This window comes from Aotus nancymaae, unplaced genomic scaffold (genome assembly GCF_030222135.1).
Source record: "Aotus nancymaae isolate 86718 unplaced genomic scaffold, 86718_ANA_hifiasm-v0.15.2.pri h1tg000025l, whole genome shotgun sequence".
Classification (NCBI taxonomy): Eukaryota; Metazoa; Chordata; class Mammalia; order Primates; family Aotidae; genus Aotus; species Aotus nancymaae.
This window is the reverse complement of record NW_026988438.1, coordinates 33,072,954-33,133,901: the sequence shown is the minus strand read 5'-3', so window position 1 is coordinate 33,133,901 and position 60,948 is coordinate 33,072,954. Positions and strand designations below refer to the sequence as shown.

The 60,948-nt window shown below is 51.9% G+C and overlaps 4 protein-coding genes and 3 long non-coding RNA genes across 8 annotated transcripts; 3 read left to right on the top strand and 4 right to left on the bottom strand.

Annotated features, from left to right (window-relative positions):
• Positions 1 to 945: 945 nt before the first annotated feature.
• Positions 946 to 5,770, bottom strand: HOXA9 (homeobox A9). The gene is made up of 2 exons (XM_012447842.2): positions 3,407 to 5,770; positions 946 to 2,355 (listed from the first exon to the last, which is right to left on the bottom strand). Exons 1-2 carry the CDS (start codon positions 3,990 to 3,992, stop codon positions 2,117 to 2,119), a joined length of 825 nt encoding a protein of 274 aa, XP_012303265.2. The 5' UTR covers positions 3,993 to 5,770; the 3' UTR covers positions 946 to 2,116.
• A 1,600-nt stretch (positions 5,771 to 7,370) lies between these two features.
• LOC105713999 (uncharacterized) lies at positions 7,371 to 10,500 on the top strand. The gene is made up of 2 exons (XR_001106710.2): positions 7,371 to 8,355; positions 9,877 to 10,500. It is a non-coding gene; the product is annotated as an uncharacterized LOC105713999 (long non-coding RNA).
• Positions 9,181 to 12,872, bottom strand: HOXA10 (homeobox A10). Its single transcript, XM_012447840.2, has 2 exons — positions 11,901 to 12,872; positions 9,181 to 10,740 (listed from the first exon to the last, which is right to left on the bottom strand). Exons 1-2 carry the CDS (start codon positions 12,856 to 12,858, stop codon positions 10,466 to 10,468), a joined length of 1,233 nt encoding a protein of 410 aa, XP_012303263.1. The 5' UTR covers positions 12,859 to 12,872; the 3' UTR covers positions 9,181 to 10,465.
• Positions 12,873 to 19,896: 7,024 nt separating this feature from the next.
• HOXA11 (homeobox A11) lies at positions 19,897 to 23,636 on the bottom strand. Its single transcript, XM_012447845.3, has 2 exons — positions 22,819 to 23,636; positions 19,897 to 21,406 (listed from the first exon to the last, which is right to left on the bottom strand). Exons 1-2 carry the CDS (start codon positions 23,525 to 23,527, stop codon positions 21,174 to 21,176), a joined length of 942 nt encoding a protein of 313 aa, XP_012303268.1. The 5' UTR covers positions 23,528 to 23,636; the 3' UTR covers positions 19,897 to 21,173.
• Positions 23,187 to 27,643, top strand: LOC105714003 (uncharacterized). Its single transcript, XR_010344092.1, has 3 exons — positions 23,187 to 24,644; positions 25,055 to 25,251; positions 26,951 to 27,643. It is a non-coding gene; the product is annotated as an uncharacterized LOC105714003 (long non-coding RNA).
• A 5,048-nt stretch (positions 27,644 to 32,691) lies between these two features.
• Positions 32,692 to 38,395, bottom strand: HOXA13 (homeobox A13). 2 transcript variants are annotated; one of them, XR_010344091.1, is made up of 3 exons: positions 37,469 to 38,381; positions 36,197 to 36,747; positions 32,692 to 33,205 (listed from the first exon to the last, which is right to left on the bottom strand). XR_010344091.1 is itself a non-coding variant. In XM_012447843.3 (2 exons), the coding sequence occupies exons 1-2, from the start codon at positions 38,379 to 38,381 to the stop codon at positions 36,503 to 36,505; spliced, it is 1,158 nt and encodes a 385-aa protein (XP_012303266.3). In that variant the 5' UTR covers positions 38,382 to 38,395; the 3' UTR covers positions 32,692 to 36,502. The 2 variants fall into 2 exon arrangements, 1 of the variants encoding a protein (XP_012303266.3); XM_012447843.3 differs by having other exon boundaries at positions 32,692 to 36,747; positions 37,469 to 38,395.
• Positions 38,396 to 38,884: 489 nt separating this feature from the next.
• Positions 38,885 to 45,725, top strand: LOC105714001 (uncharacterized). Its single transcript, XR_001106712.3, has 2 exons — positions 38,885 to 40,977; positions 43,015 to 45,725. It is a non-coding gene; the product is annotated as an uncharacterized LOC105714001 (long non-coding RNA).
• Positions 45,726 to 60,948: the final 15,223 nt, after the last annotated feature.

Sequence of the window (60,948 nt, the reverse complement as noted above, 5' to 3'; positions counted from 1 at the left end):
TAATGTCTGCAACAACAGAGGGCGTCCCAACCTGGCGGAGGGGTGGGGGTAGGGGTTAGGGGCTGCCGCATCCACCCGCGCCCTGGTTCCCCTTTTAAGCTTAGAACACAGCCAACTTTGCAGAAGTCGTGGAGTGGGGGAGGGGGAAGGAAGAGCGAAGCAAAGCGTGGTAGGGGAAGCGAGGCCGAACCCTCCGGCCACATCTGGAAAGCGCCCAGGCCTCCGAAGTTGTGGCCGGTCCCCCCGCAGCCCTTTACACCCCATAAACAGTAACAGCCCTCATTTTCTTTTATGGCGCTTCGGGGCTCGTCAGTTGCCTCAGCCAGCCCTGCCTCTGTTAGGACTTGTGCTCGGGAGGGGCTTGCAGTGCAGGACCCAGATTCTCCTGGGCCAGGCTGGCAGGACGCTGCGGGTGGTGCGCGGTGCGAGGATGCTGGGCTGCGTTCCCTTGCAAGCCCCCAAAATGTTTGCCTACATGGCCGCGTTTGTCGGGTGGGGCTGCTATTTCCCTCTGCGGAGCCGGCTTAGAAGGCGGCCCCCAGCTCTTTATCCTGCCACCCTCTCACCCTTTTCCCCACCAAGCTAAGGAAGGCCCAAGTTTGGGAATTCTCCTGGGAGCACCAAGGTGGAATAGTGGTCTTTCCACCGCTGCTGGCCAGCCCAGCGCAACCCAGCTTCTCGGGGACTACTCCGCCGTCCGGCACATAGACACAAGGCCGGGAGCCTGGCTCCGCCGCCGGGTTTCCCAGCCTTTCTCGCCGCCAGGCAGCTGGCCTGGTTGGGAGAGCTTAGCTCCGCGGACTGGTTGTGGCAGGTCCCGCTCCGGAAAGCAAAACAGAGGCAACATTGGGGCTTTCTCCCCACCCCAGCCCGCCCCTACCCCAAGATTATACACAGCCTCCCCTGACCCAGAGAAGAAGGTTCAAAGAGCAGACTGGCAGAAAATAGAAAAGAATCAATAAATTTTATTTGGCAAAAAGTTAAATATCATCTCAACACAACAATTTGGTCAGTAGGCCTTGAGGTAACTATTGCAAAATATACAGTGTAGGTTCAGTCCGATGGAAACCCCAGATTCATCAAGGATACAAATCTACAGTAGCCCAATGGCGGTTTCATAGTGTATAATTTATTATCAATAAAATTAACTTCGTTACAATCAGCATTCATTTTCTCTGATTAAAATTAAGCAAAAACCCTAGGTAGTAACCTTCTGCACATATGTATAGCTCCGAATTTTGTCACTGTTCATCTGGTGCAAAAACAATATTCAAGCTTGTCTGATTATGCATATTTCCTTTAATCGTATAGATTATATATACAATGGACAAGACAGGACTATAGATCATAGAGAGACTAAAATGCCCACATTTCTAATGTGGAGAAAACGATGAATCTATGTATCCCCGAGAACACTTAAAAAAATTTTTTTTATTTCACTGGGAAATCCTTACAGCTAGTTTACAATCATAGGTTAACAGCCTAGTTATACAGAAGACATATTCTACTACAGAGCTATACTCTATGCAACTGTTTTTCCCTCTCATAAACAACCTGAGTTCAAATTGAATTCTAGCTTCTACAATCACAATGGGTGCATCACCCAGTACACAGAAGTTTGAGTCACAAAACATAATTACCACAATAAAACACAGTGTTCAAGTATCTTGGCAGAGCAATCTGCCGCACAAACAGCAAATTAAATTAACTACACAGACTAAAAACTATACAGCCCACCATCAACAGTTGTGCATTATAAAAAGGTAGTTTCTTTCCTTTTGTTTTAAGTCAGGAACAGGTAGATTTTTAAAAAATATGTACAACCTAGCACACATAGCTATCAGCACGAATGCCCACCCCCCCACACCTTTTTTTTTTTTTGTCTTACAGAAAATGGAAAGTTTACAATACCTCCTCCATCAAAGCGGCAGGCCTAGGAGCCGGCCTGAGCAGGGTTTGCCTGGGGGGGAGATGTGGCCTGAGGTTTAGAGCCGCTTTGTGTGGGGACGGTGGAGGCTAGGGTGGGGGTGAGAGAAGGGAGAAGGCGGAAGGGGGACGGGCAGTTCTTTCTCTTTCTCGCTAGCTCATTCTTTTTTCTAAATAAACCCAAACGACATCACTCGTCTTTTGCTCGGTCCTTGTTGATTTTCTTCATTTTCATCCTGCGGTTCTGGAACCAGATCTTGACCTGCCTCTCGGTGAGGTTGAGCAGCCGGGCCACCTCGTACCTGCGGTCCCTGGTGAGGTACATGTTGAACAGAAACTCTTTCTCCAGTTCCAGGGTCTGGTGTTTTGTATAGGGGCAGCGCTTTTTCCGAGTGGAGCGCGCATGAAGCCAGTTGGCCGCTGGGTTATCTGCGGGGAAGAGAGACACTGGGTTTAGGAGGAGGAGAGGCACACCCTGCTGGGGGCAAAGGAGCCTCCTGGGTAGGGTCTCTGGCCAAAGTGCAGAATTCCGCTGAATTGGTTAGGAAAGGCACTCAGGCCTCGGACACAATGGAACCCTGACAGACAGACGCACAGACGGTCACTTACAATTGCACGCAGTAAAACTTCGGCTCCCCCTCCCTTCCAAGACCCTCCTTTTTCTTACTTCGTCCTCCAGTTCCCTCTCTCCTTCCTCCCACTCTCCCAACTCTGTATAGAATAAAATTTGGAAACAGATTTCCTTCTTGCCACGCAGAGGGAAAGCATGCTGCCTTGCGCCTTGCGAGAATGGAATTCCTGTCTCCTGCTCACTGGCTTGTCTTCCCTTCCCCACCTTTCCCTCTACGCGCCTCTCTCCTTATTTGACCTTCCTGGAAGGCCTTCGGAGCTGGGCAAGCCGGCAGGGCTCCCCAAGGCCGTTGATCACGTCTCTGGCTTATTTGAATAATCTGGCATGGGGACCCTTGTGGCCCCGGTCGCCCGCAGCCTCATCTTGGCAGGATTTACGCCGCCACTGGCCGAAGGCAAGAAGTGGAGGGAATCCGCCGTCTTCCCCAGCGTCCCGGCTCCGGCTGCCCTGCTGCCGCCGCTCGCAAATAATCTAGTCGCACAAAAGGCTCTCTCGGCTGCACTGCTTTCGAAGAATGGCCCAAAGTATCTCGGTCCTGGGCCCCACGCAGCCAAGGAGAGGGGCGGCCAGTCTTGGCTCGGCCCGAAGTGCCGTGCCCACCCCGCCCTCTGTAGCTGCAGCAGCCGCCTCCTCTCCCTCAGCCCTGTGAGCGGCTTCCTCACTGCTCTCCGGACTTGGGGCCTTATCCGAGGCGTCTCAAACACCAACTTCTGGCTCCCAGCCCCAACCCAGGAGGTTCTCAGCGATGACGAAGGCAGGCTCGAGAGAAAGCTGGCGGGCCAGCAGATCCGGGAGGCCGGCATGGAGGCGGCGGCGGCGGCGGCGGATTTGAGGGGACGAGACACTTACTGGGATCGATGGGGGGCTTGTCTCCGCTGCTCTCATTCTCAGCATTGTTTTCGGAGAAGGCGCCTTCGCTGGGCTGTTTTTCTCTATCAACTGGAGGAGAACCACAAGCATAGTCAGTCAGGGACAAAGTGTGAGTGTCAAGCGTGGGACAGTCACCCCTTCTGGCCGACAGCGGTTCAGGTTTAATGCCATAAGGCCGGCTGGAGGGCAAGCCCGCGAAGGAGAGCGCACCGGGCGTGGGCTCCAGCCAGGAGCGCATGTACCTGCCGTCCGGCGCCGCCGCCGCCACGGGCGCCTGGGGGTGCACGTAGGGGTGGTGGTGGTGGTGGTGGTGGTGGTATACCGCAGCGGGTACAGTGTTGGTGCCCGCCGCGTGCACCGGGTTCCACGAGGCGCCGAACACCGCCGCCTTGGACTGGAAGCTGCACGGGCTGAAGTCAGGGTGCTCGGCCAGCGTCGCCGCCTGCCGGGGGGGCTGGCCCAGAGTCCCCGGCGCATAGCGGCCAGCGCTCAGCTCGTCAGCAGCGTCGGCGCCCAGCAGGAACGAGTCCACGTAGTAGTTGCCCAGGGCCCCAGTGGTGGTCATTGCCGTGCCCAGCGCCTGGCCGGCCCGGCCCGACCCACGGAAATTATGAAACTGCAGATTTCATGTAACAACTTGGTGGCACCAGGGGGGGAAGTACAGTCACCTAATAAGTTGGCGGCGCCCGCGCCCCCATTGGCCACGGGCGTCACGTGCCCGCCCGGCAGAACAATAACGCGTAAATCACTCCGCACGCTATTAATGGCCCGGTGTTTTGCAGTCATAATTTTTATAGCAAAAGCCATATGTTTTTATGCAAAGGGATCGTGCCGCTCTACGATCGGGTTTGTTTTAATTGTGGCCAACGAAGATTAAAAGATCAAATGTGGCCTTGCCTCTGTATTCTCCCCTGCCAACCCCCCACCCCATGCACACACTTCTTAAGCGGACTATTTTATATCACAATTAATCACGCCATCAGGAAGGCGCTGGTCCCGCGTGCGAGTGCGGCCAGCGGAGCCCCTCACATAAAATTAGACAATAATTGAAGCCATAAAAAAGCAGCCAAATCGCATTCTCGCTCTACTGTATTTAAATCTATATTTATGATATTTCATAAGGAGTTATTGTTTCAAAGCCACACAGGCTGGCGGGAAGTCGGGAATGACCAACAGATTCGTTTGCCTCGCCGTGGCTCCCAGCTGTAAAAATTTACGAGGACTTGGAAAGGTTAAATTAGACTGTTGTGTTTGGTTGGCGAGGTCCCTGTAAATAATCCCTGCGGTCCCCGGGAGAGAGGAGTTTACCCCCGACCGCAAAAAGTCAAATTCAACTCAGTATCTGTCCCAAATGGAGCCACCGCCTGCCCTGCCAGGGCACTCCAGGCAGGGACCGGCATCCAGGGAGCACCGAGGGTGTAGGTCCCCACGGCTACCCGCCTGGAGCGACGCGCGCCCCGGCAGCCGTTAAATTCGCCTTTGCTCCTCCTGTGAGGACCCCACCGAGGAGCTGGCAGGAGGATAGCGGCCAGAGGCCCCAAGGGCGAAGGGTTTGAGAGCCTAGTTTGTTGTGGGGCGCGCTTGGCCCCCAGGTTCTCGACTCCACGCACACGCGCTCCCAGCTCGCCCTTCTTATTAGCTGGGAATCAGAATTTCCAGGCGCAGGCGGCTGGCCACCCAGCCCTGTTCTCCACTTCAGAGGCCCTAACCCTGTGGGCTGCAAGCCTGGTCCCGCTCCCTGAACCCCAGCTGGGGGACAAAAAAAAAAAAAGACGAAAAACAACAACAAAAAAACCTCAGCAAGTGACATCAATGGACGGCGAGTTCGGTTTCGGAAAAGGCAGCCCCGCCTAAGAGAGGTGGCTGGGAAGCCACACAGTTGTGACCTGTCGGGGGCCGTGTGAGCCTTTCAGGGCTCCTTCCTTCCTCCCTTTCCGGCCACTACTCCTGGCCTCGCCTTGTTTAGCTACCGGACCCGGAGACTCGGGGGAGAGGAACAAGTCCCAAAGAGGGGTAGCCACAGCTCAAGGCCAGGGCTGGAAATTACAGCGAGGAAGGGCACAAGGGCATCGACTCTAGTCCCATTCCTCGGCCTGGCCACGTTGGGGAAGTTTATTTCTCACCCATTAGGGATAAATTAAAAGGTAGTAGCCACACCGTTAATTGGAAGGACCCCCCCGCAACTCCTAACAGAAAGCAGTGACTCCTAGAAAAGGGGTAATCAAATTCACGTGTGGATCCTGTGCCTGCAACAGTGTGTTTCTCATTAGCCCACTTCCCTGGCGGTGAGGCTGGCAGCCTCGGGCTCTTCCATCTCTCTGTCTCCTCTCTCTCTCTCTCTCTCTCTTTCTCTCTCTCTCTCTTTTTTTTTTTGGCCTTCATCCTCACTGGCAGTTCCAGTAATCCCCCCCTCAAACACCCTGACACATTTTCCGCTGGGACTCCCAAATACCGAGCTTTCCACCGGGAGCGAAGCTGCGCAGATACCGACTGGGTCCGCCTTCCTGCACCCGCACCGGGAAGACGGAAGTGGACTACACAGTGAACTCCGACGAGGCCCGTCCCGTCCGTCTCATCTCCCTCCCCGTAATATTTTCCTTGCCCCGTAAATTCCTCTGCGTCATGCCCACCCCAACCACAGTTCACCTTGTTCTAAATATCCCCGCAGTCCGCCAGGCCTCTGAGAGTTTCATTTAAAAGATTAACCCTGGAGAAAACCCTTGCTTCTAATTTTAAGTGTCTGCAAATGGGCTGGCATGTCTGGGTGCCTTTTCCACTTTTCGTAGCAGAAAAGACATTATTATTAGTATTTTTAAAGTAAAAAAGCTATTCCTTTAAATAGCCTTAGCCCCAAAATAAGAGGATTACTAAATAATTAGCAGGCGTTGAGTGTTAACCAGATGTTACTGGTTCGTAGAAAGGGGAGAAAAAACACAAAACCAAATATTGCCTTTTTTCAGCCCAAAGGTTTGGAGCCAGACATTCAGACTTTTGTGTCTGCTTTTATTTTAGAAGTGAAAGAGATTGCATATACATAAATAATAAATGAGTATAATTTAAAACACCCCTTCTCTACTGAGATTTCTAAAACTGTGATCTCTGAAGTAAATCCAATACCCTGGTCCAGAAAATGGCAGTGAGGAGTTGAAGGGAACAGGGCACGCAGGCCTCTCAGACAGCAGGTCAGTGGCTGTGCAACGAAACAGTTCCTGGGCCTCCAGTCCAGGCAGGGAAGGGAAACAGCTCTGTGGGCAGGAATCTGTAAGTGTGTGTGTTAGAGATAGGGAGGGATGGTTTGTTTTCTGTTTTCCATAGTGAAAATGGTCAGACTGGCTCCCATCCATAGACTACAAGTTGGAACCAGGACTCAGTTTATATCAGTGGTTCTGGAATTTGGGATTTCTTCTGCCCATTTGAAACATACTGGCTCTTGGAAGGGTCCCCTTCTCCAGCACCCAGCTGCACAAATGTGCTGTATGGAACATATTGTGTACCTGATAGAAGCCACTAGCAAGCAAGCAGTCAAGCTTTGTCCTAACCAGTCTCTCAATGCGGTCAAAGCCCAGGCTGTGACCGCCGGGCCAGGAAAAGCTGGCTAAGAGCTTCCCAGCGAAGCTCCCCGAGTGGCCAGGCTCCAGTGAGGCTAGTTGGACCTCAGCTCCAGTCCCCAGTGAGGCTAGTGAAGGCTTCCCTGCCCTCCATGTGGGTGCACAAAGATGCAGCGAATGCCCCCTAATCAGATCTCCTAGTCAGCCGTTAGCTACAGGCTGAGAAGAAACGCAAGGCCGCCGCCATCCGGTCGTGATCATAACCGAGGCCTTGTCTGCGCAGCAGCACACCAGGCCCAAACCCACGGCCCTCAGCAGCCACCTCACGCGGGCCATTCCTCGGCAGACTTCCCAACCTCTACTTGAGCTGTAGAGAAAAGTGAGAGTCTCTAGGCTCTCCTGAAACCAGCCCTGGGCTCCTCCCCAAGGATGCTTTGGGAAGGAGATAAGGAGGTGAAATAGAATCTGACAGAGATAGAAGATGAAAAAAAAAAAAAAAACATATGGAAGAAAAGAAAGCAGGAAGGAGCAAAGGAAAGAAAAAAGGGGGTAAAAGAGGAAGGCTGGAGGGTGAAAAGAAAGAAGAAAAGACGGGCGATTCCTAGCAGAGGCCAGGCTTACAGAGAGAAGGGTAAGTGACAAGGCCAGAATCCCAGCCTCTGCCTGCCCTATCCTTCCTAGTCTCCACTGGCAGAAGGTTCTTTCCTAAGCTCACACCCGGGACTGGGGTGTGTGTATGTGTGTTCCAGCCTTGCAAGAGAATGGCAGGAGGTCCCTGGGCAGGCGCACGCCTTGAGTGGGGGAGGCTCAGGAGGGAAGCGCGCCCCTGACCTTGAATGGCCCAAGGCCCAGAATTCCTACCACGCCCCTGGCGTCCGCGAAGCAGCAGCTAACCTGACCTTACCTGCAGTGAGCCAGGTGGAGGTGTGTAGTGGAAGGGGAAAGCCGGCCTTCTGGCACAGCACGGAGAAAGACACGAGGCTCCTGCTCAGGGAAAGCCGAGGTTGCCACCGCAGGCCTGGCACGACCAGGGCCGTGATGCCCCGCCCGGCCCGACCCCCCGCGCGCACAGGTACCTGGAGACGATTTCAACTGAAGTAATGAAGGCAGTGTCGTGCTGTCGAGAGAAAGGTGGATCCCAACAACAGGAAACTACCTAAATCACCGACCAGTTCTGGTGCTGCCCGCGAGCAGAGCTGCCTCGCCCGCCGCCGCCGCCGCCGCCGCTGCCGCTGCCGCTGCCACCACCGCCGCCAAGGAGAGAACCCTGCGATCGCTCCCGGCCCAGCCCAGCCCCTAGACAACCCGTGCCCGCCGCCGTGACGGAGTGCCCCAGGCGGCCGCAAATGCGTCATGGGGGAAGCCTCAGGCCCCAGTAAGGTATGCCTGGGAAGGAGGAGGAGGGAAAGAAAGGGAGGAAAGGCAGGAGGAGAGGAATAAAGGCGGGGAGCAGGCGAGACCAGAGCTGCTCTGAAGAGCAGTGTGCGCGCTGCTTTCCCAAATCTTGCCGCCCCAAGAGGCGGCAGCCATGGAAGACCCGAAAGCGCCAGGAACGGTACGGAGCCCGGCTCCCTGTCTGGCCGCGGCCTCCCACCGCTCGCTCTCCCCCTCCTCCCTCCTAGTTGCCCGCCCGCCGGGGCGCGCGCTCCCGCGCCCCCTCCCCCTAACGTCCCCCCCCAACTCTGGCTAGCAGGAAACGCGTGGCCCTACCAAGGGCCGCCAGGTGGGGGAGGCCGTGCTGGGGGAGGGGGCGGCCCCCATGCAGCCCAGCCGGGTCCACCTCACGGCTGCCCCCAGCGCTAGGGATGCACTGTGGGCCAGGCCTTCTCCACGATTCAGATTGAGGGTCATCTGAGACCCAGACACCCGCAAAATAACCGGCCTCTGCCAGCCTCCCTGGGGCTCCCGAAAGAAATCCTGTTTGGCTTCCTCTGTCTATGCAGCTCCCCTCTCAACTGAAATCACTGGTCCAAGACAGCCACAATCCAGATATACTAGCAAGTCATAAAACTGAACAAAAGCCGACAAACCTTACGGCACCAGGGCTATAGGGCCCAGACAAATTACGACCGTCTAGGTAATATTTAAATAGATGCCTCAAGTAATTGCAGGGGGCTCGGGTTAGTCCTCCTGTTGTAAAAGTGGTGAACGGGATAAAGTGGAAGGTGAAGATAAGAAGTCAAAAAAGAGGTAAAATTAAAAAGCTTCATTCCACAGCTTTTATTCTATAAGAACATAAACATCGTCTTTTTTCCACGCACAGCAGCAATACAATATTAATTTATTCTGATTTAAGATTAGAAGTAAATAGAGCTAGAACTAACATTTATAATAACGATAGAATGCATTTGCTTAAAACAAGATTGGCAATTCTTCATAATAATAGACATTTATACAGATTTGTATTTATAGTTTTTTCTTTTTCTGCATCTACAGGTTTGACCCTTTTATGCATGTAACTTCACAGTATAAAGGAAATCTAAACAATGTCTCCCTTCTCTAGTTTATTCCGCTTACCCCAGTCCTCCTAGGCTTCTGTGAGTTTCAGAAAGCAAAAATTAAAAAAAAACTTTTTGTTCAAGGTGATTTAAAAAAGCAACTTCACAAGATAGGGAGAATTGTGGTGTGCTTGTCGCATGTTACCAGTGGTAACGATTTTAATGACAAAAAAATCCACTAATTCCACATGTATAAACAAAACTATATTATTTATCTACAGCCAGAAGGATATGGAAATTTAGAGGTGAATGAAACATTTTAGTCAGGCAATGTAAGACCTTACAGAAACTGGAAGAGAAGTCCCCTTCTCTTGGTAATTTTTTTTCTTTTTAAAGCTGGGATATCTTACAGAGGAAGGAAAAAAATAATCTTTCTGACTTTCTTTCTCACTTTTTAAATCAGCCAACGTCAAGCCCATTTGCCAACCTGCATGTCCATGCCTGTAAGCCCTTCTCTTGGCCAAGGAAGAAAGGAAGAAAGAAAAAAGAAACGCAGGGGCCTGTATCCCCTGATTAAGCACAGCGTAGCACTCCAGGCAGACGTGCCCGGTGGCGGCTCCTTGCACCATTGACCTCAGGCCAGACACCTCAGCGCCAACAATGGGACCTCGGCCTTCCGGCTAGGTTTGCCCCAGGCTGGGCAGGAAACCAGCTCGGCCGAGGACAGGGGCCATTTCCAGCAGTGGGACCCCAAGACAGCAAACCAGCCCAGTCACGACTTGACACTTAGGACAATATCTATCTCTATAGAATTTTAGCACGATATGGCTTTTTCCCCCAGAAAACAACAAATAAACCAGCACCAAGCAAACACAAAGAAACAAAAAGTCAGAACAAACCAGCCCTGCACAGATGTAACGGCCCAGGAGATGGCGAGAGTGGGAGGGAGGAACAGGGCTCCAACACAGGTGCGGGTTCCTGGGCAGAGGCTGAAGACAGAGGGAGAGGACCAGCGCTCGGGAAGTGGAAAAACCGCGTCGTCTGGAGCGTCATCAGGAAAAATTAAAGTTAGCTGTGAGCTCCCGGATCCGGTTTTCTCGATTCATTTTCTTCAGTTTCATCCTGCGGTTCTGAAACCAGATTTTCACTTGTCTGTCCGTGAGATGGACGCTGCGGCTAATCTCTAGGCGCCGCTCTCGAGTAAGGTACATGTTGAACAGAAACTCCTTCTCCAGCTCCAGTGTCTGGTGCTTCGTGTAGGGGCAGCGCTTCTTCCGACCACTCTTTGCTGTGAGCCAGTTGGCTGCGTTTTCACCTTTGGAATTGCCTGGCGTGTAAGAGAGTAAAGAGGGGAAGATTAGGTCGAGGCCACACGGCCTGCCTGCAGGGGTGAATTGCCTCCATTTCTCCCATAAGAGAGATGTCCCAAGTCTCAGAGAAGAGAGTCGTGCCCCCCCGTTTTGGCTTGCTGAGAGCAAGCAGTTCCTCCAAAAATCGAGTGGGCCTTCAGTCTACACCACGCTTCCAATTTACATTTTCCCCACTTTCCCAAACACCTGTTTTAGCACTAAGCCGTAGGTGCTTGCAGAAGGAAAGGCCTGGGAGGGCAGGCTGTACATCTTGAACTTAACGCTTTTCTTTGCTTCTTGCCATATGGCAGACAAACATTTCCTGTAGCCCCCAGGCTAGGAGCACGAGGTGCTTACTTGGAAGGTGGACCGGGCAGCTTGGCTGTCTCACCCGAGGGCTCTGATTGCCCAAGACTTGATAAGGGGAGAGAGAAGAGCATCCTCGGTCCAATGCGGAAGGCACGAAAAAGGATTGGGGGTCAAGGGCCCTCCCTCAAGTCTCTCCAGGAGCCAGGGGTAGGTAGCTGGGCGATTCCGAGTTCCAGGGGAAGCGAAATGGCCCTTCTCTGGCTCTCAGCTCAGGGTCCCCAGCTTCCAGGCCGGATTTGCCTTTTCTTCTCCCCGCAACGAAGATTCCCGCCCCTCAGCAACTTTGAAAAAAGCATGGGGGATCGTAAACTCGAACTTCGCCGGTTAATGGGCTTATTTATTGGCGCTGGCGGCTGCTTATTTTGGATGCCTTACAAACATCCGTGCTATCTGCGGGCGAGCTACTTTCCCTCCCTCCCCTCACCCCCCCGCGTGGGCCGCGCCGCGCAGGCTGGGCAGGGACCAGGGCTTGGGGTGCTCCCGGCCACAGGGAAGAACGCACAGGAGGGGGCCTGCTCTCTGGTGTCCTCGCCCCAAGTCAAGGGGAGCTGCGGCCAGCGCCGAGGACCTCTTGCTGTGGGGCGCTAAGCCGGACATGAATTTTACTGCGTCCCCACGCCCAAATATTAAAAAGCAAGTTCACAAGGTCAGCCTGCTGCAGCTTGGGCCAAGGCCGGCAGGCTGCCGCGCGGGCTCCTAGTTCTCTGATACTTTTCCCTGCGTCTGCCTGTGTGCCCGCCTGACTGCAGCCCTCTGCAGCCCTGCTTACCCAGGGAGTCCTTCTCCGGCGAGGCTTTACTGCTCTCGGAAGGGGCCGGGGAGAGCTCCTCCGCGGCCGAGGACGACGCGTGCGCCTCCTCGTCGCCCTGCGAGCCCCCGCCGCCGCAAGCCAGAGAAGTAGGCGGCGGCGAATCGAGGGCTCGCTCCTTCCGGGCCGCATCGGCCGAGCCAGAGGCTAGCGCGGGCGGCGGATCGAAGCCGCGCCCGGGGGGCTGCGCGGGGAACGGGCCCGCCCCGAGCTGCTGCGCGCCGCCGCCGCCGCTGCCATAACCCTTGGCCGTGCCGTAGGCCTGTGAGAGGCGGAAGTAGCCAGGCACTGGCACCCCGCTGGAGGCACCCAAGGCGCAACCGTCGGGCGGCAGGCCCCGCGGGAAGGGACCTAGTTCGGCAGCGGCGGCCGAGCCTTTGGGGCATTTGTCCGCGGAGTCGTAGAGGCAGTAGGAGCTCTCTTCTTTGATGTTCTGCGTGAAAGAGCATGAGGTGGCCTGCGGCGGGGGCTGGGGTGGTTGCGGCGGGGGCGGCGGCTGCTGCTGGGGCGGCGGCGGCGGCCCTTCGGGTGGCTCCATCCGGCAAGACCGGGGCGCGTCTAGCCACAGGTCTATGGGTGCGGGCCCATAGCCGTGCGCCCCGGAACCCAGACCCCCGCCACCACCACCACCGCCGCCCGGCGACGCCGCCTCATTGCGCTTGCCGCCCAGCGCGGGGAAGAGCCCGCAGCTCTGCAGCCCGTAGGGCAGGTCGGCGGCAGGCGGCAGGTAGACCCCTCCGTGGGCGTAGTAACCGCCACCGCCGCCGCCCCCCGCGCCACCGCCACCGCTGCCTGCTTCGCCTCTGCCCGAGCTGATGAGCGAGTCGACCAAAAAAGAGTTCGCGGCGGGGCTCTCCGAGCATGACATTGTTGTGGGATAATTTGGCGAAGGGAGCAGATAGCCCTTTCTGGCTGACATTTCTTGTGCAAAACATGCTGAATACGATTAGCAATCCCCCCGCACCGCGGCGGGCGCCCGCAGCCAATCCCAAGCCAGAGTTTCCGCGCGACCACTCCCAGTTTGGTTTCGTAGGCGCGGGGCCGCTCTCCGAGGGCGCCCTCGGAGCCCGCGATTGATATAAATATGTAATCTGTATTGATGGGCCAGGAGACGCACGCCCGACACCTCAGCCCGAAGGCCGGGAGCTGTGGGGGCTGCCCCAACGTGGCTGGTGGGGGACCTGGCCACTGGGCTCGCTCCGCCCCTACCCGGACGTAAGCCCCGTACCCGCGTCCGTTTGAAGCGCCCTTGGGCCCCGCGCAGTTAACAAGTGGGGTGTTTATGGTGCACGTCCAGTCCACCTTGGGTGCTCACCATCCCTGTCACAGAAGCTGCCACTAGTCCCCGGTGTGCTCTGACCACTGAAGGGGCCATGTCCCGGACTCACACGCTTCCCATTCAGTTCTGGACCTGGAGCTGGCCCCTTGTCTGAATTCTGGCTCCCCAAAAGTGGTAAACCTGGCGCTACGGCTGTCAGGCTCCTCAGAGTGTCGGGAGCCCAGAGTGACTTGCCTCTAATTCCAGCATCCTACAGATTTTCCCCAAAATGCAATGGCTGTTCCCTAGCCCCTAACCCCCAACACTTCTCTCCCCCAGTCCGTTGATCCAGTTAGGATCTTCTCCGGTGCTATGCTCACCTGGCACCCCTTCTCTACAACTCCTGTCAGAGGACTTTGGGTGGGCTGGCTGGAGTAGGGGTGGGAAGCAGAAGACTCCCCTACTCCCACTCTCAAGGCCAGAGCTAGGTCCAAGCATCCCCTCATCACCCAGAGAAGACTCTAAGCCAACAGTCATTTCGGGGAAGTAAAATGGTGGCCCTGGGGTCCTTGGCTGGCCCAAGGGGGAGACTTGGAAGGGTGTGCACGGTGTCACCTCTGCTGCCTTATGCTCCTGCTCTCCTGTTAGCTTTGGCACTCACATGCTCCTGGAGGCTACAACAAGAAGCAATGTCACTACACTCCTGCCTCTCTGTCCCTCCCCTCTTCCCCTCCCTCCCATACCCTCAGCTGGGGCAGTCTTAACTCCTGCAGTGTGTGCATTTTAACGAGGCCCCGGTGAGGAAATCCGTTCCCTGCTAGGCCGGGCTGGGCTTCTGGCCCTGTTATAAGAGCATGTGGAGGCCAGGCCCTTTGCTCAGCAGACTCAGGGGCGATGTTTTAGCCAACTGGAAATGGCCGGCCTGGGGTGCTAGCCCCCAAGTGTGACTCTCATACTAGTCTCAGGAAATGCAACGTTTTCCGGCCAGATCCAATGGAGCCCGGGAGGTCTCTGCCTTGTCCCTGGCCTGTGGGCTACAGGTCTCCAGGATACCCCAGGCCTGTCTGCCCCTCCAGCTCATGTTGGAGCTGGCATTGCCGAACGCTGGCATCCCGGGAAATAGACCGCTCAGGCCGCTGCCTGAGGCTGGGAAAGACTCCTGCATCCCGGTCATATGTGCGGCACTTTGCCTCCTTCCTCCCAGTGTGAACCCAGCCCTGGATTCTGGAGGAAGAGGAGCCTGAAAGGACCCTGAAAGCGCACGAGAGAGCTGGCTAGGTAGAGCTCCAGCTCTGGCTTCTGAGATTCCAGAAGCTGCGGTCGCTGCGGGCCGTGGCTGCTCAGAGCTCCCGGCCCGGAAGGCCGCTCCACCGCTAGCGTGGCGCTCCAGCCACTTCTACCTCGGCGCCCCACGGTGACCCGGCCCTGAGGACTGAACATCAGGGTGCCCAGGAGGAGGATGGAGAGAAAAATAGAGAGATAGAAGGAGAGACGGACAGAGGGAGAGAAAAGAGAAACAGGAGGGGAGAGAGCACAAGAGACCCAGTTCTTTCAGCCTGAAAGGGTTTTTTAAGCTGCAGCAGCGGCTTAGAGGAATCAAGACGGGGTCTGTGCTGTGAGATCATTAACTCTCCTTTGCTCTTCGCATGCTCCTGCGCCCAAAGCCAAGGCAAATTCTCTTCCTGCTATGCCCATGAGGCGGATGAACCTGAGTGCAGAAAAGCTTCAGAGCACCGCAGCCAATGACCCTATATTTAGCTTCCCGGATCTGCCTGGTCCTTACCCTGCTCACCAGAGGGGTGGAACTGGCTGGGACTGTTGCTCTTAGCAATGCCACCTGGAAATGCCACAGGCTGGGGACTCCCTAGGAAGGAAGCTTTGCTCTTCAGCACTACCCATGCCTCTAAGAAAAGCTGTGTCATTTGGGAAGTAGGTCCCAAGAGCATCGAGGTTTCCTCTCAAAAAATGAGCCGTATCAGGTCAGTGGGCCAGGACTTGGGCCTAGAACCATTCCTCTCCAGGCTAAATGCAGAAAGCAACTTCCCAGGAAGTTCTGGGAAAGTCCAGTATGTGTTTGAGATGGTGGAGACCACATAAAGTAAAAGGCAATGATCTAAATCTATCTTTCTTAACCTTTTAGGGAGTCAGGACCATTTTGGAAAATCTAAGGAACTTTTGACTCATTCATTGAAAATGCATATCTGTATACTTCCACAATTTGATCCATCATTTCGAAGGAATTCACACACCCCTCAAAGTCTTTTCCTTGGGTCTTCCAAAGTCCCCTAGTCTCCTGGGACTGGGGGGGGGGCCTGACAATTTGGCTGGTAAGACAAGCTGGGTGCTCTGCGGCAGGCAGCTCAGGTCAGGGCCCTGAAGGGCAGCCAAATGGGCTTCTAAACTGGATAGGATCCAGGGACGTGCACGTGCCAACAAGGTTACAAGAGTCAGCTTGTACTGCATCTACTACAAAAGGCTGCCGTGGTGGAGGAGTAGAGAGGCTGGAAGGCCTGCTACCGGCCTCGCAGGCCGTGGCATTGGCACTTGGGTCTTCAGTGACCTTTTTGTGGAGAGCCAGATGTGTTTCTTTAGCGTGACTTTTTCCCCCTTGTAATAAAGCAAACGGGATGTGGGCTTGAGCTCTTTTTTGCTTAAAAAAAAAAAAAAAAGTGTGTATAAGCTCGTGTATGGGAGCCCCTCTCTGGCTCGGGACTGCCTTCCAACTCCCACCAGGGCTTGTTGAGCGGGAAACGCAGGGAGATACTGCCGGTGTGCCGGTCGGCTTCTGCTGGTTTAAACGAAAGGATATTAACGCAGCAGAAGCTCAAGTTAAATGTCTCCTTGGCCCTCTCAGTTGGTCTCCTAGCCCCTAGCAGCCCCGACTGGCCCCCAAGGCTCCCGTGCTCCCTAGACTTTAACACTGAGGTGTTAGTTTCTCAATAAAATATTCCATTTATCGATCGCCTTGGCTTCCCCCGAGATTCCTCGCCCCAAGAGATTAAGAAAGCAATTCAATTGTAGTGTGGTTCGGCTTCCAAGCACTTTTCTTCCCTCGTGCTCATTTGCCTTCTTTATTTTTTGCCATTCTTCCCAGCTACTCAATTTCTCCCTCTCCCTCAGGGTATCTTTGACCTATACCTTCGGTGCCTGCTTGCCTCAACCAGGCCTTATGCAGCGGTTACGAAGCCGCCTCCAGAGCCCATGTTTTATTTAGGAGTAAATATTGCCCATTTCTACCTGGATAATAACCCACCAGCCCTTTGGAGCCAAAGTAAACATCAGGCCCATGGATTAAGGCCTTTGGCAAGGATTAGGCTACAGTTCACTAGGTACTCCTGAGCAGGCCCTTATAAGAAATAAACTACTATGAAAAACAAATTCCTAAAGAAAAAATACTAGGTCCTGAGATTAAAACTGCCAGTAAACAATTTGTATCTGGAGGACACTCTCAGTGCTTTCAAGGCTCTGAATTATCCAGCGGTGGAGATGGGCTGCGGTCCCACAGAGGAAAAAGTAAACGCTACTTTTACATATCCGGCTTTAGCAAAGAAAAAAAAAAAAAATCAGAGCTTTTCAGATGCACACATTTATGCATAGTTAGAAATTTTTTCCACAAGCAATGACGTTCTTTTAAAGTTTTTCTAAATCCAACCATTGAGATGGCCCTTCCCCTGTTAAGGAAGTGTTGGGGCCTTTTCACACACCCCTTGAATTTCAATATTCTTAGTTTTGTTCATAATAAACCGCCTCTGGCCTTAGAACTTGAGGCGGCTCTGTGATTGCAGGGAGGGCTCCCGCTGCAGAGAGCAGCTCACTGGGTGAGCGCTCATTCCTTGCCTGGTTGCTTTGCTCTGGTATAGTTTGGGACCTAGCCCTCAGCAAAGACTAGTAACTATGATAGGCAAAATTTACTCAACAAACAGGCAATACTTGCTTCTCTGGGATTCCCACCACTCACCATGCACTGTATATTTGGGAAAAGAAACGATGTTCAGAAAGTAATGGAAAAATAGTGGAAAAAATTAAACATAAGAGAAAGAGGGAATTTGAATGAGGCCCCCAAAATGTAAGTTAATTTTTATTATTTAAAATGTGCTTGACGACAACCCCGATAGAGTGATTGCTCCATCAAAATTTATCCTCGGTTGCAGCTTTTAAAAAACGTATTAGTATTTACCAATACATTTTTGCGTATTTGCAAAATATCTTTTACAAAAGATCTAATTTTCACATTTAAGAAATTGCCGCAAAATCCCAGCCGAGTTTATAACACGTACTCCAAGTATGCAATACAGAGACTTGTCTGGCACTCTCAAAAATCACATGCGACTTCTCCAAATTGGCATTTTTTCGAACAAAGGTCTTCTCTAGGCTGTGGGCACCTAGTAGGAAACCAGTGACCTCCAGGACGTCTGCCCCTGGGAATAATCCCGCCTTAGCAGCCGCAGGCTTCTACCACACCATTGTTTAGAATGGAAACTTTCTGTTTTCCTCAGACCCGTCATCTCTCTCTTTTTTTTTTTTTTTTTTTTTTTTGCCCTCCCACAACCCCCTATCCCAGCACAGCTGGAACCCTTTAGCCTAGACGCCTCTCATCCCTAGCTCATTCTATTCTGAATATTTCTACAAAATCGAAAGATTCGCCTTGAATGAAATGCTGGCGCAAGGAGCTAAAACCCCCAACTTTCTGCTTAGGCCTCCCCCTGCTTTCCGACCTTCGGGAGCAATGGGGTGGGGGCTGCCTACCGTGTCACTCCACAAACCCAGCCACGTTCCCGAGAGCACTGCTTAGACATCGGCCACCTCCCCACTCCCTCCTCACCAGACCGAAATCGCTAAACTTGTGGCCTCTTACCTTGACACATTTCCGATATCACTGCCAAGGGGCAGTTGGCTTCTCCGCGCGGCGACGCTCACAAGGCCTAGCGAATGTGCGTTGCTTTAAATTACAATACCAACGGCTTCTTGAGGGTGAGCCCCCTTTTTCTGATACGAAGGGGAGCGGGACAAGTGAAATAATGTACCGTGCTGCTCTTAGTATCAGAAGCGAACAAAGGCCAAGAATCACGCTGGGGTTCCCGGCTCCCCGGCGGCTTTGACATTGATCGGAAGTGCGCCATCTGGTGGCGGCTGCGCGCCTAGGCCGGGCCGGAGCTCCAGCCCCGAGCCGAGAGAGGGAAACCGGCTCCGGGCAGAGAGAGAGGAAGAGAGGAGAGGATGTGCCCAGCCCGCTGCTATTGAGATCTCATTTTTACATCTAAGAAATCGCTGCAAAACTCCAGCCGGGTTTATAGCGGCGCATTCCAAATATGCAAATTGGCCGGCCCCGGACGGGTTTACGACCACATTGTCACAGCCATCCGAGGATGGGCTTTTATAGGGCTCAGAAATCAAACCCGCGCCCGCCTGCCGCCCGCCCGCGAGCAGTCCTCCTGGCTAGACTCTCTCTAGCAACTTGAGAGACTTTGGTTAATCTTTAACCATCCCAAAGGAAGTCTTTCCCTAAACCCAGGCTTCCCAGCCCGCCCCCTCCCTGCCCCCCAGGAGGCCCTTGTTCGTCTCTGCGTTTTTGCCTATCAACCTAGACATTCATCTCCGGGTCTGTCCCACTCTCCTTTCAGCTGGATTTCCCCAGTCGCGCCAGTTAGACAAACACACAAACAAATAAACAGACTGGGGTCTGGGGCCTCTCTCCAAATGCGACCCTATCTGCTGCTCTGGCCCTGCCTGGGTGGCTGAAGAGAGGGTGGGGTGGGCAACAAAAGGCTCTGTCCTTTCAACCCTTCTCCTCAAGGTTATGGGTGATGTCCAATTTTAAGGCAGAAGTTCAAAGGCAGCAAACAAAGAGGAAACCGGAATCCTTTTTTTCCCAAAGGGAAAAAGCAGCCTCCACTGGGAGCTAGGGAGAAAGTGCCCTTAGAGGCTCCTGGGAGTCTGCTCTGCTTTGGAACTCAGACCGGGCTCCCTCTTGCTGAAGCCTCCACGGGGCCCTGGATGGTCCCACTGCAGGCCTACCGGTCCTGAGGTGAGTGAGGACAGCCTGGAGTCTGACCCATTGGCCACCTCAGGCCCCAAGGCCCTCTCCAGGGCTGAGGTCAGTCTGAGGGGATAAAGTCCTATATTCCAGGCCCTGAGATACCCCATCCCCAGGTGTTTGCTTCCTACAAGGACCTAGCCAACCACTTTGGCTTTCTCAGCCTCGCTCCTATTGTAGCCAATTCCTGACTCAGTCACCTTCTCACCCCCTCAGGGGCCTGATAACTTGCCCCTGGGCTAGGTAGGGTGTGTTGGGGCGGGGGCAGACATTTGGCAGTAAAAGGCGATCAGGGAGAGGAATGTCACACCAGGATACTCAAATTTCCACCGTCTTTATTTTCTTTGTGCCCTGTTGCCTGTATACATGCTTCGACACACATGGTGGGTAAGAACCAGAACTGAGGACAGGCCAACATTCCCAGTACAAATGGAGCTATCAGACATTTCTTAATATAGGGAGGCAAAGGAGATTCAATGGGAGGGTGCCTGGCTTTCCCAGATGAGGTCCCCAGGCCGGGCAGGCCGGCTTCCTCTGAGCATTTCCCTAACGCTTTCCAAATGTTGCAAGAGATTAAAAAGACCATTCTCAACACCTTTTCCACCCCCTCCAACACCCCAAAGGAAATCAATTAATGGCAAAAAACAAAACAAAACAAAACAAAATTGGTTATGGTTCCTTTATTTACAAGTTTTTGAACACCATCCCTGTATGAAGCATACATTCAAATATTCTTAGCAGTGAGCGAGTTTAACCATGGAACACTGTAAACAGATAGAGCCTTTAAATATTTTCATTATCTTTTTTCCCCTCTACATTGCATCTTTTAAAATTCGCTTTGGTTCTTTCAGGGAAATATATATATAATATAACATTTATCTTTTAAAATAATTCCACCTCACTCTCAGGCTCTCGGAGGGTCACCGGAAGCTTCCAAGCTCAGTTCCGGAGCCAATGAGGGCAGAGTGTGGTGCTGGAACCCGGTGTTTTGGGGGACTCAAGGCCCTCATAGCCAAAGCTGGGGACCGTCTGGCCAGGCCCACTGCTCCGCAGCCAGACACTGAGCAAATCCAAGCTTCATTAAGTGTGGTGGAGACTTTGCCAAACTGCCGCACTCCACAGCCATTTCCTGCGGAGATCTCAGGGGCCAGTGGTCTGGCCGCAACCTCTTGGCTTTTCCGTGTCTCCCACCTCAGGGAACAGTCCACTCTACGAAGAGGCTTTGGGCCTGAGTGGCAGGCTGGAACGAAGACCCTCATTTGGTAGAAAGGAAAACCAGGTGGGCTGTTGGAGGCGGTGGCTAGGAACTCAAGCCTGGATCAGTGTGGTGGGTGGTTGGGAGGAGTGGAAAGACACTAACACCACCTGGAATCATAGACTTCTTCTCCCACAAGGTTTTGCAGCCCTCTTCTACCTCATAGCCACCTCTAAGTCCAGCCGCCGTTCACGTTGGCTTTGGAAAGCAGCCTCATTCTGGGCACCTAGTTATCCTACCCCTTCCTCCTGCTCCTGTCCCCAAGCTGAACTGGGCTTGGAGAGCACACAGCTTTTTGACTCAGGGGTCCTGGGGGTGGGTAGGCTCCCAGTAGAGGGAGGATGTGGAGGGGTTAGCCTCCAGGGGACCTGGCAGGGGGCCCAGTCCCGAGTGGAGACCACACCCAGCCCGCAGCTCTGCAGGTTCCGAGAGTGAACCACCAGGGGTCCCAAACCTGTCATTCTAGCTGATGCACAGCTCTCAGAATCCAATGATTATTAGGAATCTTAACCACCAAGATCTTAACCAAGAGAGTCCCAGGCCGCCTCCTGTGGGGCTATCTCCATGCATCCCTCTCTTGCACACCTTTTTTCAAAAGTCACTATGTGGCTTGACCTTGTCAAGGGCAAAATCTGCATATTATCTCCTGCGTTTGAAGCCCCCCACCCAATTCCAGCCACTGGAGCCTTAGAGGAGCGGATTCGCTGAGTAGTACTGTAAACGGTCTCTGTTAATTTTTTTTTCCTTCATTCTCCTGTTCTGAAACCAGATTTTGACTTGACGGTCAGTGAGGTTGAGCATGCGGGACAGTTGCAGGCGCTTCTCTTTGTTGATGTAGACGCTGAAGAAGAACTCCCGCTCCAGCTCTCTGATCTGGTACTTGGTATAGGGGCAGCGCTTTTTGCGGGTGCGTTGACCACCTGTGGAGGGAGAAAAGGCAGGGGCTGAGCCAGGCGTGGGGGCTGCAATCCACCCCAGAGCCCATAGCTGAGGAGAACGGCTACCACAGGGACTGGTGGTCCAGCCCAAGCCTCGTCAAAGTCTCCCCAAGCCCCTGCTTTTATCGCTCAGACTGTGGGCTTGGAACGGGCCGCAGTTGGAGGCTCAGCCACAGATAAAAGCCAGCTCCCTAGATAGCCCCCCGGGGAAGCTGCTCCCGCTGCCCCCAGAACAGAACGGAGGGCTTCGCATAGCAACAGGCGAGTTTGCGCTGCCTAAGCCTCTTTGAAAGCCGCAGAGTGGGGGCTGCCGGCTGCCTCTCGCCGGCCAGACTAAACAAACAGCCGCCTGCGGACATTTCACCTTCCAGCACCTGGGCTGCCCCTTCTCAAGGCAGTAAAGGCGGCTCCAGTCCCAGTCTTCCTCGGCTGCAGCCAAGACTGGGCAGTCGTTAACATCTGGGGTGGCTGCCGGATCTTTGTCAGCCCAAGTCCTGGCCACCAGCTTCTGCCTCCTCCGCCAGCCTCCTGGCTCCCCTGAGGTGGGGAGGTGGCGGCGGAAGCCCCCTACCCTGGGCTTTCGCTGAGCACTACGGCCACACAGCCACCCTGCACGCGGCAGAGCAGCGGCGCTATTTTAGGTAGGGTGAAGGGAAAGGGGGCTTCCCAAAGCTGCGGGCAGGCTCTACTTGCTCCCCCTTTAAAAAAAAAGACCCACAAGACCCCCCCCAAAAATAATAATCGCTTTTGACAGATTGAATAACAATTGTGAATAACATGCAGTTGGGCAGAAGGAGGCACGTAATTGCCACCACGCCAGACGAAAATGGCTTCCTTTGGACAAAAAGGCCAACTTTGGGTTAATTTGTTTCTTTTAATATATTGCTGGAGCTAAGCGGGCTACTTTATCTGTTAAATGCGCTCCTAGCGCCGTCGTTAAACAGCGACGCCTTTGAATCCCGGCCGGGACTGGAGTCCCGGCGCAACACATGGCTTTTATAAAAATCTCCGGATTACCTCGCTATCAAAGGCTCCCGGAGCCCTAGCAGGGGGAATTTACAGGCGCCCACCTCTGGCTCCCCAGCCCGGAGCTGGCCCCGAGCGGGGTCGAGCTGCCGGGCTTGGGAGCTGAGAAGGGAAAAAAGGGAAAAGGGGAGTTTTTTTTTTTTTTTTTTTTTTTTGCAGGCATGCCTTGGCCGGTGGGTATTTCACGGCCAATTTCAGCACTCGCCACGTGATCCCGCCTTTTATAACAAAGTTTTGTTGGGGGAAACCTAAAGGCCCTTCATAAACCTTATATGCTTATAAAACAGCATATAAAAATTTAACAGCGGTGCTGCGCTAGATTTCCAACTCCCCTTTCATAAAGCGCAGGGCGCTGCCTTTATACGTACTGGAGCCGCTGGCCTTGTCCTCAGTGTGGCCGGAAGACGACTCAGGGCTGCTGCTGCTCTCGGGGCGCCGCCGCCGCTCTTTCTCCTCCGCCGCCGCCGCCGCCTCCCGGCAGCCGCCGCCGCCGCTGTCCGAACTTGAAGTTGCCGGCGCGCCCGTGGCCGCCGCCGCTGCAGCCGCGGAGGTCGCCGTGGCCGCCGGGGGCCCCTTCTCGGCGCTCTTGTCCCCGGGGTAGTCGGAGGAGGCGAGGTTTTCCGGGGTGCCGTAGGCCGTCTCGAAAAACTGGTCGAAAGCCTGTGGCAGGACACCGTTCCTCCCCACGGTGCTATAGAAATTGGACGAGACGGCGGGGGTGGGGTGGTGGTAGACGTTGGCCGAGCTCTTGGCCAGCACGTCGCCAGGCACGCCGGCCGCGCTGGGCGCCTGTAGGCAGTCTCTGTGCACGAGCTCCTCCGCGGAGTAGCAGTGGGCCAGATTGCCGCGGGGGTGCCATTTAGTGGCGGGCTCAATGGCGTACTCTCTGAAGGTCACTTCGCGCACGGGTTGGACCTGGGGCAGGTTGGAGGAGTAGGAGTATGTCATTGGGCGCGAAGACGGGGTCTGGGGCAGAAAAGAAGGGAGGCTGGAGAAATCTGGACCCGAGACGTAGTAAGTACAACTTGGCAAATACATGTTAGAGGAGCAGGGACCACGCTCATCAAAATCCATCATTGGGCTACCTTGGGCTCTCCGCAGTAGCCGAGCTTAACATGATTCTCCACTGCAGCTGCCTCTTTGAAGCGGATCCGTGAAGTAGAAATTTGGAGACGTAAGCTGACGTGGAAATCTATCCCCATCCTTAGCAGGGAGGTGCTGGTCATGTGACCCGATGTTGAAATTGACAAGCTGCGAGCTAGTCCGGGCCTTTTTCCACCCCCCTTTCCTTTTTTTTTTCTCCCCTCCCCTCCCTCCCGGCTTCCTTTCTTTGTAGCCACCTCAGGGGAAGCAACAGATCGTCACTCGGTGTTCTCACCGAAAGCACGTAATCGCCGGCGTAACTCATGTTGGCTGGGGGGCCTCCCGGCGCGCGGAGAGGCTGGGGTGCGCCCCCAGGCAGCATGCTAGTGCTCAATTTTAGGGTCCTGGTTCTCGAGTGTGCGGAGGGCGGTGAGAACTCAACTCTTGTTCTGCCCCCGCCAACCCGCAGCTCCCTGGGTGGGTGAGGGATGCCCTGGGCTAGGGATAGCCAGGTGGGAGCCCGTCGCTGTGTGACCTGTGATTTAGGAATCTGTTCTCCTGGAGGCTTGCATTTGCACCCCCTTCTTCGCAACCCCCCTCCCATAGACTTGCTCTGGGAAGCACCTCTGCCTCCGAACCTAGCCGGAACTCCTTCGGGGCCCGGGTTTGAAGCCGTGGATGTGCCTGCCTCGTGGCTTGTCCGATTTGCACGGTGACTTGATTACACGCTCGCATTCATGGTCACTTCCGAAGCGCTTTAGTGCCGTCCGTCCCTAAACCGCCGACAGCCAGAACGGCTTCTCCCCGCTGTTTGTCACTGATCCGCAGGGCCCGGAAGGGCCTTCGTCTTACCCGGGATCCACCTCTCCCTTCATCTTCCCTGCCTGTCTCCTCATCCCACCTTCTGTCCTTGGACAAACCCCCTTCTTCTCGCTGCCTGCCGGGCTTCCGAGTGACTCGGCAGAGACAGAGGCACAGGGGCTGCTGCCCGGCTGCTCACCGGTCCACCCGTCTGCCTGGTCTTCTGGAGCTGAGGACTCGGGAAACCATGCAATTGAGGCAAGCCTTGGGCTGCTTTAGAGGCGCTGACATCCGAGGAGCCTTCTCCTGGGTATGCTGCATCTTCGTGGGGGGCCCACCAGGCTGCTTGTAGAGCTCCAGGGGTGTGGGGAGAATGAGGGTGGAAAGGATGGGCTGAGAGCCAAGGAGAGGTGGCTGAGAAAGGGGTAACCTGCCTGCTCTCCTATTCGCCTTCCTTGCAACGTGTGAGAGTGAAAGCAAGAGATGTGCAGGGCAAAAACTCAGAGAGCTCTGTGCCTCTCCTACTGCTTATTCCACGGAAGGAATACAATACCAGAGAAAGGAGAGGTGCTACCCAAACCCTGCACCTGGGGAGACAGGGATGCCTTGAAAAGGCTAGGTTCCTCTAAGGATAGAGGCCATAGCACTACTAGGAGTCTAGCTTTCTTGGGAAGAGAAAAAAATAAATTAAGAAGGCAAAATATGCTCCCCATCCTGCAGGATTGAAGAGCAGTTTGGAGGAAGTGAAAGAAGGGAGAGGACACAGTACAGCCAGGCAGGACCAGGAGCTGAGAGGAGCCCAGACCTGAGGCCTCCCAACAACTCTCTTCTTGGAAGGAGCTGGGGTGTTACTGAAGGAAAATGAAAAAATGAAAAAGATAACCTTTTCCTTTTCCCTCTCCAGGAAATAGCCAAAGGTATTTACATATCTTGGGGAGCTTTAGAGTATAAACTCTAAGATCTTTGGCATTTAAGTGTCAACATCGATTTATTTATTTATTGCTGAGCTGACTGTAACTGACTCAATAACAAATCTAATCATGTATTGCACTGGAAAAGAAATATTTTCATTATGTATTTTCTCCAAATAATGGCCTACCATTGCATTTGAATACCTGCTGTAAATATCAATAATATGGAGTAATTACTTTGTAGTCGAGTAAACTAATTTATTAGCATTAATGTTTATGTGGCTCTCCACCTCCCCCCCCACCTTTACAAGGATTGCTCATCACAAATCAAGCTACTTGGACACATAGGTTTAATGAACTCTTTATTCAAGATTTGCTACAAGAACTTTCATGTCCCTTGAATCCCTGAGAACTGAACTTGAAATTATTTGTGCATCTTCAGCTTGACATATTTGTCCACTGTGGCTTGTCCAGAGGGCAGAAGTGCTGTGAGTGTGAAGGTCCAGTGGGAAGGAAGGTTATTGGAGAAGAGTAGCTTCAGACCTCCTAAAGCTGGGAAGCACATTTACAGAATTGCCCTGCAGCGAAAAACTCTATTTCCAGCAGTGACCAACAAGGCAAAATATTTGTTTCTCCACAGCATCTCTTTTTTAGATACAGAATATAAAAGGCAGAAGAGAGGTTTCAAACAGCGGTATTCAAGCGTGCCCTGGCTTGATTTTGGCTATCCCAAACTCCCTCCCTGAAGCCCACCCAGTCCTCGCCACCCCTACCTTCGAACAAAAGGAATGCATGAAGGGTTTCAGTGACTTTGCCATAACAAAGGCGCCACCATTGCGGGGCTCGCCCCGCCCCTGGGTGAAGGCAAACAAATTCTTGCACTTGTATTAGGGCTTTTAAGACCATAATTGAACCCGGGGGCGTCTAGGAAAACCGAAAACTGTTCTAGACAGACCTGCGGTTTTATAGCAGTTTTGGCAGTCAACTTCAGCTTGTGCCTGAGCAGACGGGGCTGTGGTGGCCCGCCAGCGGGGGACGCCAGGCCACCTCCCCCAGCGGCACGCAGCCCCTCTCTTAATTAGATCGGTTTTCCCCTGGTGCCAGGGACAGCGGTCCCCGCAGAGAGGTCGGTATGGGGATGTGCGCTGTTCCGCATAACCATTGCCTCCTATATCCTCCTCGAGGGCTAAACCGAGAAGGTGCTGGCAGGGCTGGATCCCATGGGTGTCCACAGGAGACAAAGGCGAATTCCGGAGGAAAGGCTAGGGCTGAGAAAGGCGCACCGGGAACGGCTGGCAGGGCAATTCGGCAGGCTGCACCGAAGCGGGGTGCCCGCAGGGACTTGCAGACTGGAAGGGGTGTGTGGGGGCGCTGCCGTGAAGACGGATGAGGGAAAAGGCTTTTGATTTCAGCAGAAGGGAGAAAGCCTGGAGCGGCGGAACGCTTTTAGTTGAGCATCAGGGATAAGAGAAGGATACTCAGGTCCCCAGGGCTGCGCAATGTCCCAGCTTTGCCCGCTCCTGACCTCGTGAGCGGAATATGCTGGCGGTGTGAATGTGAAGGTTTCGCCAGGCAGGAGGCTGGGGTGAGGGGTGGGCGCAGCTCTGAGGATCAGACCAAATCTGGGGGAAGAAGGGGAGGCAGACCTTTGAGTCCTTGGTTTTGACTTTGCTCTGAGCCTATGATTGACTGTTCCGCTTCGCAGGAGGTCCAAGAGCCAAGCTTAGCCCACCGGGCTCTGGGAAAGACTCGACTGGGGCTAAGGCCGCCCCGGAAGGCCAAGTCCGAGTTCCATTTCTTGAAGAGGCCGGGGCGGATAAGGCTGTGACATTGGCCCTGGCGACTGGTTTCCCAGGAGCTGTTCTTTCTCAGGAGCTCCACAGCGCAGGCCATCTCCAGAAAACTGTCTTCAGCGTGTATTTCCTTTTATCGTCAACCCAGAACCCCACCGCGGCTAATGCAAGAGGCCAAAAATGTTTGGAGGAAGAAAAACAAAGGCAGGAAGTGGCGGCGGCCTGACGGTGCGTGTGTGTCTGCAGAGAAGGGAGGGAGCCGGTTCAGTCTCTTCTTGTTTTTCCAAACTTCAAGGTCCAGGCAGCCCTCCGCGGGGCCTGGCCCCATCGCTCCCCGCGCGGCATTTGGAGGTGGCCACCCGGAGAGGAGAAGGCCGACGCCCGCGCCAGGCTTGTCAGGCGGAAACGGCTAACAAGGAGATTTGGTCAGCAAAACAGGCAGAGCCCTTCCGAGGCTTCGTCTGAGTTGGCCCCAAAGGTTGCGGCGGGGGTGGGGGGGGCTTGCACAGCACCTCCGGGACCCTCCTCGCTGAGGACGACCATCCCTGAGGCTTACGCTTTGCTCCACCGCCTTCGCAAGCGGAATATCGGAATAAAGTGTGTCCAGGCGCCTCTGCCGCCTCTGCTTCTTCTTGCAGCCGGAGGGGTCCGGGAGGCAGCGGTTAGGCGCAGTCGGGCAGTGCCCAGGCGGCGTGGCCTCGGGGCGGTCGGTGTGCACTGGGCAATGTGAAGCCTTGTCACCGCGGTTGTTGTGCTGGGGGCGTTTCCAGCAGTCATTCAAGGGACTTGAGCTGCAAGGATCGTCACTTGACAGGCAGCTTAACACCCTCTCACTCCAAGAGAGGATACAGCTGGGTGGTGGGGAGCACCTCCACACTCCAGGCTTCCCAGCTCCAACTGGCAAAGCTACTGGGCTACCCTCTTCTCTCCTTGGGGCTGGCTTGGGAGGCAGCAGCTACTCCTTGTCCCAGAAATCTGAGAATTTGAAGTCCCCAGTGCTTGCACATGCAGCCCTTTGAATGCCCAGCATTTGTCCAACCTCAATGTCAATGCCAAGCTGCCCTCAGTCACCATTGTCCTTCCCAGGGGGGATTCTGTACCCCTTACAGTTCCTAATCCTGCCCTGCCTTCTTCCAGCCAGTCTCACCTGCTGGGACCTCCCACCTCTTCCCTACCTCTTTTGATGTCTCTGCTAGACTAAGCAAGGGCTGAGGTGCCACTGGAGGGCACCCAATACTCAGGCACAGAGGAAGAGAGCTGTTAGGTCCCTGACTCTCCCCCTACTTTGGGCCTCCCTCCACCAGAGCCTGAACTGAGTTTCCCACCTCCCTTCTTTGGATTACTCCACCCCAAGGCCCCAACAAGTCCAGCTTATCTCCCTCCCTCTACCCTCCCTTCTCTACCCTCCTTCCTTCCCCAACACTTCTTCCTTTTCTGCGGACCCAGCTCCTACTTTTCTAGGCTAAGCAACCCAGATGGGATAGGCCTGGGAAGGGTCAGGACCCACTTGACAAACTGAATCTCACTCCTCGATGGCTACAGTTAAGTTTCTCTTTTTGTGGATTGCTTAGGGCACCATCAATATTTTGCTTCCGCCTGCTTGCCTGAGCCCTTACTTTCCTCTTTCCACAAATGTCGCACTGTTTCTAGAAAGCTACACAGAAGAGTGTTTCAACCCTGGTGACCATATTGCACACAGGTGCAAGAACTGGCCGGGAAGCCCTGGGTAGAAATGGCAACGGAGCTCTTCTCCTCCATTTTAGGAATATCTCTTTCCAAATCGAAGGGTTCCTGGTGGCACATCTGTCTTCCGTGGTGAGCTGGGGAGGTGAGTTGTCTGGGAAGGCCCAGTATTTATTATCAGGGCATGGCTTATTGCCAGATCATTGCCAATCCATCACATTTTCCAGGAGCTGCCCAGAGGCAGCACTGAGGCTTCGATCAAAAATCAGATCACCTCTATCACTACCAGGTGGAGGCAGGGGTTAATTTGTCTCTTTGTCGAGACACCCCACCCTCCCCCAAGCTCTCTTTCACTTCCCTAAAGCTCACAAACAGGTAATGCCCTGAAATTGACCTCATAATTCTGCTTGGTCTGATTGGCAGGTTCAGTCATCCTCCAAAGCCCCCAAACATCTGAAAAGGTCCATACCCTTCTGGCCACTGCAGATTGGGGCACAGGGCTCAGCTGAGGGTCTCAGGTACCCAAGCAATCTGGTTATCATTTACTTTAGTGAATCTCAAACTGAAGGGAGAAGAGAAGATTACTTCCTTTAAGAACTATTTTTATTTTTATTGTTGTCAACTGGTTAGACTTTTTTTTTTTTTTTTTTTTTTTTTTCCTACAGAGTGGAAACAAATGGGGTAGGGGAGACTTTGAAGGGTGAAGGCCTAGTTCTCGTTGTCTCCCTTCCATTCCCTCTGCAGCTTCGGCCCAAACGGGTTTCCCCAGCAGTGTGTCTGTGATAAAGAAGACAAAAGGGAGTGGCCCAACCTGAAGATTGGCTCTGGTCCTAGGGTCTGGGTCCCCACAGCTGTAGCTCACAGGAAGCCCCCAGGCCACCAAGCTCCAACTGCTTCCTATTTCCACTCAGTGCCTATGGTGGCTCAATTCCAGGCTTGAGAAAAGCCACCACCCCATCCAGGCCTCTTCCCCTACTCATCCTGCCAGGCAGTTCTGCGATGGGACCCATTTACAGACAACTGTTTCTGCTATATATGCCCCCATAGCCCAGCCCGTCCATGTAACCCTAGAGGTACAACACAGATTTTTGGCTTCCATGAAAAGAAATTCTTTGCAGGTTCTCTTTGGTTCACCTGGAGAGATAGGCTCAGCGGCCGATCGGGCTTAAGCTGTTTACCACACGGCCTGATGCTCTAACCTGCTGCAGGTAGGCTATGGGCAGGGGGTTAGGGGCTCTCTCCCTTGCAGAGCCCAGTGAGGGATTCTTGGGGACTGGGGGTCAGGGGCATTTACCTTAAAAGGGTGTGCCTCACATCTCAGTGAAGATTTTAGGCGGGAGAAGAGCATCAAGGGTCGCACCAAAGGCCTGCCATGCACTGAGGGAGGGCCTGGACTCAGGGACCCCAGGAGAGGCTTTCTAGCAGGGTCTTGGCTCCCCTATCCTCTTCCCCGCCAGGCCAGCCCCACTGGGCCCCATGTTCCTACCAGGACCCAGAACTCCGATCCAGCCACGTCCTCTCCCCTGGGCTTGCAGGCACTCCCTCTCGCCCTCGCTAGGCCTTAGCGGGCTCCGCATTCTGCCGGACTGGGGCAAACCCCGCTCTTCTGGGACGGGGACACAGCCTGGGCCACCCATGGCTGCGAGGACTCCTTTCCAACAAGGCTGGGGATGGGAGAGTTGCAATTCAAGGAAGAACCTCTGCCTCCAGTGCACGAGCCCAGGCTACCAAAACCCGCTTGCCGCTGGAATGACGGCCCAGCCAACTGTGCGTCCTGTGCCTTCTTCAGACCGCGGCGGCGACCGGCCCTGACCATGGGAGCGGCCGTGGCGCAGAGGACTTGACCTTTAAGGCGCAAGAGGAGGGCGCTCGCTGAGCCGCGGGGAGGGGGACGCTGCTCTCTCTCTCTCCAGCCTCTTCCACCCAATAGCAGCCCGCTCAACCCACGCCTGCTGCGCGCTCACCCTCTTTCCCCCTCCATTTTGTGCAGTGTCCGCAGACCTGCGGCGGGAAACAAAGCCCCCAGCCCTGCTCTCACCACCCTTCTTGCGAGCTGCTGTCGCCTACTCCCCAGGCCAGAGGCTGAGAGCTAACGCCAGGCTCCTTAAGGCCCTTTACAGGGCCCTCTTCTCTTGCGTAACCCCAGCCGCCCTCAGCCAGCGCCTGGGTACTACTCAGGGTGCCAACCGGCACCTCCTGGGTACTACTCAGGGTGCCAAGGTCCCGTACACCGGGTCCCGGCCTCGGGCTGCGGGCGGCACCGGGGCCTACACCCCAGCGGAGCTGAGCGTGGCAGAGGCGCGGGGCGCAGCGGGGCCCAAAGCCGCCTCCCGCCCGGGTGGACTCTGCGGCCGCTGCTGGGTGCACAGCGTGGCCCCGCGTGCCCGGCTCGCTCTCCGCGCCCTCGGGTCGCTCCCACCCGTCGGCTCCGGGCTCAGAAAGCGGAAGTATTTGGTAGAGAAAGACATGATTTCTTTTCAGCTCGTCTCAAAACCCCTTTTAGAGAAAATGCTCCTGTCAAGTTTTATTTCCCGTTGCAAACCACCTTCTACGCTGCCAAGAATTAAGACCGGGAGAGATTAAATACCCGATTATTCTCTTGGGGAGGGTGGGGCGGGGAGAGGAAGGGGGCACCAGCACCAAACATTCCTTGGAATCGGCTCGTCCTGATCCAGCAGCGCCCGGGGAGCCCCGCGAAGGCCCACGCGGCCTGCGGTGACGTCAGCCTTCAGCTGTGGGGCCACTCACCCGCACAGTCCCGGCCCTCGCGGTTCCGCGCCGGGACCTCCGCCCGCTGTCCTGCCGCAGCCGGGACCAGCCCGCATGCCGTCCAAGGGAGGCCGGCTTTCCACGGGCCTAAGCCTCCATTTTGAGTAGGGGGTTCTTGTAGAAGCGTGGAGAGTTTGGGGCCGCGCCTGTGTTCCCGAGGGGTGCGACATTGGGTGGCTCTCGGAGTTCACACCCCAGTACCTGGGGGAGTCCCTATGTCTCCGCACAACCTCCCGCAGAGGTTTGGAAATCTCTGAGATCCGTTGTAATTATTTGTGCCCGGTGGATCCGGCTCTTCAGTACCACGAGAGCCGGGCAGAAATGAAATCAACTGTGGCAAGGCCTTGGCTGCTTTTCCAGAGGAATTTTTCTGCGCCCATGTCTTTTTTTCTTCCCTTTAAAATAAAATTGAAAATAGCAAGCACCTCTCAGGCATTCATTAGAGATACGTAGATGTGCAAGGATTGAGTGGGCATTTTCATAAAGAATGAGGCCAGCTGTTATTTACCCGGCGGCCTAGCAGATGAAAACTTAATTATCGTGTCTGTCCTAAAACCTAGGCATAAATCTTCCTCTGCCTTTTGGATAACACTACATCTTTGCTTATGAGAAATGGGATGTGAGCAACTCGCTGCACATTTCTCTGATTCTCCAGGTCCTGGTCGGCTGACACGCATTCGATCAAGTTTAAAGGAATGCGCATAAATCAGCAAGCCCCTAGCGTCTCCTCGGGAGAGGTCCGCAAATCCAGGAGGGCGCCTCTGAACCCACTGGGTCTGGGGTTTAGCAGTCTCGGGCAACCTTCGTCTCTGCTCCTGAACTCGGGAATTCGCAGAAGACGCAAGACACCGCATCTTCCCCAAGCCCTCCAAACACATGCAGCAGAGTGCAATGTGCACTCACATCTATTACAAAGTGAAATCTGTGTCAACTCTCCGTACACAAATGTTTCATCTGCAGCTGAATTTCGCTGCCTAATGAATTTTTAAGAAAAGATTTCAACTAGGTTGTCTTAATTTTTTTCTTTCCTTTTCTGTTAATTTTTTTAAAATCCATAATTTGAATGGGTGGCTTCAGCTCTGCATCAGTCACAAATAGTAGTAAAATGCACAGTGACATTTAACAATCATCCATTTAAAATAACTAAATAAATAAGACAGTACCGAGAGCAGATAGAAAAAAGTAGGGTTTTTTTAAAGTCCCATATTTATTATTTTTTATTCAGGAAGAGTTTTCTTTTTAGAAAAAAAAAAACACTTTAATCAGGTTTTCAACAACATTATTCATGGATCAGTGGCTGGCACTATTATTCCTAATTTTCAAGAGGTGGCTGGTCTCCCCTTGGATGCCTTTTTTTTTTTTTTTTTTTTTTAAGGTTTTAGACTGATTGCTATTTGGGCATTAAAGGAGCCATCATAAATAATCCATGCTCACCTCAGGTTATCTGGTAGATCCACAGAAATTTTAAATAGGAGGAATTAGGGTAAGATCGACACTATCAATGACCATTTTAGAACTGGGAGAAAAAAACCCCACAACAACCCTGAAATATCTTCTGTCATTACAGTTTCAAAAACTAGAGAGAGAAAAAAAGAAGGCTACTACTTTACCCAGGGTTCCTGTAGTGATGATGGCTTTCGAAAGGGGCGGTATTCCGGCTGCAGAGCTGCTGTTGGCCTCCTTCCTAGGGTCGAGGCTCAGAATATTTCTTACATCTAAAGAAAAATATCCCCCGTCAACAGAAGAGTCCCCTTTGGAGCTGTTCTTAAACACACAGTTTGATCCAGCTTTGAGGGGATTTTCCACCACTTTAAACATTTTGGGAGAAAGTTGGTATTTTGGCTTGATGGCAGCTCATTTGGAAATGGAGTACTGTTTGGAACAAGAGGTGGAGAGGTAGGTCTGAAGCAACATTTTTATTTGTTTCCACAAGTGGAGTGAAAATCCTCAGGGCAGCAAAATATAACTGAATTTCTCAAGACCTTTCAATATGTGTGTTTCAACACCAGCCTGTTTTTGAGACAGCTTTAGAGACTCTTTCCATAATTCTCATCTATAAAGAAGCTGTGAGTCCTCAGGAGAGGTTGGAGAGGTTTCTGGCAGCCAGTTTTGTAACCAATCAATATTATTTTCCGTAAAATGATGAATCTGGTTCTTCCATTCGCTATTACTTTCCTCTAATATAGAGATAAAATTAACCTGCATCTCACAATTCCGCATCCCATGGCTACTGACTCCACCAAGGTTTTAATACATATGCACATAGCATGGATTTGACAGAAACACATTATCCTATGTGTGTATTAAATATATAAACATACATATGTATTCTTTATGACTCTGAAAACAGCACCTGATTGTTGTTAGAGGTTAACAGTAGATATAATAATATTGTTATTATAGTTTTGATGTAAGTTGCTAATATTAAACATATTTATTTCTCCCACAAATCAAATGGCAGATTCACAAGCATCAATATAAGATTGCACACCACCCTGGAGCAGTACTCAGCTCTGAGTTATCCAGGATAACTCACGTTCTGTATCCAATCCTGTGGTCATTTTGTAGATATGAGATATTAAGTCCTCTTTATTGACCTCTCAAGAGGTGGGTTTCTTTGAATTTCTGAAATGTAACTCTAGACTTCTAGAGTTAGCAAGGCATCTGAATCTTAATTTGCTCTAAAGACTCCCCAGTAGCTCTAATTAGAGTTGGAGACCACCTTGGAGGATGAGGACCAGGAAAGAATGGTGATTTAAGAACACCTCTTAGACTGTAACAAAAATATACAGCTTTAAAGCAGATCTGCAGAAATCTGATGCAGAGCAAGCCACGGTGAAGATAAATCAAACTTGGCCATTAGAGAAAAGGAGCAAGGCTTCATCTTGTAAAGTACATTTTGTACCTCAACTCTAGAAATCACCTTAAATTACAATATGTTGGGTCATCGGCAATTAATGATACGATATCTGTACAGATTCTACAAATATAAATACAAGCACACACAAGCACTAATATGCAAATGTATACATGTGTACACATATATGATATATATTTACATATATACAGGGACATGTATAATTTACATATATTCAAATTTGCTCCTTCTGGAGCCAAATAATTGAGTACTGAATCTCTAAAGTCAAGGAGGTAAGAGCTCTTGATTCCCTTGGTTGAAGAATTACAAGGAGGCTTGTCAACGCGAGGTGGCGCCCTTGATCTACTAATCCAGCTGAGGCCAATTCATGAGCTGTCAAAAGTCAAGGTCACAAATTGTCTTTTTTCGTCAAGGTCAAGGTTTAAGGCCTTTCGTAGTCCTGTCATTTCAACAAATATCAAAACCTGCCCTCTCAGACACATGCAAACCCAACAGCAGATTTTAAAATACGACAGCCTAGGCATTGCTGATACAACACAACTGGTTTTCATTTTCCACAGGGAGCCTGGGAATTCATACTATCTCTTCCTCCTTTCTTTTTTCTCCCTCTCAGAATACCTGACACTTTAATCTCCTTGAAGCACTTATCATTTTTAAGGATTTTAGTTATGAGGGGTTTCTCTCTCTTCTTAAAAATTTAGTAGCAAAAAAAGCACTGAATAATAATAAAGAATGGTCCTTGGTTTATGTAAGACAAACCTGCTCCTTTTCTTTCTGTGCAGTGCACATTTAGCATAGAAAAAGTAAAGAGAATTTTCTTCAGATTTTATTGACAGTGACTATTTTATTAACAGAAGTAATATCACTATATCACTATCTACAGGTCTACTTTTTTTTTCTTTTTTAGTAGAAACATTTAAAAAGCAGGTGCAGAAATACATTTTCACAGTGTGCTGAATGTCTTTATTTACAAGATATCATTCTATAGTGAATATGAACAAAACGAATGTGCTGGTTGAAATAATTGCTTGATTAAAAATGTGCTGTGAAGATGAATTACTAATCTTTCTAATGCAGTCTGATAACTTAATAAACAAGGAAAAATACTACTCTTTTAATAGCTCAAAATATAGAATGTAGACACCTAAATATTTCAGGGAAATTAATTTTCATTCTGAGTTTTCTTAAAAAGGAAAATGACTTCTCCCGCTAATGTTTAGCAAATGTTGAGAAATGCCAATTTAAATGAAAAAAAGAATTGGGTTCAAACCAAAGTTCATCATGTTGGGACAGAAACTCCCTGAAGATTTCACATAAAGTGAATTCTGCAGATCATCTGATGATTTAAACATTTTAAAAAGATACCAAATCCTTTGGAAAATAACTGATACTGGGGCAGTAAATATAATCCAAATGCCAGAAAATATACTTGTTACAAGCAATGAAAAATTATTCTTAAAAGGATATTAGCAACCCGGGTTCGTAGCCTGAAAGGTTCAGCTCGTTGGTTTTACTATGCTACCAAGACAAATGATCCTCAGAAGAGCTTTCTCTCCCTTTCTCCCTTCATAGCAAATAGTCCAAAATCATTATTTCAGTACCTTCTCATTTTCCCTCTAAATCTATACATAAAATGTTTTGCAGAACATACAACAACGGTAGGAACTTTACTAAGATTTACCTGAGCAGACACTTAACATGCAAAGAGAATGGCGACCTAAGACGGGCAAGCAGATGTTTACAATGGCCTCTTGATTTTGTAACCAGCTTCCAGATTATTACCATCTAACGCAGTGCCCTAAAATATAACGATCACATAAATACTTACAAGATTTCAGTCACTGCGTAACTTATCTGAAATTGCGTATTTTGGGGTTTGACGTTTGACATTTAACGGGCTGGGCTGGTGGGGTTGGCGGAAGAACCGGCAGGCTTTACCTTTCTTAACGTTTTAAAACAGTTGTAGATTCCATTAAAGAGAAAGAAATCTCCTTCAGGAGAGCAAAATGCCAGTGTCTGTCTCTTTCTCTTTCCCATTCTTCAGTTAGTATTAAACATCATTATCATTATCAGGGCAAAGCAACGAGTTCTGAAGCGTTTCTTCAAGTTGCCTTCTTGCTCCATTTTTAATCCATTAACTAGTGGTTTTCAGTTTGTTGATGACTTTTTTCTCTTTAACCCTCCTGTTCTGGAACCAAATTGTGACCTGCCGCTCAGAGAGGTTCGTCGTGGCTGATATCCGCCTCCGTTTGTCCTTAGTAATGAATTTGTTCGTGGCGTATTCCCGTTCAAGTTCTTTTAACTGCACCTTGGTGTAAGGCACGCGCTTCTTTCTCCCCCTCCTATAGGAGCTGGCATCCGAGGGATGGGAGACCACGTCTAGAAGATAAGAGAGAAGGCAAGTTACACAGGGATCAGACCTCAGCCAGGCCATGGGCGACAGCTCGAACTGAGCCACCCGCCTTGCAGCGCCCGGCTGCTCTTTGCCACGCGCTGTACAATCCTGCCTTCTGCCAAAGCCTAGAAGGTCAGTGGGAAAGGTGGTTCGTTCTGAACTAAAATGAAATCGCCCAGGGCTCCAGTGACTTCCCCAACCCGGCCATCCTGCGGGAGCAGCGCGTAGGCAGCCTCGAGAGAGAGCTTGGTCCAGCGGCCCACACCTTAGCGCCAGGCTTAAGGTACAGCACTTCTGTGCCTGTTTCCTTCCTGGGTGCCCGTCCCAATACTCGAAGCTTCTACACTGAAGCCATTTTTGAGAGAATGAATAGAGAGGGACAATTTGGGGAGCTGTTTTCTGGTCAATTTCTCATCTTTAAATTGGTGTCAGGGGCTGGGGAGGGCGGGGCGCAGAAGGAGAGGGAAGCTAGCCTGGGTCCCCACAAGTTCTTTCCCAGCCACCCTTCACCCAGGGAGGGCCAGGGGCCAGCTCAACTCAAGGCAGCACAGGCAGCCCCAGCCAATCATGCTCGGACTCCCAGGGGTGCAGAGCCTCTAGGGCAGACCAGGAAGAGAACAGAAGGGCACCCGGCATCGCCCGGGTGCGAGCGGAGAAGCTGGAGCAGAGACGGAAGACCAGAGCTGGGAATAGGGCGCCATTTACCGGGCAGAGTGGACTTCCAGAGGTGGGGAGGCTGCGCCTGCTCTTTGGGGCAGTACATTTGGCCGTTCCAGCCGTTGGGCAGCGCCCAGGGCTGGTAGCTTTCCATGGGAAGACCCAGGGGCTCGTGGCGCGACTCGCCGGGGCCCCCGAGACCCGGCACCACCGGCATATCCAGGTAGCCAGGCATGGGCTGATGATGGTGGTAAGGCCCGGCTGCGTAGCCCTGGTGGTAGAAGGCGAACTCCTTAGCGCGGGAGCTGAACTCCTCAGCCGCTGGGCCGGCGGTATCCATGTACTTGTCCGCGAAGGCGGCGGCGGCGGCCGAGGCGGGCTGCGCGCACGACTTGATAGCGTTGGGGTGCGGGCCCATGCGGGCGCACGGGTAGTAGCCGCTGCCGAAATAGCCATAGGGCAGCGCCGCGGGCCCCGACGAGCTCTGCGCCGCTGCTGAGCAGGGGCTGCATTGCTTAGCGGCCTCTGCGCCTGCCGGGCCGGCCGGGCCAGGCCCTCCCGAGGACGACGCGGCGGCGGCGGCAGCGGCGGCGGCGGCGGCAGCGGCGGCGGCGGCCGACGGGGGCGCCTCCCCGGGCGCGCTGCTGTAGGCGGACGCGGCTCCTGGCGCCAAGGGCGCCGGGTGCGCCATCAGGTTGCGGCATTGGTTGGCCGCGGCCGCCGCCGCCGCCGCGGCCGCCGCCGCCATCGAGAAGTTGCCCCCTGCTGCCGCCGCCGCCGGGTGGGGGAAGCCCCCGCCCCCGGCTCCGGCCGCTGCAGCGGCTGCCGCGGCTGCTGCTGCAGCCGCCGCCCCTTCCATGTTCTTGTTGAGCTCGTCGGCCACCAGGCCGCCGCCGTTGTCGTAGAGAAACATGACGGTGGGCTCGATCCAGCGGGGGTGGAGGAGCACGGAGGCTGTCATAGCCCGAGCCGCATGGAGAAGACCCCAGTGGCGCTGTTTTAAAAAGCCCCCAAGAAGTGAAGAGCGCGCGGCGCGGGGCCGGGGCCCGAGCGAGGGGGGCGGATCGCGCCCCGCGGGGTCGCGCCAGGCGGCCGCCCATTGGCCCGGCCCCACCCCGCTCCGCCCAGGCGTATGCAAAGCGGGCGGCTCCTACTCCAGCTCTGCGCGGTGCACCCGCCGTCCCGGCCGCGGCCCCGCGCCGTCCCCAGCGCCAGCGCCAGCCGTGCGGTCGCGCACCATTCACCCCGGGGAAAGGCGGGGGAACGTGCGGGTGGGGCAGGGAGGGAAGGGCGGCCCCATCTCCGCCCCCCTTCCCTTCCTTTATCCCGTTGGGGCCCAGACCCGCGCAACCAGGCGGGGAGGGGAAGTGGGCGCGCGGTTGGGTTGCGACCTGGAGCGGTGGGGACAGGTCAGGTAATACTGCCGGCGGTCAGGGATGGGAGACTGGGGAGGACCGGACCAGCCTAACTCAGAATGAGCGTTTCTTGGGGCCTTTGAGGCTGTTTTCTTTCCAGGAACCGGCGCGTATTTCTGCAGTGAGACCCTAGGACTGACTCTACGCTTTCGGCTTCGATGGAGTCCCGATTTTGCTCTTTCCAGGGAAACAGTGGCAGGGTGTTTGCTGCTTGTCGATTCCAGAGGATATGCCTGGCTCGTGGGTCCCCGGACATTCCACTGGAGCCTTGGACTGCATTTAGGAGCTCCCATCCCTTCCCTGTCCACACTGTTAGTAAGCAGTTTCACATGTTTGCATTTAGATTCGTAGGCTCAGAGCGACTCATCACACACACACACTCACACACACACACACACGGTGTACACTGACATACTCAATCACATTCACACACTTTTAGGTATACAGCCTGTTCCTTGCTCTGAGCCGATAACAACGTTTCCTTCTCCAGAGACTTTGAGATAGAGCGAGCGATCCGTGGGCACCATTCATCCTTGCTCGTGCCTCGCCAGTCTGGCTAGCTTGTTCTGGAAGGGGCTTAAAAGGAACAAGCCTCAGCTGTGCTTCTGGCTGGGACTCAAGCCCCCCCCTTCTGGGCCCTAACGCCTCCAGCTTCTTTGTGGACCGGACTTGACTCTCCAGGCACCTGGGAACTCACTATTTCATTCTATTTGGGGACAAGAAAAAGGGGCTCTTTGGAGCCACTTCCTGCCTTCCCCTCAAGTAGGATCTCCAGCCTGCAGTGGTTGCCTAGTCCTTCTTTGCCCAAGAAGCCTTTCCTCTGTGCCTGGGAAATGCAACCTTCTCTTGGGAGCATGGTAGGGTGTTGGTGCTGGAAGAACCAAGCAGCGACCCCTCTTGCAGCTGCCATGTTTTGGTGAGGGGTTCTGGGGGTCCTGCTGCTTTATGGGGCACATACTTCCACTTCCTGATTCGCTACTGTGAGCTAGTCAGATGCTTAGAAGGGGAACAAGCTTCAAAGTGAAAGCGGGCACATTACCGGAGTAGAGCTGGGGAGAGTGCTGGATTCTTTTCCACCCCAGGCAGACTGGTGAGAAGCCAGGCTTGGACCTGTCCTCTGCTCCTAGCTTGCAGACTCAGCCCTAAACTCAGAGCAGCATGCATACTGCCCCCTCCCCACCCCACCATCTGCTCTCTAACGCCCCTGGGCTTCCTGCAGGGTCCAGACCAATGTGACTGGGCTTGGGCTTTTATCTGTCCTGATCCTGGGTTTGTCCTGACCAATGTAAGTGTCGCCCAATAAAACCTTCTATGACCCCCCACCAGCCAACCCCCCCACCCCAGTGTGCCCTTTCCTTCTTGACTTTCTAGCAGTTCTGGGTAAATATTGATTTGCCCCCAGTTTACCTTCTCCCTGACTGGTCATTTGCAGACTCAGGAACTAGCTTCTGTAGGGACTTGATTTTTCTGTTACTTTCTGGCCCTTTCACTTACCCCCCTTCCTCCCTCCAAGTGCATTGTAAAACTCACAGTGACAAAGACGCAGGGTAGGGTTCGAGGCCCCAGTTCCTGGGGACTTGAAGGAGGTTTTACATACAGGTCAGACGCGGCTGGAGGCCAAGGTCAAGTTGAAAGTTGCAGTCTAGCCAGCATGAGAACTGCCATGCAAGCGTGGAGACCCAGGCGGCTGCAAAAGGCCCACTGCCCACATCTCCTCACTCTTAATTTTCTCTCTCTTTTTAAAATTCTCGACTCTCACTCTGTTTGGCTGCCCAGAATTTTTTGCTGCCTTGGTGGGGTTTTTGGGGCCGTGTTTACCGACTCTTCTTCTCTGCCTCTGCCCTGCTCAGCCTGGGCTTTGAGCCTCTTTGGTTTTCCAGCCAGACCCGGAAAAACGAAAATACAGCTTGGGGAGCCCCTACTAGCCGGCGCCTGTGCCAGCTCACCTCTGGCCATGACGGCAGCTGCCGGTGCACAAGGCGGCCAAAGCCAGCTCCACAGTCTTCCCTCCCCCTCCCACTTCACCGGAGCTCCGAACCCTGCGTGCAGAGGAAGGGCCTCAGCTCCACAGACGACTGGGTCCCTCCTCACCAAAAATGGTGAGACAAGATTTCATCTTGTCTGCCGAGGAGCCACAAGCAGGTTTGTCTGGAAGGGATGGTGCTGGGGGAAGACTTTGGATTGCATCTCAAATTAAGCTTTGCCACTTAAATGCGCTCTCACCAAGGAAGAGCTTGGGGCCTGAATTATTGAGATTTATGGTGCACCTTTAGTGATCAAATTTGTCTGGACATTTTCTTAGTTCCCCATGTGTCCCTATCATTAAAAAAAAAAAAACCCTCTCAAGACATGATTACTTAGAGGAGGCACCCTGCTTGTTCCCTTCTTGTCTTGGATCTCAATCTATATTTTATTTTTCTACCAAGCATGTCAATGGCCTCCTGGCATGCCCCCACTGTCTTTAAATGCCTGCATGTCCTGTTAGTATTGAGATGTAGCCACCAATTAGCGGAAGTGGTTTATAGAAGTGGAACAAGCTCTGGGAATAATTTGGGGTCTGAGTTTCAGAATTTCTACTCACTTTGAAGCAAAAATAATCTTCCTTTCCCATCTTCTGCTGAGGGAGATAAGACATTTATTAATGGTTCCCAATATGATTGCTTTCCTTGCCAGGCAGTCAACAAACTGACGTCCTGTGGCAAAAGAAAGGTCGGAGGGCAATGAAGACAAGTGTGCTCTGGGAAGCAAGCACAGACCCTCCTAGCATTTTTCCTCTTTTTCCAACAGCAAGGTCAAGATTTGCTTGCCTGCCAAGGTAGTGGGTCCCGACCTTCTGAACTGTCTGTCCTTCTGATTTTTTTGTTCTTCAAGCTCAGAAATTCCTATAGGATTGTACGGAGGCACCATCAACCTGACAATTTTATATCCTCAGACTCTTCATGGGGAAGCCAGGGCACCCACTACGATCGGATGGCAGCAGTGGCACCTTGAGCATGACAGCCAAGCAGAGGGTTGCAGGAGTAGAGGTGGGGGAGGTGGGAGAGGCTGCAGTCACTTCCCAGGTACCATCTGGTGTACCCAGATTTCTCCCAGGACCCCTGAGAGGGCAGCGCAGGCAGGACCGGAGGGTAGTTTCTGTAGTACGCCCTTTGTTTAAGGAGTTGCCAGAGCCTTTCTCAGTGCACCAAAATGTCTTGGCTGACAAGGCTTCTTACCTCCTGGAGTAGGCCAGGGTGCCTTGCAGGGCTTGGCTGCACAAAAACCTCTCACTGAAGAAGAGACCGTGGCTGGGTTTTTCTGAGTCGGGGACTGGATGCCAGCCTGGCCCATGGAGCTCTGGGCTTCCAGGATTGGAGGAGAAAAGGACAAAGGGAAACCAGGTTTTCATTGAGTTTGATTTTCATTAGCAAATGAAATTTACCTGCTCTCACTTTAACTCAGAGGAGGCTGTCAGCACTGCTCCCTGGCACTATTTCTTTGCATCCATCCAGCATTAGGATAAATATTCCTTGGTTGGTTCTAAAGACACTTTGTATTTCAGGATATTCATGTGTTTTTAATGTATCCAAGCAGCTTTACAAGCCACTTTTGCAGAACATCTTAACCCTCTCTCTCCCACCCTAGGCGGGCTGGGACACAGATAATGGCAAAGGAAGAAAGAGCCAGAGGAAAAACTGGTTGAGGGGCTGAGGAGAGAGAAAGAGAGATGAAACCGTCAAACAGTGTAGCACCTCTGAAGCCAAACTTGAGCAGATCATTTGAGAACAGAGCAAGTGGGGGACTGCACTACTTACAGAGGGCATTTTGGGTGTCCCCATCAGGGAAGCTGTACCCTCTTTCTTAGGGGAAAGGGTAAATCCTGAGACCTGGGCTGAAGTTGGCCAGTGGGCAGGAAAATGGCCGATCAAGTCACCGATTCAAGCTTTTGTTCTAGATTTCTGTGCATTTGAAACAATAATAAGTTAGTAAAAGGCTCAAAGCTGTGGGGATAGTTTTGGGTTATGGTCACTGTGGTGACCAAATGCTAGCATGGTGAAAGTGGAAGTGTAAGGAAGATCCACAGGGACCTCCACTTTGCCTTTAAGATCCCTTCACGGGGTGGATCTTAAGAACAGCAGGTTTTCGGAGGAGCAGCTCTCTTGCTGCCTATAGGGTTTTTTGTTTGTTTGTTTGTTTCAGATACCACAAAGCCACTAGTGCATAGAGCCTCAGAAAAGACGGCAGGAACTCAAGGAAGACTCCAGTTTGTACAGCCCTGCCCTGTTTCCCTCAGAGAGTCCCTGAGCAAAGAGACCCCCACCCCATACACACCATTTTAGAACAACCAGCTTCCAGATTCCCAGGAGCAGCATTCCCCACTGCACAGCCCCAGCCAGCCGCGCGTGGACTCCCCAGGACTGGCGCAAACTCCGGCCTCCAAGACTCGGCTCTGGGAGGCCTAAGTGACTCGGAAGCCGGCGGCCGGCCGCGGCAGCGGCAGCGGTGGTGGGAACGCTCTCTTCCCCGACAGTGCCACTGCTCGCTCTTCACTGGAGCTGGAAACAGCCTTCGCGGAAAGGACCGGAGCGAGGGTTAGAAGCAGAGGGAGCTTGGAGAAGGGCTCCACCGGAAGGAGGAAACGCCTTCTCGCTGTGCGCGGCCAGCTTGCGGGGCACACCGGCTTGTTGGACTGCGGAACCCGCGCCACCCAAGGAGTGACCTGCGGGTCACTCGGCCGGGGAGCCGGGCAAGCGCGGGACTGCCCGGGGAATTCCGTGCGGCTGCGACGTGAAAAGGACGAGGGGTCTCTGTACCCGACGCTGCCACTGACTGAAAGGAATTTTACCCGCGGACGCCCACCCCCACCCTAGCTTGATGCTCACGCCTGCAACAAAACAGGAAACCAGCACTGGGCAGTGCATTCTTTAAGTCAACAAATACACTGAAGATATCGAGCATTTGAAGGAATTAGGGGGTTTGCACATAAGCCTGGTCCTGCCGGGCTCGGCTTTCTCGCTGAGAACGCGGCGTAGGCAGCCAGGCGGCCTGGGCCCGCGGGAGTCCATCTCGCCCTAGACACCGAAGAACTCCCGCGGCCCTCTTCCCAGCTGCGAATTCTTAATGCACAACGCGACGGAGGGAAGGAAATTCACCAGCGCAGCGGCCAGGGAGAGGAACTCAGGACCCCTTCAAGTACACACTGAGGTGTGATCAGAGTTTTATGGGTACGTTATATGCTGTAATCATAACGATGTGTGTGCCTTGATATGCACGCACATCCACGCATCAAACGTGCATATCCACACACAGTGAATAAGCACATGCAGTGTCATGTGGGCGAAATACAGGCATCATACCCAGCCCTACGAAAAAAATTCACCCTGTCTGACCAGCCTGGTGACATACTTCGCTGGCTCATCTCCTTACTCATTCTAACTTTTCCGACCCCTCACCATACCCTCTTCTGTGGCTTTGTCAATACACCTGTCCCCCGTGGAAGGTGAGTCCTGGACTGGCGTTGCCTGGTTGGCCTGTCCTCCCCAGAACCTCCGGCTGGCTCCGGGGACCCTCGCTGAGCAGGTCTGGAGCACCCGACACTGTTCAAGGAGCAGCCTCCGTTCCTTTGTCCCGAGGCTCCAGCTCCGTTCGGCCCAGCTCTCAGAGAAACGAAGCGCTCAGTACGAACTTTTGATACTAGTTTTTATGGGTATTTACACTCTGGCGAGGGGAGCTGAGTACGGAAGCTCCATTAATCGGCCCCAACCTTGGGTTTAGATATTCAGTTTATGGGTTAGGAAAGGGAGTTTGCCGGAAAGAAAGCATCAGGGATGGCCGCTGACTTCAGAGAAATGAAAAGGGAGCTAGGTCGTTTTCTATTTCTGGAAATCAAGAATTAGGAATGGGCAACTACAGGTGCTAACCAACAGACCACTTTTTTGGTTTTTGGTAGCCCTTTGGCAGGGATTGTTTTTCTACTGTTGCCCAATACATTTTTTAAAATATCTTTTTATTATGGAATTTGTCAAACACACACACAAGCATAACAAACCCCCATATACCCAAATCCTAGTTTCAACCCCTATTATAATTTCTTCTCCAATGTTTTATTACCCACTTCCTCTCTCTCTCTCTCTCTCTCTTTAGTATTTAAAATAAATCCCAGATATCATCGCATCGTTTCACCCGCACCATAGGATTTTGAGGATCTGTTAGATTTCAAGATTGAGCAAAAGGACTTGAAATGGGGTTATTGCAATGAAACTCTAGAAAGAACTTGAGGGTTCTCCCAGGAGTAAACTGGACAAAAAAGGGGTTTGAGGTGTGGACCCATCTTGCCTAAAATCTTGTCTCATCTTTCTAAAAAATACACATGAAAAAGGAAGATTTATGTTACCTTTTTATATGAGTGAATCGTCCTTTAATAGAAATTTTCTATTGCTGCATCAGAATTATGGGGGAACATGAAAAACATGGCTCAGTCTTTAGGGTGTCCTAAATTGACATATATTCACTTATTAGTGGGTAAATGACTATATTCCATTTCAGCACAACTCCTCCCCTGGTAGAAACTCAAAAGACATTTCTAATGATTAAACTAGGAAAGTTTGCACTGGATTGATAGCTCATCAGAGCAACCACAGCTTTCAAGAAGAAATTCAATGCGGTGCATTTAAAATATCCCTCTAGCAATAAGGGATTTTTTAAAAAGAATGAAAAAAGGTGCTGTGGTTTCTTTTGTTTTAATATGGCAGCCTAATTGACAATGAGCATGATCCTCCCCATCAAACTCTGAAAGTGACTTAACTGAAAGCCTTGGCAATTTCAGAAAGCAAAAAGGTAGAAACAGAAAATAGCACACTTGAATTTGACCAGTTTTACATTACCCGTCTGCTTAATAAATTCTAACCCCATTTGTCTGAGTGGATACTTATCATCTTTTCTATGGCAGTATTTTGTATTTGGGTTGTTTATGGTTCTTTAATTAATTTTTCTGAGTAGTGATTAAATATCTGGGATGTTTTTCCACTAAGCATATAAATTCTCATGGTATTAGAAAAGAGCTATTTGATGAAACTCAGAAGGGGTATGTAAATTAAACAAGAGAAGAAAGTGTGTGTACATTTTATAATAACCTCGAATGACTCCAACTGTATTCTGCAGAAGCCATGGAAATGCTGGCCACGAGCTCCCTGCCCACTGTGTGTGGGGTATCACCAAGATCGACCCCTACCAAGCCTTGGGCACAGTAGTGGGTTCAAGGTTCCCAAGTCTCCTGATCCTAAGATGGAGTTCACCACAGGGGTGAGGGCTCAGGTCAGGGTCAGGGTGGGGACTGCAGAAGTCAGACGATTCAGAGGAAGAGGGAGAGGGGAAGAGAGAAGCTGCAGACAAGCCGGGAGACAAAAGGAAGGGAGAGATGGGAGGGAGAAGTATGGAAGCAATCAAACTGTAATTCTCTACAAAAAATTTAAGCTACAGAAGCTCAAAGAAGGCCTATTTTTAAAGCTTAGCAGAATCCCATTCTCCGCTGAAGCCTGTTCTTTGAGGAAGCCTGGCTGGGGTGTAGTGAGGGTGGCGCCGCTGGCGAGTCTTCCTTGCAGTTTAGGTTCTAAGCCTCGCTGTGATTTCCGTAACTGCACAAAAACAATCTGGGCTTTGAGAATCCGAGTATTGTACCGAGTTAAATGCAGGCTCGACCTTCTGCTTATAGAGAATCCAAACATGTGAATTCTGCTGGCATCAGCTTTGGAGGCAGAGGTTGAGAGCCGAGCTTGAGACAACCCCTCAAACCTGCTAGCAATTACCTGCTCTCAGCTACTTTTAAAAAGGCCATATTTCTTTACATTTCTAGGATCTAATGTGAGGTTATGTCAGGTCATGGGACCCTAGGCTGGTGCAAAGTAATTTGATGTCACCAAGAGCAAGCAGACTCGTTTGTCACCCAGAGGAATAGAAGTCCCTGTGATTTCTGCTGGGAGCAGAGCAGAGGTGGGTTGGCTGGGGATGTGGAATCCAGCCAGGGCTCTAGTGGGGTCCTAACCAGGTGAGCTGGGAGGGGGCCTTCTGGATTGTGTGTGTGTGTGTGTGTTTGTGTTGTGTCCTCTGTCTGTCTGTCTCAGATTGAGAGGTTGAGAGGATTAAGGGATCAGCTCTGGTCCAAGCACACACACCAACCCATTGGAACTCAGCATGGGACCCAGACCGATCCAGGCCCTTGGATCCCAGGTTCACTGGTGACGTGATCCAGGTCTCAGTTTTTCTGAAGTTAAATTTGGTTAGTCCTGCTGCAGTCCTTTCTTCCCCTGGCCCTTACTCACTTCTATTTCAGTAGTCTGTAGCTTATTAAATAAAACATAAGGGAGTTTTCCTACCTGAGGGAATAAGGTTCATCCAGACATTAGGTGATTGCGGGGAGCACAGAAGGAGCCATAGCCCTTATACCCCTTTGGGAAGCACTTCTGTGTGTGATATGAGATGGCTAATGTCTCAGTGAAGAGCTTCAAGGCATTTGCCAAGAACGGCCTCTTCCCCCATTTCCAGTTCTTCCACTTTTTTGGGGGTGGGCTGTGAGGGGGGCTGTGAAAGCCAAAGAAAGTGTCCCTTGAGCTCTCATTTGAGAATCAGGGATGGTGCAAACCCTGGAGGAGGGAGGAGTATGGGTAGGCAACTTGATGGGTAAAATGAAGAAGGAGGAGCTGCTTCCCAGAGGCCTGGCCAACGCTAGTCCCTGGGACTTGAGCATGACAGGGTGGGGGTCCTCCTACAGAGGTCCTAGAAAGTGTGGGGCTCCAGTGTCCTGGGATTCATATACTGAAATGTGGAGCATGGTCCCTTGGCCTTCTATATCATTCCAAAAAGGAATGTCCTGGTGCCACTCTTCCTGACAATTCTAGGATGATCTAATGCCACAACTAATAGACTGAGAGAGCCTGGGCAACATGGTGAAACCTGGTCTCTACAGAAAACACAAAAATTAGCTAGGTATGATGGCACGTGCCTGTGGTCCCAGCTACTGGGGAGGCTGAGGTGGGACAATCACTTGATCCTGGCAAGTCAAGGCTGCAGTGAGCCATGATAGCACTACTGTGCTCCAACCTGGGTGAAAGAGTGAGACCCTGTCAAAAAAAAAAAAAAAAAAAAAAAACTGAGAGGAGAGAACTCAGACTCAAGCAAAGTGGTCGGCCAGGAGGCACTTCCCTACAAGGGGGATCCCATTTGAAGCAGGTGAAGGCACCCAATAAATAAGCTGCAATGAGCATCTCTGAGGCACATGGGGAGGCCTGCACAGAGTTCTCTATCTTTTGGTCATAAGGTTAAGAAGTGCTGGTGGGGCCAGAAGAGCTCAGTTAAGAGCCAGCTCCCTATATGTGGGGCTCATTTCCATGGACTGTGAGAGAGGCCAATCCTCCACAGAAATTAGAATCTAGATGTGAGAAGGCAGCCAGGATCAGGTCTGACCAGGTGGCCCCATGGCAGAGATGGGGAAAATGTCACCTTCGAATCCTGAGAAGCTAGGCTTTGTGCTCACTTAGCTTCTGCAGCAATCTATTGGTCCCCAGAGCCACTCAGTACACTCCAGGGATCTGCCTGCTTTAGGATCAGGAGCCCTGGGAAGGGTTAGTTGGGAATCCAGGGATCCTGGGCCTGGTGCGTTTGGTGGACAGCTATATCTTTCTTGTCAAGGTGGAAATGGCGCCTTGGCCCTGGGTGGGAGCCAAGCCCCAGCCCTGCAATCATGCAGGCAGTCGAGTAAGCACTCCACTGTCGACGGGGAGGCCAGGAAGAGAGAGGCTTCTCTTCGAGGCCTCCCACCCCCACCCAAACCTCGCGGTTGCAGTCGCTGTGGGCGGTGGCAGAGGATGTTCGCTGGACACGCTGCAGTTGCGACCTCTTCCCACTAGATGTCTTCCCAGTTAATCGGAATTGAAGGGAGCGGTTTCTGCTCCCCGGGCGGAGACTCGGTTTCCCTGGCCGCTGTTTGAAGTCTGGTGTTCCTCTGTGAAAGCTGACTTCTTCCTTTTTTTTTTTTCCCCCTAAACTCCCCTTCCCGCCCTGCGCTCTAAATCCTGCCTCTGGAAATCCACCAGAATCAAATGCTGGCTCCCTGTGGGCCCGCGTTGGAGCGGCTCATGCCATTGGAATCTTTTTATGACCTTTGATGTGTTTAAATAACATGGCAAGTCTGAGCACACACCTCGGATTAAACTTTAATCGGCTGCAGTCAAGGTCGTCCAGGTGGTAAATGCGTTTCCTCCGACGTCTCCTGGCAGACGCTGCGGGGTCCAAGGTCTGGGGCAAAGCCCTAGGCCGCCGCCATACCCTCCTGCCTCTGTCAGGCCTGGGTGGGGGCCAGGCCCAGGGCCACCCCGTCGAGCTCCAAAGAGGACTAAGGAAATGGGATCGGAGGTAGACACCCAGGGTGGGCTAATGACCTGAGCACAGTTTTTATAACTACTAGACAGAATAGTTAAAAATTCCAAGGAGCACTTTCAATTTCCCCTGGCTCCAGAAAGTGGTTGAAGGTCTAGTCACGGTCAGTGCCTTATCGCCTCCACCCCAAGGCTCTGCTTCCCGAGGGAGAAAGGGGGTGCTGGTAATGATGGCATGCGCCAAATTAGCTGATTGTTTTTAAGGTTGCCAGACCCATTAACTGTAGGCCAGTATCTAGAACCCAGATGCAAGCAGCCCCTCTGTGTGCTAGGCTGCACAAGGTTAGCTTCAGTTTTATCTGGGCTGAGTCACCAGGTTTGAGCCTATCTTTCTGAGCCAGTAGATCTGTCATGGAGAATTGTCATGGGCAGTGTTTAGGAAAAGCCCCTAAACAGGGCAGTATGTATAGTGAGAGCTACCAGTGTGCTTTTAAAAAAGAGGGATCGTACAAAAGGGCTGGAAGTACAGTCAAGTCATCAGTAACAGTGGCTTCCTCTGGGAAGAGCTGTTATTTGGAGGATCTGAGTAGATATTTTTTTTTCTATAAAATCTTTTGTATTGTTTGTGAAGTGCACCAATTGCATGTGTTAGCTATTGGGGTTATACTTTTCAGAAAACTGGGTACCCTGTGTATCTCATGGCCAAATATCCCTCCGAGGAATTTCCTCCACACAGAATACCAGACTTGGATTCAGGGGAGAACACTGAAATAAGTTACCCCAAGGCTTGACTTTTAGCCTTATGGACATCAACTCAGATTTCCATCCCCTGGGAGAGGTTCTCAGGCCTCTCTCTCCAGGCTTACCCCTAACTTGTAAATGAACATGCCAGCCAAGGACATAAAGCCCCAGCCATTTACAAAAGAGAACACTGTTGTCTCAAAACGAATTAAAGCCTGATCTTCACATTTCCCCCCAAACCCTAAGTGCCTAGGGGTTTGTAGACAAGGCCCTCAAATGCTCCTCCAGACCAGAGATTCCCATAGCTCCCTTGACATGTATATTTAGTTTATCAATTCTTGTCTTGAAGATACTATCAAGTGTCTTCAAAAGCCACATACTAGACTGGGCTGTTGATCTCTTGACTTAGAGATAACACTATCACTGTCTAAAATTAGTTCTCAAAGTGCTTCTTCATGGCCTTCTAGGGGCTGCTAATACTCTTTATCTTGATCTTTGTAGTAGTTACACAAATGTATACATATATAAAAATTCAGTGAACTGGGAGCTTAAAATTTGTGTGCTTTGCTATACGTAAGTTATATGGCAATAAAAAAAATTTTAAGTGCTTCCTTCTAACAACCTGTGAAGTTGGTCCCGAGGTTATTATAATCATCTCCATTTTACAGACAAAGCAACTCAGACTCAAGGGAAGCTAGAGTCCCAGGCCTCTGTGGAAGAAAATAACCAGTCAGAAACTAACCAGCAGCTTCTTCCTCCTGGTCTTGCTGCTTCAATACTCAGCTTTCTTTTCCAAAAGATTTCTCAGGTGGCAGGAGCTGGCTCAGTGTAGAGACACTCTTTTCGGAGAGGTTGTAAGGTGGGAACGTGTGGTCTGCATCTTCTTCAAATTCTTTAGTCTTCAGGTAAAGTAAGAAGAGGGTCAGGGAGAACACGGTGCCCAGAGGGTGTGCCGCCTAGAGGGCCCTACTTGTACGCCTCTAATGAGGAAGATAGCCCTCAGGGCTGGGAACATATTTTCTTCTCCTTATTCCAGTCCTCCAAGCCCACACGTACTGGAGGCCCAGGAGACCTCTCCAGGTGACCGAACCCTCCCGATGAGGTGGGGTGGGGTGTTCAGAAATAACGGTGGCTGCAGTTAGTTGGCAGAGGACATAGAAAGAGGTTGTTATTTATTCCAGGCACCGCAGAAGGCTTCCAAAAATATCGAGCCGAGATGTTTTATTGTCCAGCCTGTCTGCAGCCTGTAATTATGCGTTCAAGATGTTTAATGTGTGCAAATGCATTAACCGCTTTCGCTGGGAGCGGGGTAGAGGTAAGTCTGGAGATAATTATGTCGTACAGTCGCAAACATTATTCCGTTCTTACTGTAAACAGCCCCTGCCACTTTTACGAGAAGCCAGGAAACGTCTGAGAGGGACTCTCAGCCCTTAAGCGGGCAAACTGAGTTCTTTTTGTTTCTCTCCCGGATTGTTCGAAATGCCTATCAGGCAGCTTCGATGCCAGGTTCAGTGGTGTACCAGGGAGAGGGCGCCTCGCAGAGGAGCGCAGCGGAGAGGCCCACCCAGGTCCCCGGTGCCCGCGGCCCTTGGAGGCTGGGCCCTGCGTCTTGGCCAGGCACTGGGTGGCAGCTGAGGCTGGTGGCCTGGAGCCCTCACGGCCTCAGGCAGGCCTCTTTTTGGGCAGGGTCGGGCACTCCCGCTGTCCAAGGCTCTTCGGCATCCTCCTTCCAATCTGGTCGCTCTCCCCTGTTCCCCAGAACCGACTCCTCCGAAGTTGCCTGGGGTTGAAATGTGACCGCTAGCCTGACGCCCTGGGCTCGGGAGCAGTTCTCGAAAGGTGACGACTGAGCCCTTGGCTGGGGTGCGGTGCGGGTTGGCTCTACAAGGCTGACCCAGGGTGAACTCGCTATTTCGGGTCCTGGGTGCTGCGGGGCCAGGAGAACAGCTGGGATGGGGGACCCCCGCCTCCACTCCCGGGCCGTCACGTCCGTGCCCAGTCGGGTCCCCCTCCCGCCTCTCCAATAGCCAAGGCGTGCGCCAGGGCTATCCGGGAACCTTGTAAGGCCTCGTGCTGGCACCTAACCCCACCCGCGACACACGCACCTCGGCCACCTCCTATGCAGTCTGGGGCCCTGCCTGCCAAATGAGTGACCAGTGCAGGAACAGAAGGCCAGGCTGGTGGCCGACCGCCTGCGGGACAAAGGCGAGCGTTCATAAGCCAACGGCAGCCCCCCACCCCCCATATTTCCATTTCGCTCAGGCTTTTAGGACAAAATCAGCAAGGCCGCGGAGTGGTGAGGGCGCTCAGCGCGGGTGACAGTCTGAGGAGCCACTAGTTCCGCGATTCTGGGCACGAAACTCCTCAAGGGCGGCCCTCGAGAGGCAGGGGAGAGGCTGCTGCCGGCGCTTGCCCGAGGGCTTCTCGGCGGGAGGCGGGCAGGCTTCCCACCAGAGTCACTGCCCTGCCCTCAGCGCAACGCGGGCCTCTCTTCTCGTTCTCTTTAGAAAAAGATGGGATTTTAAAACTCGTTTTAGGTCGCTGATTCGAAACAAAACAAAACCAAACTACTGGGCGCTCGTTGCCTGGTGTGGGACACATTTAAAAAAAATATATATATATATATATGGGATCCAGGGCGCTTTTTCTGGGGCCTGGCAGCGCTGCTACAGCCGCAGGGCATGGAGAACAGGCGGGTGTGGAGGGATCTGGGAGGATGATGAAACCCCAGGGAGGGAAACACTCACATAGAGAAGAAAAACAAAACCCACTAGATGTGATTTGTTCCTGCTCCATATGACTCATCTAAAGAGAATCCCTTTGGGCTACAGTTACTGGGGCTTAGGGTCTGGGGACCTCAGCTCCACCAATGGTGGGGGTAGTTCACTGAAATCTGCACTCCCAATCTCCCCTGTGAGGGTGTAGCTACAAAGGGAATGGGAGAGGAAAAGGCTAGTGGGATTCCTGGGTGGCTGCAGCCCCCAAGTAAACCCCATGCTTTGAGTGCCTCTGCATAACAAAGTTTCTGAGGCCTGCCAGACTTGGAGGGGGGTGGTTAGTTATGCAGCAACTAGACATTTGGGAACAGCAAGACCCTGGCAGGAGGTGCAGACAAGATTTCAGGCTCTTTCGGCCCTGGTTCTTTCCTACCGCCGTGTCTGCCTTTCTCTCTCCCACCTTTCCAGAGAGTCAGGCCTCCAGGGGCAAGTTGCTTTGATCTGATGCCCGACCTGGATGGACCAAAGAGACAGGGAAGTTTGAGGACGAGTCTTACTCTTCGTTCAGAATTTCAGACACCTCGGAGGTAGCTACAACTTAAAGCCTGAAAAAATAAACTTTAATCACATTCTGGTGTCCCCCAAGCCTATGGCCTTGAAGGCCTAAAATATGCAATCTTTTAACCCAGAGGTTGCTGGTTGTCTGAGAGGCTAAGCAGAGTTTCTCAAGTAAGAGGGGACAGGGACAGGCCATTGTTTCTGTAGACTTCCAGGTTCAGTTCAAAATCAGGGCTCACTGAAGAGGGGATGTGTCCTGTGACTGCTCTCTTGAATATAATCTCTCTCTTTCTCTCTCTCTCTCTCGCTCTCGCTCCCATAGAACCTTGCCCTCACAGTAATCCAATATTTGATTCTCCCTATGGAAAGTGAATCTGATCAGGGCCTTCTTTACTCTCCTCCTCCTTCTCTTCTGTTCTGCAGCTCATTATAAAGAGCCTATAGGAACACAGAGAGAGCCATGAGGAGTCTCTTGCCACTAGGAATGACTCTGCCTGGGACCCAGAGACCAGAAATGGTGAGTGTTTTTACTTCAAAGGCCGCTTGGGTCCTGGGGCTGGGATTGCCTGTGCATCGAGAGGGCCTCTCTTGCAGCTGCACCCAACCAGGGAAAGAGGTGGAAAGAGTTTTTGAAGGACTCTAGAAGATGGTTAGCAGGGCCACCTGGAAGACCTAGATTTCTCAACTCAACATCTCCTGGAGAAGGGATTCTCTGCTTGGAGTGATCGGTGCCAATTCCAGTTTCCAGATTTTGTTTGCCTGCCTAGGAAAATTGGAGCCTCATTTAAATCTTTTCCTAGAAGTCATATGCTCATTCTTTGGCTTTCTGTTTTCTATTAGCCAGAGACTCACGTAAGATAATCTGGGTTTCTCCCTCCGACCTCTGAAACATATAATTTGGGGGAGATACTGTATTTAAAATGCCAGTCCCAGTAATGAGCCCAGCTTAGCAGTGTGAGCTCCCACCCTCCCCTTAATGAACAGAGCTGTCGAGAAATAATTTCACTTTGATCTAGTTTGTGACCTGAGTTTTTGGCTTAAGGAAGACTGGGCAGCTAATTGGATTCTTCAGTTGCCTTTAATCTCCACCTCGACACTTGGAACCTGACCAAGCTGAATTAAAACAAGTCTGATAAACAAGATGTAGCTGGCTCCCAGGTTAACAGAAACAAGAAAATCCCCACCACCACTGTGGGGTTTAATGATCACAGCGTGGTTGGCACCTCACAAAAACCATGAGGCTGTAGGCCCGCAGAACCTGCAGCACGGAAGTCTTCAGAATCCCTTCCTCTCCCTCCCAGCCCCCTGGATGTAGCTTAATTAGAAAGAGAAGGAGGGGTAGAGGGAGATGGGGAAGAAAAACTTACAGTTGGTGAAAGAATCAGGGTTGGGGGTTCATCTCAAAGGGAGGCAGGACGTTGAGGAGACTTTGTCCCTGGGAGAGGAAGCAGGCCGAGCCTTTGAGGGCTGGACAGTAAAGATTTGCAATTTGAATTTCCAACTGTGTTTCAAGAATGAGGGGATGCAGGAGGGAAATAGGATATGAGGGGCAGGGTTATGCAGCCTGCTGGGCTGGGAATCATGGATTGTATTTAATCTTTTCAGATGCCAGGGTTTTGTGTTCTAGAAGCAAAGCAGAGGAGGAAGGAGTCTGCTAGACCTCCCCATTCTTAGTTTGGGGCCTGAGAAGGGATTCTCTTCTACTCCCCTCCAGATGCTCTCGACTGCTGCCTGCCTAAGTGGCTGGAGGAGTTCTGAGGGAATGCTTCCTCTAAGGCAGCAGGAGTTTTCTCTAGGCCAGGATTTCTCAGACTTCTGCAATATTGATGTTCTGGGCTGGATGATTAATTCCTTGCCGTGAAGGCTGTCCTGTGCGTTGTAAAATGTTTACCAGTATCTTTGGCCTCTACTTATAGATGCCAGTAGTGCCTACTCCAGTTGTGACAATCAGAAAAGTCTCCAGAAATTGCCAAGTATCCCCTGGGGGTCAAAAATTACCCCAACTTAAGAACCACCAGTATAGACCTCTGTGAGGCAGGCATTTCTGGGAAAAAAGGGTAGAGCTTTGTTTGAAATGATTTTTGTATAGTTTCACTGGGCTAGGGGAGCAGGGTGGGGTACTCTCGCTCCTTCTTTGAACCTCTCCTGCAGGGCAGATCATGAATTCCTTCTCAGGGCTGTCTTGATCTCCTTAATGAAGGTTGTAGCACCTTCAAGCAAGGACGTAGTTTTCAGGGCATATAATCCAAATCTTTAGACACACTAAATCCAGGATAGATGTGTGTGTGTGTAGTGGGGAGTAGGGAGTGGGGAGTGGGGAGCTGTGTATAGGGGTCTGCTGGCTAAGATAAGTGCCAGGGAAAAGAGATCCAGCCATCACCATTTCCTGCAGCTTTGAAAGCTCTTTCCTTGGTACCTTGGTCTTGAAGTGGGAAATGGCTGGGTTTTTGTAAAATGGTTGTTGAGGTTATCAGGGAATAGAAAGCTTATTACACATATTGAGGTGAGAGATAGTGCCTAGGATGCTGTTAGGCAGATTCTTTTTTTGTTTTTTTATTTTTTTGAGATGAAGTCTCACTCTGTTGCCCAGGCTGGAGTGTAGTGGCGCCATCTTGGCTCACTGCAACCTCCGCCTCCTGGGTGCCAGTGATTCTCCTGCCTCTGTCTCCTGAGTAGCTGGGACTACAGGAGGGTGCCACCACACCTGGCTAATTTTTTGTGTTTTTAGTAGAGATGGGGTTTCTCCGTGTTAGCTAAGATGGTCTGGACCTCCTGGCTTCGTGATCTGCCCACCTTGGCCTCCCAAAGTGCTGGGAGTACAGGCCTGAGCCACCGGCGCCAAGCCTGTTAGGCAGATTCTTATGCAGTAGGTGGTCTTACAGCTCCTACCCATCTCTTCCCTCTAGCTCTGACTCTCAGCAACCTCCTCTCACATAGGCTTTCTGGAAATTGTTAAGATCCTGGAACGTAGGAGTTTGACATAATTTATTGAACACTTGGTAATACTATTATAATGCTGATAGAACATATTTTATAAACAAGAATTTTATCACAATCCAGACATCTCAACCAGATCCATCCATTCTTTCTTCTTTCTCTCTTTCCTCTTTCTTTTCTTTTTTCTCTTTTTTTCTTTCTCTCCCTCTTTCCTTCCCTCTCTCCCTTTCTTTCGTCCTTTCATTTTCTTTCCAGAATGTGTTCACATAGAACACAAATGAAGAATGGTAAAGAGGAAGAGAAACTGATTAATTGACAAGGACAGTTCAATCAGGTTTGAATTACAATCATAGCAATAATAATAAGGTTAAGTTATGTGACCCTTATATGTATTTTTCACCTCTAGAGTGGGTTGTTGCCATTTAGGGCTAGGCACATTTAGCTGTCAGCATCTCCAGATGAATTAAGGTTTAGGTATTTGACTAAAATCACTGGTTGAGTGCATACAGAGTGTTCATCACTTTACAAATATTAACTCATTTAATCTGTTGAACACCTTTAGGAACTATTATAATCATCTTCATCTCACAGATGGTGAAACAGAGGCCTGGAAACGTTAAGTAGCTTGCCCAAGGTCATCCAGCTACTAAGGGACAACACTAGGATTGGACTGCAGCATTGGATTTAGGGTCCATATTTTCAATGACTAATTTCTGCTGCCACTTGTTAATATGCTGGGTAGGGACAGTGGCCCAGGTGACAGCTATTGGGGAGGTGGCATCTCTAAGGATGTAGCCACTGCTTTAGAAGCCTTGCTCTCAGCTTTGGGGTCAGATTCCTTGTCCACAGTGTGTCTATTAATATAAGCTTTTCTGATCATTGAAAGTAAGTTATGGGAAATGTAATATATATCCCCAGTATTTACTACCCTGGGAATATGGGAGACATAATGAAGGAGGGAAGGTTGTAAATGTAGAAAAACCTCAATTCTAGGAACAGAAATCAGTGGCAGCCAGAGGCGTTCTCCCCAGGTTTCCGGCCCTGCTGGTGGCCCCTCCACCAGGCTCCATACAGGCAGGAACCCCTCGAAGAGGAAAGGGCCTGTTACAGGAGTCATCAACCTGTCACCACGGCTAGGGTGAATATGGCCTCTGAGTTGGGGGGGAGGGGGGAGGTTTACTCTTTAGCACCACCAGCTGCAGGATGAGGAGGAGCTGTGGAGGGTGGGGTGGGGAGGGGAGGGTGGAGGAGGAGTTGGCCTTCTCTATCCACAGCCCACAGCCTCCTCAGAGCAGGCATTGAGCCAGGAAGGTGCAGTGCTGCGGTGCTAGGTCCTGGCCCCACTTGGAAAGATGAGCATGGTGGTCCTTACCCTCAGGCAGCCTTCACATCTTTGAGTGTGCATGCATGTGTGTGTTTGCTTGTGAGGGAAACATGGAGGGTGACACAGCTACATAAATGATTGCACCAAAGGCTGAGATAAGAACCTAGGGATGGAGCAGTATGAACCAGGTGCCAAGAGGTGTGGGGTGTCTGGGTCTGGTTGAGGGTGGGCAGCAAGGAGGCTGAGATAATGACCTGGGCAGGGGGAGAGAGGGACCATTTTAGGTGGAGATGCAAGGAGGAAGCTGGGAACAAGCTCTGGCAGTTGGGCTAGAGGGCAAGGGAGGGTAAAGGAGGCACTGTCTGGCACCTACCAGGTGCTGTGCTTTGCAGGGATAATTTCATCGAACCCTCACAATATCCCCATGTGGTGGGTACTGGTGTTATGCTAATTTTACCAATGAGGAAACAGGCAGAGAGCCTCAGTGACTTGGGCAAGGCCATGGCTGGGTGGCAGAGAGCCCCTGTGAGCTGCTCTGAACTTGTCCATAGGAGGAAGCCCAGCATCTTCAGTGAAGCCCTGGTAAAGAGAAAATTTAGTGGGCGGCTTTGATTTTGATTTGTGGCCTTGCTTGCTTTAAGAAGGTTCTCGTAAGAAAAAGCTGCACGAGTCTTTTATTTCTGTATTTTCCCCGTGCCATTGCCAGCCCCATCTTAGAAAATATCCGTGAGTAATGAGAAGTCCCCTTCCTCCCCGGGGTGAGTGAGAGGGCACCATAGCTAGAGCAAGGGCTCCCAGGCGCAGGATGCACGGACCAAGGGACGCACCGCTGGACTGACCTGGCGGGGCGGGAGGGGACTGGCCGTGACCGCGAGAAACCGCAGCCCCTCAAAGGAGGCCGGGCCGCGGGGCTGGCAGGGACCCTGCGGGCCGGGCCAAGGTGCAGCGAGTCCTCCTCCCGACCTGACTGCGTCCTCGGAGACGGAATTCTCTCGCGGCTTCGGGTTTGCAGAGCCCTTAGGCCCGGCCCTCTCGCCCAGGTATGCGGCGGGATCCGACCCTCGCGGCAGCGGCCCAGTGCAAAGCATGATCCACCCTCTTCCGCTCAGGCTCAGTGGGAGGAACCCGGGGCTTTGCGCCCCTAACCAGCAGCATGACCCTCGCTGTCAGGGAACTTCTCATCTGTGAAAAAAGCTTAAGAATGACACCACTGATAGGAGCATACGTGCTTGCCTGCCCAAAGGATAGGAACAAATGAGATCATGTTCTCCATGAACATGCATTTAATGCCCACCTACTATATGACAGGCGCTGTGCCAGACACTTCTCTTTTCATTCTAAAATGTTAATTTTGCATCGTGTCCTTTTGGATACACTTTATTGCAATACTGTGTACAAAACTGCAAAAGTCGTAAGATCATCTAATACCAACAAATATTTATTTTAATTCAACACATAAATGATTCTGTAAAACTTACTGGCAGTGTGTGAGAGTATTGCACACCGCAAGAAAGTGTCAGTGGGCCGGGCGCGGTGGCTCACGCCTGTAATCCCAGCACTTTGGGAGGCCGAGGCGGGTGGATCACGAGGTCAAGAGATCGAGACCATCCTGGTCAACATGGTGAGACCCCGTCTCTACTAAAAATACAAAAAATTAGCTGGGCATGGTGGCACGTGCCTGTAATCCCAGCTACTCAGGAGGCTGAGGCAGGAGAATTGCCTGAACCCAAGAGGCGGAGGTTGCGGTGAGCCAAGATCGTGCCATTGCACTCCAGCCTGGGTAACAAGAGCGAAACTCCATCTCAAAAAAAAAAAAAGTGTTGTCAGTAACAGGCCTGTTCTCTACACTGCCTTCTGCTGAGCTGGGATGGATTTATCTGAGTACTTGCTTCTCCCGGGACTCGAGATGGGTTTTCCGCTCCACTCTGTCACTGAACACCCAGGCTAGCTCCTGTGATCTCTCTGGAACTCCTCCGTGGAATGAGGGGGCTGGCCTTCACACTAAAGATCCTTCTTCCTGTGACTGACGAGAGTGGCTTGGGTGTATTTCAGAAATAGTAGGACACGATTTGAGTGTGACTTCTTGTATTTATGATTACTAACACAAATGTTAGCACACATTCATGATAATATATGTTTGAAGGTGAATGTCTTCAGCAGACATGCTGGAAGAAATGTGAGGCCTGTGACTTATCATGAAACCCCAAGAAGGTTTCACTACTTTACCAACTGAAAAGTTCTGATAGGTGGCTTTAGAGACGAGCATTTCTTCCTGTGCAAATAGAATCTTACTGAGCAGTCTTCTAAAATACCACTGGGTAGTAGGTTGGAAGGTCCAGCCTAATTGTTATAATGTGTTGCCATGAATTCCAACCTAAAAATTAACAGTAGGAGGCCTAGATCTCTAAGGAGTTTTCTCCCTACACATTCATCCCCTGTGAAGACAGAAGATTGGGTAAAGGTCCAACCTCCCTTCCTGGGCTCCTTGACCTGGAGCTGCACCAGGGCAGTCCCTAGGGCAACCTCTTCAGAAATCAGAATCCTCATCAGCAGACCTGAGTCCTTCAGTCCTTCAGAAGACCAGTGCCTTCCCAAGAGTTTTTTTTTGTTTTTGTTTTTTTGAGACAGAGTTTCGCTTTTGTTGGTCAGGCTGGAGAGCAATGGTGAGATCTTGGCTCACTGGAACCTCTGCCTCCTGGGTTCAAGCAATTCTCCTGCCTCAGTCTCCTGAGTAGCTGGGACTACAGGCAAGCGCCACCATGCCAGGCTAATTTTGTATTTTTATCAGAAACGGGGTTTCTCCATGTTGGTCAGGCAGGTCTCGAACTCCTGACCTCAGGTCATCTGCCTGCCTTGGCCTCCCAAAGTGCTGGGATTACAGGTATGAGCCACAATGCTCGGCCCCAAGGGGGTTAAGTGTTCTCAGAACAAAGGTAGTGTTAGGTAGAGAAAATGATGGAGTAACAATTCCTTCCATATGAGTTCCTAATCAGTTTTTGAAGAAATAGTGTGCCAAGTTAATGCCCCATATGCCCGCATCATCCCAAAGTAACAGTCGATTTACAGTTGACAAAGCACTGGTCATTTCTCCATGTTCAGTAGGGTTGATAGGAAGACTTCCCTGGGTTTTGTGTGTTTGTTTTTGTAATGATGGAAGGGTACTGAGTGCAAAGACCCTTTGGTATTTTGAATGCAAGATGACTCTGTGTTTTGCTCTGGAGTTACACACATCTAGATTGAGTCCCCACTCTGCCACCTATTTGCTTTGTGACCTCGGGCAAGTCTGTTTATATATTTCTTTCTTTTTTTTTTGAGATGGAGTTTCACTCTTGTTACCCAGGCTGGAGTGCAATGGCGCGATCTCGGCTCACCACAACCTCCGCCTCCTGAGTTCAAGCAATTCTCCTACCTCAGCCTCCTGAGTAGCTGGGACTACAGGCACATGCCACCATGTCCAGCTAATTTTTGTATTTTTAGTAGAGACATG

Bases quoted from the DNA above. Each gene is read 5' to 3' on its own strand.
- HOXA10 (XM_012447840.2), bottom strand. From the start codon at position 12,858: ATGTCAGCCAGAAAGGGCTATCTGCTCCCTTCGCCAAATTATCCCACA. The intron at 10,741-11,900 runs GTAAGCAGGGCT...CTTACACGCCAG, and splicing joins GCCGGAGAAGGACTCCCTGG to GCAATTCCAAAGGTGAAAAC.
- HOXA9 (XM_012447842.2), bottom strand. From the start codon at position 3,992: ATGACCACCACTGGGGCCCTGGGCAACTACTACGTGGACTCGTTCCTG. The intron at 2,356-3,406 runs GTAAGTGTCTCG...TCTTCCCCGCAG, and splicing joins CAAGCCCCCCATCGATCCCA to ATAACCCAGCGGCCAACTGG.
- HOXA13 (XM_012447843.3), bottom strand. From the start codon at position 38,381: ATGACAGCCTCCGTGCTCCTCCACCCCCGCTGGATCGAGCCCACCGTC. The intron at 36,748-37,468 runs GTAAATGGCGCC...CTTATCTTCTAG, and splicing joins CTGGAAGTCCACTCTGCCCG to ACGTGGTCTCCCATCCCTCG.
- HOXA11 (XM_012447845.3), bottom strand. From the start codon at position 23,527: ATGATGGATTTTGATGAGCGTGGTCCCTGCTCCTCTAACATGTATTTG. The intron at 21,407-22,818 runs GTACGTATAAAG...CTCCCTCCACAG, and splicing joins GGACAAGGCCAGCGGCTCCA to GTGGTCAACGCACCCGCAAA.